Here is a 72089-nt window from a genome sequence, read left to right as displayed (position 1 = left end):
GATGAAATCACTCAAAGCGGTAGGACTAAAAGACTTGAAAAGGGTTTCCGCCGGGAAGCAATGACGGATTTTATCGATTTGAGGGTCGGTAAAGCAACACCTCTTGGTGGGGGAATCCTTGATGATCCCTTGACCCTTCAAGGGGCTGCTCTTCTTAGGATCCTTACAGTGAGAGTTCCGGAGCAACATCTTTCGCAGAACGATGGAAAAAGAAAAGAAAAACAGAGCAAGGAAGAAAGAAGATAAAGGGGAATACCTGTTCAATCCTCTGGTCGCGGTTATAAAGGGAAGAGTTCCTGAATTTAAATGCAAACGATTCTATCCCTATCTCTATTTATAATCATGATTATGCAGGGCTGTCACCTCCATGATGTCAGATTGCAACGGATAGTTCGTTCTTAACGGCTATATACCCGTTGAGTTAGTTATGGATAAGATCCGGCAAAATATAACTCATTAATATTACATAAATACTCCTTATATTTTGGGGGCAATTGTTAGGGCTGGATTTTTATGACCTATGATCCTTACTTGGTATCCTAACAAGTGATCCTTGTTTCTTTGGCAGATAGTAATCCTCAGAAGAGCTCCAGGATCAGGATCATGGATCATCCTAAGGATCCTCATACTAACGATTGTTCTCTTTGGATTTAATGTTGTTTTGCAGGAATTACGAGTTGGACCAGGTCTTAGCAACGTAAACAAGGAATTTGTCACGCTAATTTCGCACATGCATAATCAAAGATGGACGTTATGGAGAATATGGAAACTCAGCACAATTCAAGGGAAATTAATTAGGCTTAATTTACTTCTATTTCTAAAGGGGTAACGAGCTAGTAGTTAGGTGATTTGCCTAAAATAGAACCACACACACTTGTATAAATGGCACTCTTGAACATGCGGAAGACACAACACATTTCTCACACGCTTTAACACACGATACTATAGTGATCCTTGTACCTAGCTCGTTACCATCCGAAGTTGTAACCATTATTTGTTATATTGAAGTTTGGTGATCGGTAGTTTCCATCACCCGAGGTTTGTTATGCCGGAGATCATTCATTGATCAAGGGCTTTTTCCTCGTATAAATCCTTGTGTCACTTGTGCAATTTTCATTATAGTGATCCTTATCTTTGTTCATCATACCAAGCACCATTCCCCGTTTACAAAGAGTTTGGTTGCATTATCCTTGTGTGATTTTTGACCAAAACACTAATAATTAACGATTGCAAGAAAACTTGATTACTAAACAATAATGAGAAAAAGGGTTCACACCCGGTTTCGGTAATTGCCAACCTAGATTTTCTACAAATTTTAGATTCAACTCAATTGTATAACGATTAACGGATTTAGTGTACCGTGACTTAGGCGCCAATAACTATCAACGTTTCGAAGAACGGACAAGAATGCACTTTGTAATCACAACAAGTAAAACCTAACCATGACAACGCATAACTACACATAACCGTTTCGCAAAGTCATAACTTTATAATCGTTCGACAATTTACGAATACGAAACAAATGTAAACTATTTTCAATGGTTTAATAAATCAATACAAATTGTCACAAAGTTGAATCAAGAAACAATTCAAAACCCTAAATTAAACAACTACCTACGCTGGGGTGAAACTAAGGTGATTAGCCGCTCATGGTTGAAGAAACTTGATTACCAGATGATTGGAACTTGATTCGGATCATCTTGAAGCTTGAATAATGGAGGAATAGTGGATGATTAGGGTTTGTGGAGTGATGATTGTGAATGATGATGATTCTTGATGATTCGGTTGATGATGATGTTAGAGATGAAGTGGAGATGAAGTGGTAGGTGAATTAGGCTCCAAAGATGAAGATTCAAACTCCCAAGAAGTGTAACTTACGAATTGAATGCCCAAGGGCCAATTAAAATCGTCCTCCATACCAAATTAACCAAAAATCGCGTTCCGGCAAACCAAGGCCCGTCGCTGACGGCTTGGGGCCCGTCGCCGACGGCCTCCCCTGACTTCGTTTTCTTCCGACGGCCTAATTGGCTGTTTATGGGCTATGGTGGCTGAAGGGTTATCTAGAGCCCGTCCTGGACGGCCTGGAGCCCGTCGGCGACGGCCTCTCCGGCTCCAATTCTTCAACTTTCCATTTTGCACTCCCGATTGATCCGTAACGCGTCCCGATTGTCCGTTTTTCATCCCGGTGACCCGTAAAGCTCCTTAAACTCCATCAAACCTGCAAAACACATTTTTAATTAAAAGTAGGCTATTCGAAATTAAAACTTATGTAAAAATATCAAGTTACACGATTACGAACAACGGTTTTCAACCACGTATCACATCCCCACACTTGTCTTTTGCTTGCCCTCAAGCAAGTCTGTTTTTCACTTTCACGTGGGTCGAACAAAGAATACACTCCCCATTCCTGAGACGAAGGTTAAGGTCTATTGTTATACAAAAGTTCAAACTTAATACAATTTTCACATATTTAATGGTCAAGTGAATAATCACATATAACAATGGTTATCCAAGATTAACCCGCCCGTGAAACCAACAATTCATGCACATCCCTCACAATGTTCTCTCCACTCGGTTTACAAACAGGCTAATTTTCATAATGTATTAGCACTTCAAAGTATAATCGCTCAAAACCGATTAGAACACGTACCCGCATAGGCTTGCAACTCAATCATTATCCACCACCGATCACGAATACTAAGCACAAGTCATAAGGTCTTTGTAAGGGTTGTAACAGGGCTAGGCTAAGGGTAGGAAATAGGATATTTTAAAGTGGCTAAGGTAATGAAAATTCGATTTTTATTACAAAGCAACTATTCTAAACAAAACTAAACTATACGTTAACTTCGAGGCAATGATGTTCGCCTTTTATTTCTCAAACTAAGAACATATATTTTTGTTCTTTTCTCAACAATTTTCTATTCTTTTTCGTAACATTTTCTGATTTTTTTATATGCAAACAAACAATTCACAACTATACAAACTTGATTCCTATAATCGAATTTCCATCATACGGGTTTAAAAGAAAAAGGTTTTAAGGTTATGGGCTAAAGGGTGGTCAAACGAAAGGATTAGGCTCAAAATTGGCTACTAGGGGATAATTTTTGGGTAAGGATATATAAATGGTGTAAAAGGAAAAGGTTTACCTAATGCCTTAATCATTCTTGTGCTTGTATTCGGTCTATGGTCTCAAACGTATCGAAAGTTGCAAGTTCTACAATACATGACTAATGGCCCACTCAAACAAGGAAATATAAGTATGTAATTCTATGATGTAAAAGTGGCTCAAAACCTCACATATCTAAAGGGTATGGTATGTGACATGCATAAAATGCTAGTTTCTTAGGCGGATTATTCCCAAATAACCACCCGCTAAATACCCGTCATGCTATTAATTCGAACTTGACCATGACAAAAGACCAAATGGGTTGTGACATCCCCCGTTGACTTAGTTACTTATGCTTTAAGATCGCTTTCAAAACAAGATATTTTTGAAAGATTTTTGAAATTTTCCCCCATCCCCACACTTGAGGTAAACATTGTCCTCAATGTGTAGTGTTTAAATGAACGGGTCAAAATCGAAAACTTTTACTACTCCCCCATCCCCACATTTGAGGTAAACATTGTCCTCAATGTGTAAGAACTAGAGTTTTAAAACGCACAAGGGATGTGACACGACTAACTTCCCAAAAATTCCACCCCGAAAATTAAAATACAATTTACATTCCACTTATTTCTAATCAAAGATTAAAGTAAAAGGAAACACATGCACCTGATTTTTGTCGCTAGATGCTCATATCTTCTTCTTCTCTTCACAAAAACGGTCGTCACTCAAACATGATGTACCTACAAATCTTAACACTTGTGTAGAAGCATGCTTCTCACAACAATTGAAATTTGTTAGCTACTTAGTTCTACCATTTTTATGAAAGTGTTACCAAGTCATGCGTTAATTTACCTTGATTTATGTGGAAAATTAATTTACAACAACAACAATCCTAACTCACTTTCGTAGGAATCACAGTTGCATTTAGCTTATGCAACAAGCGCTTTTAAACCTCCCAATAGCTTGGGAGGACGAGCAGGTCTCGTGAGGGTTATATAGGGAACACACCCACAACGTTCATTTAACTACTAAAACGAAATAACAAAATTATACCACCACAACAACAACAACAACTAACCAACGGAGAAAAAACTAAAACGAATTGTGAAAGAACTATACAACAACAATTAACTTACCACCTCATGGTGGTCGAATGGCATGCTTGCCAATCACGAACTCTTCAAAATCACCTACCAGTGACTCATACCATTTGTTGCAAAACGGTCTAAACTTCCTCACCTCCTCTTCCTTTTTCTTTTCTAGAGGTGACTTCTTCGCTTTCTTCTTCTTGGCCGTCTTCTTCTTTGTTTCTCCAAACCTACCAACCATAGCACATACCATTTTGTTTCGATTCATGTCCTTTTTAGGACACCTATCCTCACTGAGCGGGTTAGTGAAATTTGGAAAAACATTTAAATTTAATTACCGGTCCCCAAACTTCATGCTTACCGTTCTCGTCGCAGAATTTATTATGGCATTAGCAGTTGCTAGGAACGGTCTACCCAGTATGACTACCGGTTGGGTTTCCTTAACACACCCAACATAGTCTACTACCAAAAAGTCAACTGGGTAGTAGCAATCATCTACCTTAACAATCACATCCTCCACCATCCCCCTTAGATGTGTGGGAGTCTGATCAGCCAATACCACGGGAGTATCAAATTTTTTTAATGGGCCAAAATCGTATTGGTCATACAAACTCCCGGGTAAAATGCTTACACAAGCTCCAAGATCGAGGAGTGCCCTCTCAATTTTAAATGTTCCAATTTGAATTGGAATAAGAGGATCTCCTGGATCTTGAGCTTTTTGGGGGAGCGCACTTGATAAAACGGCACTAACATGAGAAATCAAATCAACCGCTTCGGGTAATTTGTTGTGCCGTTTTTCAATGCTCAACTCTTTCAAACATTCCACATGAGCCGGATCTTTTTTAATATCATCAAGTAACAGCAAATTAATTTTTGCTTGTTTAAAAATTTCCCACCTCTCGTCCTTTAGTGGGCACCGTTTCTCAAGCTTTGATGCATTAATCGAGTTAATTTGATTTAAACAATTTTCACAAAAAGAATATTTATTCATGTTTTCAATTTTTATTTGTGAAATCGTTTCTTGTTCATTTTTACTTTCTGACTCATCACTTGTATTTTCCACTACACCATCAACGCATTGTGGTGGTGGAATGTTTTCTACACTACTACAAACCTCATCATTTGAAACAAGACTTACCGCGCTAATGTGCACATTCCTCACATTGCACGTGCTTGAACTTTGATGCTCCGGGTTCATCGTAGTGTCACTTGGAAGCTTTCCCATGCTCCCTTTTATTTGTGCCATCTCCTCCGCAAGTTGGCCCACTTGCTTTGCCAATGCCTCATGTGATTTGTCTCGTATCTCATTTGTCTTCTTCATCTCCTTAATGTCACTGTTAGATTCCTTAACCACATTCAACAAGGCATCCATTTTAGCACTCAAATCATCACCACCTCCTTGATTATTCGTCGACCCGTGACCATCTTGATTGTAACCTCTTTGGCGAGTTTGGTGTGAATACCCACCTTGATTTCCCGATTGGAAATTCGGATTCATTTGGTTGGAGGCATTACTGATGTGCACAAAATGCAACATATAAATTACATCAATTGTGGCATAAAACTAACCCTTTTTTAGTACTAATGTTGGAAAAAAGTGTGCTTTTGTCTTCCTTTTGTATTTTCAGGATTAAATGAGCTCAAATGAACAAAAGAAGCAAAAATACAGCTAAATTTAACATAAATATAAGAAAAGGAACAAACGTGGCATGCCCGACCTCCCGACAGCATCTTCCCAAAGCAAAACAAGAAGACAGAAGACTGAACACGCCCCGTGCTCAGTGAGCACGGGGGCGTGCCCAAGTGTCAGCAGAAAATACAAAGTGATAGAAGCTTCTACTGCCCACCACAGGGCCGTGCTCAGCAGACACTAGGGCGTGGTCAACTGTTGCAGACGCATTTAATGAATTTGCGAATTGCAATTAATGAAGAAAGAGACTCGGATGGACACGGGGCCGTGTCCAAGCTTCTGTTCAGCCTATAAATAGGAGTGCTTGGAGCTCTTGCAACTCATCCCTTGGCACACCACCTCTCTCACACTTCACCCACCACCCACCACCATCACAACACCATCATCCACCACCATCATCCATTGTCCATCATAGAGTGTGTGAGTCGTCTCGGGATCCAAGATTGATCGTAAGAGTTCTTGACAATCAAAGGCCATGTTTGCCTAAGTCTCTTACATCACTTGGTGAAGACAAGTGTTTAGTGTAATACTTTTTATTTTTAATCTTTTGCACTTTTTAATTGGTTTTGTATTAATGACTTTAATTACTAGTTTCTTATGTTGAAGGTGATTCTTCCTTATCGTTTGTCCATGGTGTCTTGGCATTATTTTACTGTCTATATAAAATAAAAGATTTTCACCATTCATATCTCCACGGTCTATATGGAGGTATGTTGGCTACCTGGTCGGGGGTTAAGGGAACGGTTTGGTAAGAGTCTTGCCATTGTTCAGTGTATAGATCCTGCAAAGGACCTGGGTCAAATTTAGTAGGACCTCCTTCAATACCCAACGGTATTGGATGGCGTGGGTCCAAACTCTTTGACCCCCTCATAAGTTAAACTACTATTAAAACTTTAACCCGCTACTTAGGACTGTATCCCTGCTGAGTCAGACTACTTAGCCGAGGGTAATCTCTTAAACAAGTGTAAAAGTGCAAAAATAATCAATGGTTTCTCAACCCGGGGTGGTAAGTGTTGGAGTTCTTGTCATATTGCCTTCGGTCCCCATACACTTGATTCACCTCCGCGGTGGCTTGACAATTCTCAGTCCGGTGACCGATGTCTCTGCATTCTTCATATATGGCGTATTGCACCGCATTCACTTCTCTTTTCTTCATGCGAGCCAACTCTCGTTCTAACGTTTCGATCTGATCCTTAGAACTCGCATCACGGTCGGGCCAAGTCCTTGAGGTGGGGTGCTTTTTGGCCCCATCAGCCGACTCTTTCGCTTTTGACCTTTTACTCATCCTTTCAAGGAACTCCCAATCATCGTCCTCGTGATTGCTTAACAAGGTTCCATTACTAGTCGACTCAAGGTGGTTCCATGTCTCATCATCCAAACCCCTTACGAAGAACTTGACCAACTCCCATTTTTCAATTTGATGATTAGGGCATTTCCGAATTAATTCCTTGTATCGGGTGAAGGCTTCATGTAGTGGTTCACTCGAAAGTTGGCGAAAAGACCGAATTTCATCTCTAGCATCATCGGTCTTCGCCATTGAGTAGTATTCATCAATAAAAACTTGTTGCATTTCAGCCCATGTGCGAATACTACTCGCCGGAAGTGTGAGAAACCACTGCTTCGCCTTGTCCTTCAAAGAAAACTGAAATAACCGAAGCTTGACCTCTTCCAATGCAAAATCATGCCCCCCAATAGTGCTACATATGGCCGAAAAATCCGCCAAATGAGTGTATGGTTCATCATTAGACCTCCCATTGAAGTGGGGAAGTATGTTGATATTGTGGGGTTTGCAATCGAACGTCCTTCTTTCACAAACTATCGGAGAGTCATTGTCGGTGACCACTGGCCTAAAACGGTCATTTACTCCCCGTGGAGGTTGTTGACGACGATGTGGACCGTTAACTTATTGATCAACTGGTCTTCAATTATCCCTTCGATCACCTCCTCTATTACCACTTTGGTTACCTCCTCCCACGAAACGAGGAATCCGATTAGGGTTCCCATTGTTGTTATTGTTGTTGTAGAACCCATCATTCCGGTTCCTTTGATTATTGTTTCGTGGTTGGCGGTTGTTCCCGTAACCGTCATTTCTCACATTCCCATACCCGTAATTGTTATCCCTCACGAAATTGGCATTTTGAGAGCCAAATTCATCGTCTTCGAACCCTCTCGTGTTGTAGACATTCCCCCGGTTCACATACCCCCAACCGTCATCATCGACCCGATCATCATAGTTACCCCCATCATCCGAGTATTCCAAGTGAATACTCACATGTTCCGGCGATTGGTAAACGGGAACACTAAACGACTCATCATCGGGGATAGCATTTCTCATATCATCTAAGTTAAAGAACGGGTCTTCATTCGAGGGATTGCCACGATCTCGGTTGCCTCTACGGTCGGAATTAACATTCCGATCATCAAGGTTATTGGGTAAGGAGTTATGTCGGTGAAGGTTTTGTTGTTGGGGTGTTCTTTGGATGTTGTTGGGATTTTGGTTTCGGAAAGGTGGTGTGGGTGGTCTAGAGTTGTTATTACCACCCGGTTGCTCTTGAGGTATAGGTTGGACATTCTGGGCGGGGTTGAAGTTTCCTCGAGTTTGGAATTGGTTTTGATTGAGGTTTGGGTAATTGAGGTTTTGGTTGGAATTTTGGTTTGCCATTGAATCGGTTTCAATGGATGGTGTGAATTGTGGTGTTTGGGTGGCTTGGTTAGAAACAAGGGTTGCTTCTAACCGGCTTGCTAAGTTTCTTCTTGCGACTTTTTCAGTTTCCGGTTCGTAGACTAATGGTGAAGTCCTCCCGGAATTCCTTGTATGCATGCACTACCTGTAACCTACACAAGTAACACACCCCGCGAAACAAGAAAAAAACAAAGTACAAGAAAAGAAACTATGCAAATTAAACAGTTAATCTCGCAAATTCAAACAATATCCAAACACAAAGCGCACGCACTCCCCGGCAACGGCGCCAAAATTTGATCGGAGTGTCGCGCTCTGGTCAAAGATAATATTTATAACCCTATTTACCCTTAACAATTAGCTAGTGGTAGTAAGGGGTCGAACCACAAAGAGTATGTGGTTTGCGAATGGATTCGATTGAATTAGAACAAATGTCACAATTTATGAAGCTTGCTAGAATATTTTGTATTTTTATTTAGTTGAAAAGATGTGAATTAGACTAATAGAATTGGTTTAATTGATTAACGACTAATAATTAACGATTGCAAGAAAACTTGATTACTAAACAATAATGAGAAAAAGGGTTCACACCCGGTTTTGGTAATTGCCAACCTAGGGTTTCTACAAATTTTAGATTCAACTCAATTGTATAACGATTAACGGATTTAGTGTACCGTGACTTAGGCACCAATAACTATCAACATTTCGAAGAACGGCCAAGAATGCACTTTGTAATCACAACAAGTAAAACTAACCATGACAACGCATAACTACACATAACCATTTCGCAAAGTCATAACTTTATAATCGTTCGACAATTTACGAATACAAAACAAATGTAAACTATTCTCAATGGTTTCAAAAATCAATACAAATTGTCACAAAGTTGAATCAAGAAACAATTCAAAACCCTAAATTAAATAACTACCTACGCTGGGGTGAAACTAAGGTGTTTAGCCGCTCATGGTTGAAGAAACTTGATCACCGGATGATTAGAACTTGATTCGGATCATCTTGAAGCTTGAATAATGGAGGAATAGTGGATGATTAGGGTTTATGGAGTGATGATTGTGAATGATGATTATTCTTGATGATTCGGTTGATGATGATGTTAGAGATGAAGTGGAGATGAAGTGGTAGGTGAATTAGGCTCCAAAGATGAAGATTCAAACTCCCAAGAAGTGTAACTTGTGAATTGAATGCCCAAGTGCCAACTAAAATCATCCTCCATACCAAATTAACCAACATTCGCGTTCCGGCAAACCAAGGCCCGGCCTCCCCTGACTTTGTTTTCTTCCGACGGCCTAATTGGCTGTTTACGGGCTATGGTGGCTGACGGGGTAATCTAGAGCCCGTCCTGGATGGCCTGGAGCCCGTCAGCGACGGCCTCGCCGGCTCTAATTCTTCAATTTTCCATTTTGCACTCCCGATTGATCCGTAACGCATCCTGATTGTCCGTTTTTCATCCCAGTGACCCGTAAAGCTCCCGAAAAGCGCCTTAAACTCCATCAAACCTGCAAAACACATATTTAATTAAAAGTAGGCTATTCAGAATTAAAACTTATGTAAAAACATCAGTTACACGATTACGAACACCAGTTTTCAACCACGTATCATTTCATCAATGTAACACCCCGTGTTTCGAAAGTCAACGTCAAAGTCAAGATTGAAGTCAAAGGAAGAAAATATTGCTAATTGCGATCTGTCACTCCTTGCTCAATTCCTGTTTTGACTTCTTTGACTTGTAGACAGCCTATTTAATTGTTTGCGTTAGTTGTATTATGTGGAGTATTTATTAATAATCGAGGTTATTCGCTATTTATCGCATGATTATCGATGATTATTGCTTATCGTATCGCATCGCACTCGCAACTCGAATTACGTGTTCTGAATATTGTTTTACGTGTGTGTGTTTTTATGTGTTACTTGTGCATGATTACTTATGTTATGTTGAGGTGATTAATTAAAACGCAATCGAAACTCAATCGCAATCGAATCGCAAACGCTAAACGAAAGATATTTAGGATGATTGTATGTTAGATATAGTAGTTAGGATTAAAAGTATTTGAATAGGAAACTCTATCGCATCGCAACGCTCAACACACGAATCGAAACTGCAAAACTTGTCTCGCAAACCACTCCAATCGAGTGGCCAGCCGACTGAGCTGCCACCCGATCGGGCTACCACCTGATTGACCGGCCACCTTACCCTCTTTCCTTTTATGGAAACCCTATAAATACCCATGTCAACATAACAAATTTACCTTTTCTGCACCTCTGATCCAACCAACCCTCCAACCTCACCTTTTCTTCAATTTCTCGCTATTCCGGTAGGATCTCATCCTAAATCTCTTACTTTCTTGATCTACACGCACTCCTACACCTTTATATCTTTTGAATCTTAACTTTTAACCGTGAAATCACTAGATTTGAGGTGTTCTAGGATGATGTCATCATGGTGTTCTTATGAACTTCATGTTTTGGCTTCAATCCACCAAGGACAACTTAGATCTGAACGATTTCCACACAAATAAACAAAGATCTTTCATAGATCTGAACATATTCATGGTGAAAAAGGATTGAAAGATGGTTTCTAACTTTCTTTCAACTCTTTTACACTTAATGCACTCAAAACCGATGAAATCGGATCTCGTTCTGACCTCTACTCGTTCTTAGTGTTGTGTTGGTTCAAGATCTGGATTCTTTTCACGAGACCACCGATTTCTGGTTAACCAAGAACAACCGTCTTGAACCGGTTAACTGGTTGAACTTGGGTGATTCCTGTTCGATTGGGTCACTGGGGTTAAGATGGGGTTCTGTTGATTAGCACGTTTTCACACCGTCTCGATAAAACTATAAACTATCAAAACAACCAAGGAAGAAGACGATCAGGTCGACCAGAACGGAGTGTCGCCCGATCGGACTGCTGTCCGATCTAATTGTCACCCGATCGGGTTGCCACCCGATCGGCTTGCACCTCGGGTCCCACACTTAACTTTCATTTCAATATCCGAGGTTTGAACGTTGAACGAATTGTTGTCCGATCGGATTACCACCCGATCGGATTACCACTCGACTATGTGACGTTTAGACTTCAACACTTAAACAATTTTCAACATGTTCAATACAAACGGATTGCCACCCGATTGGACTACAATCCGATCGAGTGACAAACTGTTGTGAACTTGTTCTCACTGAAGTGTTCTACCAATCGGATTACCGCTAGATCGAACAGCCGTTCGATCGACCGACCTGAAAGGTAGAGATACTTCTCTGTTTTCAAAATGCTACAACGAAAACTTCAAAAGACAAGCCATCATACACAAACACATCCATCCCAAACGAAGTAACAATCCACTCGAAAGGTCACCCGATCGGATGACCATCCGAGCGGATTGTCACCCGATCGACCGTCTACCCGAACGGATTGCCACCCGATCGGATTACCGTTCGATCCACTAACACTTCTTATCATTATGCTATCGTTCTGATCAGGCTAATCTCGCTCTAAGCGCTCCCTTCAGTCCACCATCGCTGTGAGTATACTCAATCCCTTTTTTGTTTTACGCACTTTTGGGTGTTACATACGTTACTTATTCTAAATCACATCGAGCACACTACGCAATACTTTAAGGCTAACCGTAACCGCATGTTATACGTGACTTAATGAATGCTTGTTTGTTATGTTTACACATGGAATGCTGTCTACCTGCCTTAGCAACGATAGTACTATTAGTTTGGACTCAGCACCAGTTCACTCAGGGGTTGTTAAGGACAATGATTACATGGCTCACAGTGGTGAGTGTGTATTACGAACTGCCTTGGGCAGTCATCCCGGAGTCATTGGTATCGATAGGTTCATGTCGATAATTAACGTGCTTCATTTCCCACTGTGTACGTGCTGGTTATGCGTAAACGATTTCGAATTCTATTATATCAATTAAACTTGTATGCTCACCTTTACACTATGTGTATTCACTTTTACTTTAACGTATGTGGCAGGAGCTTAAGATGTTTGAATGCTTTGCTTGCTGTGAAATCGAGGCTAGGAAAGGTCTAGAAACAAATAAACGAATTGTCTGTACTTGAAATCTGAGTTGTCAGAACAGAACAATTTGACTAGATTTTGTCTGTAATAATTCTGTTATCTTTTATGTCATGGTATGGGATGTGATGTTTTAAATAATTGGTAATGATAGTTGTTATGGAAACTTCTGGACAATCTGTTTCGCTCAGTGTCGCGCCCCGATGTTTCCGCCATCAGTTGGGGTGTGACAGATTGGTATCAGAGCCATAACTATAGGGAATTAGGCAAGACTCGACCTAGTCTGGGTCGATGTCTTAGAAATGACCTAGTCTATAGTTAGGTACCAACAGACCGACTCGTGCAACGCTTAGGGGTTTTGTACAAGCCTACTTGCTATTTCTCGCTATTCTCGCCTACGCTACACTATCACTGCACTCTAATTTTCGAAAATGAACGAGTGATTAGGTCGAGATTAGGTGTGAAAACCGCAAACTCTCGACTAAATTGCATGTTCGACCCACATTTTTATCTATAAACACGAGAATTTGCGTTGAATCAGGAGTGAAATCCGTACTTTAACACAGATTTTTGTCTCTATCAAAATAGGAACAAGGTTGTTAAGTTAGGGGTGAAACCCGAACCTTGACGACTTATTCCGATCTCATTTTGGTTTTATAAAACTCTCATCAAAGTCTTGACGGACTCCAACGACTTGAAGTCATGATATAACTAGAAGGATGTGTGCCGATCGCACAGATTCGAGGTGAGAGCACAGTCCCGAATGCCAAAGTGTGTACGAAAAGTCCTTGTGAATAGTCGAATCACTTTGGTTAGTCGATGTCTAAGAGCCGCAGATAATCTATTCTCGATTTTTATGTGTTTCGATTCTGAGATCGCTACTGCCAACTCTGATATTTGCCGATTTTTTGTGTTTTATATGACTTAACTGTTTATGTGTTACGATTTTTGGGTATTTTATTTGCTTTTCGCTTTGCTTTGATCGACACACACGACTAGCACTGCACATCTATCTCAATACGCCAACAAATCGCTACTATTTGTGGAGCCATCTTATGCCATGTTGCTCGATGTATTCGATAATCGCAATCGCTATTCTCGAATGCTCGCGGACTTTGAATGATAGGTTTATGTATTTTGACTGCCTCTATGTGCTCCTAGGAGAATTATGTGCTTATATGCTTCTGTGTTTCTGTGCCTTACGTGCTTATGTGCTTCTGTGAATCTGTGATTATGTGCCTTTATGTTACGTGATTTTACGTGTTCTTGAGCGTTAGTAAAATTAGGCGTGTGAGGTGAGATTCGATTATATTGTGTTTGATACCTATGGCGATATCTGTTGCAGGCAATGTCGTCATCTGGATCCCGTCACACCCGCACTGCTCGCCAAAACCAGAAAGACAAACGCCTTGCTGCTCTCGTCGCCAAGCAAATAGCAAAGGCTGTTCCTCAGATCGTGAGTGAACTATACAATAACAAGAGCAAATCGTCTAAAGAATCCAGGACTGAAACCCCTAAAGCTGCTTTCAGCTTCAAGCAGTTCAAGGCATGCGGACCGAAAGAGTTCACTGGCGAAGAAGGCCCTACAGCTTTGTTTCAATGGTTCGACTCAATCGAGGTCACCTTGCCTCAGAGTGGATGTCCTGACAATCTCCGCACTCTGAATGCTACCGGCGTCTTCCAGTCCCGCGCTTTAGACTGGTGGACGGCCGAGAGAAACAAAGGCGAAAATGATGCAGCTTATGGTCTGTCGTGGGACGAGTTGAAGAACGTCATGCTCGAAGAGTTCTGCCCTCCCCATGAGCGCCAAAAGTTGGAGGACGAATTCTGGCACATTAAGCAGAAGGATGGTGACAACGCTGCTCTAACTGCTTGCTTCATGCAGCTCAGTATTATCTGTCCTGATCAAGTCAAGACTGCTGACATGACAATCAAGAAGTACATTCGAGCTCTGCTGGATTGTGGTGCAGATTTTGTGCATGCTTCAAAACCAGCAACAATGTAAGAAACTTACTTGCTTGCCGCTGAAATCATCGACAAGCGAGTAAAAGCTGGTTTCTGGGATAAAACTTTGAAGAACCTGCACCAAGCTACCGCCGCACCAACCGCTGACACCGCCGCCGATCCACAATCGTCAAAGTCCTCTCGTCGCAAAAGGAAGAACAACAACAGCAGCTCCAGCAACAAGAACTATGCTGTCACTACCACTGCTGCCCCGCTTCAAGCCGTACCGGCTCAGCAGCAACAACAACATCGATCAGCTCCAGCACCAGTTACCTATGCACCGCCTGCGAAGCGTGCATACAATGGCCCCCACCCTGCTTGCCCGACTTGTACTTATCACCACCCGGTGGGTATCGCCTGCCGATTTTGTGTACATTGCAATATGTATGACCACTTCACTGCCAACTGCCGTACTGACCCTCGACAAGCACCAGCTCAAGCTACTGCTCATCAAGCTCTACTTCCAGCTCCTCAAGGCCAACAAGTGGCTCAGGCACCCGCGGTCAACCCCAGAGTCTGCTTCGCGTGTGGTGATCCCAACCATTTCGTGAACATGTGCCCGAATAGGGTTGTGAAACAAGAGACCCAGCAGCAGCAGCCTCAGCAACAACAGCCTCAACAGCAACAGCAACAGCAACAAGCCACCCGCGCCAGAACTTTCAACATCAATGTGCGCCAAGCCCAGGCTGACAACAACGTTGTCAATGGTACGTTTCTTGTTAATGGTATTTATGTTTCGTGGTTGTTTGATACTGTAGCCGATAACTGTTTTGTATCATTTGAATTCGAAAAGCTCCTTGATCGTAAGCGCTCCCATATCGACGTTCGATGTTGAAGTCGCCACCGGAAGAACTGTCGCTGTCAATTCTGTTCTTTGTGATTGTACCCTCGAGCTCAACAATCACATCTTTCCAATCGACCTTATTCCGATGCAGCTCGGACGTTTTGACATCATAGTAGGCATGGACTTTCTTCGTGAAAACCATGCTGAAGTTGTGTGCTTCGACAAGATGATTCGATTCTCGCTTGCTAATGGTGACCAACTGTGTGTTTCTGGTGAAACTGCTTCGAAAGGTCTCAAGCTCATGTCATGTGTCCAAGTTAGCAAGTATCTCCGCAAGGAATACAGAGCTTTCTTGGCAAACATTGTATTAGCGGATAAGGAAAAGAAAAGGAAGACAGAAGTGAAAGATGTTCCTATTGTAGGTGAATTTCCTCAAGTGTTTCCTGATGATCTTCCTGGTTTACCTCCAAGTCGTGATATTGACTTTCGCGTCGACCTCATTCCTGGAGCAAACCCTGTTGCTAAAGCTCCCTATCGACCCGCTCCGTCCGAAATGCGTGAACTCTCGAGTCAGCTCCAGGAATTACTTGATAAAGGCTTCATTCGCCCGAGCACCTCTCCATGGGGCGCGCCAGTCCTTTTCGTCAAAAAGAAGGATGGGTCGTTCAGGATGTGCATCAATTATTGGGAATTGAATAAGCTAACCATCAAGAATCGCTATCCCCTGCCTCGAATTGATGATTTGTTCGATCAGCTACAAGGTTCTACATGTTTCTCCAAGATCGATCTATGCTCTGGCTATCACCAGTTACGCATCCAAGAGGAGGATATACCCAAAACCGCTTTTCGCGCTCGATACGGCCACTATGAGTTCGTTGTTATGCCTTTTGGTTTAACCAACGAACCCGCGATTTTCATGGATCTGATGAATCGTGTGTGTAAACCATTTCTGGACGACTTCGTCATCGTGTTCATCCATGATATCCTGATCTATTCAAAATCGAAGGTCGAACACGCGCAGCATCTACGTTTGGTTCTAGAGCTACTCCAGGGGAATCGACTCTATGCCAAGTTCTCCAAGTGCGAATTTTGGCTAGAGGAGGTTCAATTCCTTGGTCACATTGTCAATAGTCAAGGTATCCATATCGATCCCGCGAAGATTGAAGCTGTTAAGAGTTGGGTTACGCCTACGCCAAAGAACCTGTCTGAAGTCCATTCTTTTCTCGGACTAGCGGGCTATTATCGTCGATTTATCGAAGGGTTCTCTAAGATCGCCGTGCCGCTTACCTCTCTCACGCATAAAGGCAGATCCTTTGTTTGGGGAACTGAACAAGGGTCTGCCTTTCAAACCCTCAAGAACATGCTTTGCAATGCTCCCGTCCTTGCTTTACCCGACGGAAACGATGACTTCATTGTCTATTGCGATGCCTCGAACCTTGGCCTTAGTTGTGTTCTCATGCAGTGGGACAAGGTTATCGCTTAAGCATCTCGTCAGCTCAAGATCCACGAGAAGAACTATACAACCCATGACCTCGAGCTAGGTGCAGTTGTTTTTGCATTGAAGATTTGGCGACACTACCTTTATGGTACAAAGTGTACGGTCTTCACCGACCATAGGAACCTACAACACATATTTAACCAGAAAGAACTTAATATGCGTCAACGCCGATGGGTAGAACTTCTCAACGATTACGACTGTGAGATTCGTTATCACCCAGGCAAAGCAAATGTTGTTGCCGACGAAGCTATCTGCATAGCACCCACAATGTTCCCGCCCAGCATCATCTCGAGACTCTCATCCGCGAAGCCCACCATGCTTGTTTTACCGAGCGCACTTTGAAGAAAGAAAGGATTCATCACGATGGAGCTCAGCTGGTGAATAAGTCGAATGGGATATTCCATTATCTGGACCGAATTTGGATCCCTAAGAGGAACGATCTGCGACAGATTTTAATCGACGATGCCCACAAGTCTCGATATTCTATTCATCCCAGTGCCGACAAAATGTACCAGGACCTTTGCTACAAGTACTGGTGACCGGGCATGAAGAGGGATACCGCTCTCTACGTTGGAAGGTGCTTGACTTGCTCAAAAGTCAAGGCTGAACATCAAAGGCCCTCTGGCTTACTTGAACAACCCCCGATCCTTATGTGGAAGTGGCAAAGTATAGATATGAACTTCATAACGAAACTTCCGCGCACGTCATCAGGTCACGACAGCATCTGGGTTGTCGTTGCACGGTTGACCAAATCTGCTCATTTTCTGCCAATATGAGAAGACTACAAGGTAGAAAGAATAGCCCGAATCTACACCGATGAGATCATTTGTCGACATGGGACGCCTCGCGACATCATCTCCGACCGTGATGCTCGGTTTACCTCGCGTTTGTGGGAAACGTTTCAAGCCGCTCTCGGTATTGAGCTTAATCTGAGTACCGTATTCCATCCACAAACCGACGGTCAGACTGAAAGAACGATTTGGACCCTTGAAGACATGCTCTGTTCGTGTGTCATAGATTTCGGTGGTAATTAGGACGCTTACATGCCGTTAGTCGAATTCTCGTATAATAACAGTTATCATTCCAGCATTCAAATGGCACCGTTTGAGGCCTTATACGGAAGAAGATGTCGGTCGCCTATTGTGTGGCACGAGATTGGGCATTCGCAATTAACCAGTCTTGAGCTATTGCAATAAACAACTGGCAAAATCCTCCAGATAAGAGACAATTTGCTGAAAGCTCGTAGTCGTCAGAAAAGTTACGCCGATAGACGACGCAATCCCCTTGAATTTGACGTTGGCGACCATGTACTCCTAAAGGTATCACCTAGGAAGGGTGTGGTCAGATTCGGCAAGAAAGGAAAGCTCGCGCCACGATATGTTGGACCTTTTTAGATCCTGGAAAGGATCGAAAAAGTCGCCTACAGACTCGAACTACCGGAGGAACTTAACAACGTTCACCCGACTTTCCATGTGTCTAACCTCAGAAAGTGCCTGGCTGAGAATGATTTGTATGTACCTCTAGAGGATCTCCAAGTAAACAAAACACTACACTTCGTGGAGAAGCCTGTCGAGATCATGGACCGCCAAACCAAGCAGCTCAGACGCTTGCGCATTCCCATTGTGAAGGTTCGATGGGAAGGCAAACGAGGCGCAGAGTTCACTTGGGAACTCGAAAGCGACATGAAGGCGAAGTACTCGCAGTTGTTTGTTACGGCTAAAACCTAATTTCGGGATGAAAGTCCCTAAACAGGGGGAGGCTGTAACACCCCGTGTTTCGAAAGTCAAAGTCAAGATTGAAGTCAAAGGAAGAAAAGATGGCTAATTGCGGTCTGTCACTCCTTGCACAATTCCTGTTTTGACTTCTTTCACTTGTAGATAGCTTATTTAATTGTTTGTGTTAGTTGTATTATGTGGAGTATTTATTAATAATCGAGGTTATTCGTTATTTATCGCATGATTATCGATGATTATCGCTTATCGTATCGCACCGCATCGCACTCGCAACTCGAATTACGTGTTCTGAATATTGTTTTACATGTGTGTGCTTTTATGTGTTACTTGTGCATGATTACTTATGTTATGTTGAGGTGATTAATCAAAATGCAATCGAAACTCAATCGCAATCGAATCGCAAACGCTAAACGCAAGATATTTAGGATGATTGTATGTTAGGGATTAAAAGTAATTTGAATAGGAAAATCTATCGCGTCGCAACGCTCAACACACGAATCAAAACTGCAAAACTCGTCACGCAAACCACTCCAATCGAGTGGCCAGCCGACCGAGCTGCCACCCGATCGGGGTGCCCCCCGATCGAGGTGCCACTCGATCGAGCTGTCACCCGATCGGGCTACCACCCGATCGACCGGCCACCTTACCCTCTTTCCTTTTATGGAAACCCTATAAATACCCCTGTCAACATAACAAACTTACCTTTTCTGCACCTCTCATCCGACCAACGCTCCAACCTCACCTTTTCTTCGATTTCTCGTGATTCCGGTAAGATCTCATCCTAAATCTTGTACTTTCTTGATCTACACGCACTCCTACACCTTTCTATCTTTTGAATCTTAACTTTTAACCGTGAAATCACTAGATTTGAGGTGTTCTAGGATGATGTCATCATGGTGTTCTTATGACCTTCATGTTTTGGCTTCAATCCACCAAGAACAACTTAGATCTGAACGATTTCCACACAAATAAACAAAGATCTTGCATAGATCTGAACATATTCATGGTAAAAAAGGATTGAAAGATGGTTTCTAACTTTCTTTCAACTCTTTTACACTGAATACACTCAAAACCGATGAAATCGGATCTCGTTCTGACCTCTACTCGTTCTTAGTGTTGTGTTGGTTCAAGATCTGGATTCTATCCATGAGACCACCGATTTCGGGTTAACCAAGAACAACCATCTTGAACCGGTTAACTGGTTGAACTTGGGTGATTCCTGTTCGATCGGGTCACTGGGGTCAAGATGGGGTTCTGTTGATTAGCACGTTGTCACACCATCTCGATAAAACTATAAACTATCAAAACAACCAAGGAAGAAGATGATCAGGTCGACTAGAACGGAGTGTCGCCCGATCGGACTGTTGTCCGATCGAATTGTCACCTGATCGGGTTGCCACCCGATCGACTTGCACCTTGGGTCCCACACTTAACTTTCATTTCAATATTCAAGGTTTGAACATTGAACGAATTGCTGTCCGATCGGATTACCACCCGATCAGAGTACCACTCGACTATGTGACGTTTAGACTTCAACACTTAAACAATTTTCAACATGTTCAATACAAACGGATTGCCACCCGATCGGACTACAATCCAATCGAGTGACAAACTGCTGTGAACTTGTTCTTACTGAAGTGTTCTACCAATCGGATTACCGCTTCATCGAACAGCCGTTCGATCGACCGACCTGAAAGGTAGAGATACTTCTCTGTTTTCAAAATGCTACAACGAAAACTTCAAAAGACAAGCCATCATACACAAACACATCCTTCCCAAACGAAGTAACAATCCACTCGAAAGGTCACCCGATCGGATGACCATCCGAGCGGATTTTCACCCGATCGACGGGCTACCAGATCAGATTGCCACCTGATCGGATTACCGTCCGATCCACTAACACTTCTCACCGTTTTATGGATCACTTATCATTATGTTGTCGTTCTGATCAGGTTAATCTCACTCTAAGCGCTCCCTTCTGTCCATCATCGCTGTGAGTATACTCGATCCCTTCTTGCTTTACGCACTTTTAGGTGTTACATACGTTACTTATTCTAAATCACATCGAGCACACTACGCAATACTTTAACGCTAACCGTTACCGCATGTTATACGTGACTTAATGAATGCTTGTTTGTTATGTTTACACATGGAATGCTGTCTACCTGCCTTAGCAACGATAGTACTATTAGTTTGGACTCAGCACCTGTTCACTCAGGGGTTGTTAAGGACAATGAATTACATGGCTCACAGTGGTGAGTGTGTATTACGAACTGCCTTGGGCAGTCAACCCGTAGTCATTGGTACTAATAGGTTCATGTCGATAATTAACGTGCTTCATTTCACATTGTGTACGTGCTGGTTATGCGTAAACGATAACGAACTCTATTATATATATTAAACTTGTATGCTCACCTTTACACTATGTGTATTGACTTTTACTTTAACGTATGTGGCAGGTGCTTAAGATGTTTGAATGCTTTGCTTGCTGTGAAATCGAGGCTAGGAAAGGTCTAGAAACAAATAAACGAATTGTCTGTACTTGAAATCTGAGTTGTCGAAACAGAACAATTTGACTAGATTTTGTCAGTAATAATTATGTTATCTTTTATGTCATGGTATGGGACGTGATGTTTTAAATAATTGGTAATGATAGTTGTTATGGAAACTTCTGGACAATCTGTTTCGCTCAGTGTCGCGCCCCGATGTTTCCGCCATCGGTTGGGGTGTGACAGATTGGTATCTGAGCCATAACTATAGGGAATTAGGAAAGACTCGACCTAGTCTAGGTCATTGTCTTAGAAACGACCTAGTCTATTGTCACACCCCGACCACGTGAAACATCAAATCGTGGCGGAAACGTCGGGGAGTGTTGTGGCAGAATTATTGTTTCACAACCATGGCATTTAAAGTTATATTTTATTTATCAATAAAAGAGGTACATTGTCTTAAAACAACTGAAACATAGAGTACATAACATGTTTTAACAACTCTAGCTTCATTTTATAGTCACTAAGGCCCAAGTCCACCCTAGCGTATCACGATCAAGCTATGCATTAGCTCCTGAAACACATGTGAAAAATAGGTACGTCAGCATAAAAATGCCTGTGAGTAACATAGGTTTTTGTGAAAATAGGATTCATGACTTAGGTTTTAGAAAAGGGTTGTTTAACAAAGTCAGTCATGATCCTTGTAACATGTTTTGTTTTATAAATCATTTGAAAAGCGATGATAAAGTAGATGATATGTGAAAGAGTAATGTAAGGTTAAATGAATAACTAAGTAAAATGAGTTTGTATATAACGAACAGTTTTGTAAAACAATGTCTTGTGAAAATATGTTATTTGTAAAAAAATGTATAAGTCCACAATGAATGATTTAAATAACGCTACGACATGTAATATAATACAAGCACTTATATATAGGAAGTACTAGCGGCGTATCCACCATGCTTGTATCACATTACACACGTCTCGTTACTTAAATCACTTACCCAAACAAACCACCAATGTAAGTTGCCCATGTCTAAACCATTTGTCCAATGTTATTGTCAAAACCATGTCAAAATGTGTATATCAATATCAAAAATGTCTATGTCAAATATCAATCATGTAATGTGTAATCAAAATGTCATGTATGGTTAGTGAAATATGTAGGTCCCTCTTTGGAGGATGACGAACCTAAACCTTGTTATACAAACCCACTAGCGAGTGCGGAATCCAAGCTAGCAAGCAAACCGGGATGAGACAAGTATAAACACAAACACACAAGGGTTCACCGATTAACACTACTGTATTAATACGAATGAAGGTTCCGGTTACAAGCACAATGTTTACAAATCTAACTTGCAAACTCTCTAGTGTGTGTGTGTGTGTTTTGATAGAATGCTCTCAAACTCTCTCTATGTGTGCATCTATCTAACAAGCCTCTCAAGTCACTTATCAAAACAACACACTTCATGGGTATTTATACCCATACACAGCAGGTCTGGTCGAAGGATTAGACAGATTGTCCGAAGGACCATCTGTCGACCACAATGGCCATCGAAGGATCCGTATATACTTCGAAGGATAGCATATCCTTCGAAGTCCATCAGTATCCTTCGTGATTTATCTTTCGAGCCAATCGAAGGATAGACATAATCCTTCGATTGCTCATCCTTCGACTCAGACACTTCACAAACATATTTCTAACTGTTGACTGAGTCAAACCAGGAGGACGGTTGACTTGGTCAACTTACAAGACTGACAAGGACATCGTTTACATATAGACCGAATACAGACAAAGTACAGACACAAGTGCATCAACAAACTCCCCCTTGGCTGTAGCTTTGTCTTTATCTTCTATAGTTGTAGACTCGTCTCGAACTTCGATGGTCTTTGGTCTTCGAGTTCTCAAAACTCTGATGTCCTTTCAAGTCTTCAATGTCGGAGGATCTTCAAAGTCTTCACGTCTTGAAAGCAGAAAGTGTATCAACAAACTACCCGTATCATGTAGGAAGTGTGTTGGCAAACTCCCCCTTAACATAAGCTCCCCCTTGAGTTATGCTAGTGAAAAACTTTATCTTTATGAAGTGAGATCCTTGAGGTGTTGATGATGGTCAGTGGCAACTCGATCTTCTTCATCACTTGAGTGCCTTCACATCGTGTCTTCATTCCGAAGCTTGTCATCGACCATGTTCTCCTTGCCTTTAGAATCTGCACATGCAAGAAATCTAAACGCGTAATGAGAACAACTGCTTGGAATATAGTTACCATAAATAAATGACACACTCATGACCATGTCACAATCAAACACCGTCCGACAGTTTGAAAGTTTTTCAAAATTGACAATTTTAGCCTTTAACTTTCAAAAACTTGCAAATTTCGACCGTTTATGAAGATTTAGTCAATTCGGTTTTCGTTCAGGTTTCAGGCAACGAAGACTCGAGTTCCAACATCGTACGATCGAAAGTAAAGAAGAAATAAAATCTTTTTGGCTTTTATAAAGTTTATATTAAAACACACCTAAAATCTTTTTGGTATTTTTGACTTTTCTAAATGTAAGAACTGAAAGCAGTAAATTAAATATGTACAGACATTCTTTTTGCGAGTTTCGAGGGTAAGAGAATCATATCAGTGTACGGTCATACCAAAACACTCTTGTTGTTCAGTTAGTTAACATTAAGATAAGCATCCTATAACAATTATCGGTATTGTTGTCCACTTAAGCTCAACTTATCAGATGTAATCATGTTTAGGAGATACATTAAGGTATGATTTAAACTTACCGACCGGTGTTCATCCACATCACGACACATTCCCGTATCAAGGTATGCACGAGGGTTCATCTTACCGGTGAGTATACCGATTATCATCTGTTTGACCGTATATTGATGTGAGATTCTCACTTATTTTGATTTGAAAAACAAGCCCTATGTGATAGAATCACTTATTGATGAGGAACTTGATTTTCATATGCATGAGGGCACAGGAGCAAGTCCGTGAACAGGTCAGTACTTCCGTACAGCAGAGAGACGAACTTGACTCCCGGATAGAATGTGATATTTTATCACTTATTTGATATGGACATGTGATTGTTTATTACTTATTGAGGTCGAATGCAGTATGAATTATGTACACGTATGTATAGTATCATGGAAGATCTTAGACTTAGTCTATTTATAGAAGCAACCATGATACCCAGATGATAAACAGCATAAAGACCGAATATCTCAGAACCTCGGCAATCTATCAAACGAAATTTCGGTACTAAGACCATATGCCAATGAATGGTTCCCACCTGGTCTTCAGTCGATTTAAGATTTATATCACCCTGCACACTTTAAAATGATTGTGAGCCTACCGATACATCTTATATAGAGCTGCTTATCGTTTTTCATTTAAGGTTTAAAGAGGTTTGGATAGACCACTGATGTACTATCATTTTCTCTTTTGCTCGCCAGGAAACTCATTTTTGTTTTTCTATTGTTTTTGTGTTTTTGAAATTTTTCGATGTTTTTGGATTTTCAGATTTTTGGATTTACTCCCCCTAAAATCAAGAAACTAAGACAAATTTAAAAACACAAAGGTATTTACAAAAATGATTTTCCGATGATGGTTTTGCTCTTGCTTGACCTTAATGCCGGTTACCCAAATTAAGTTTTTATCAGAAAAGATTTATCGAATTTTGGGAAAATCAGTTGGCACGTCGGTAAGCGGTGCGGACCATGACAACATTGACAAGTTTCATAGAGAAACAATCACGTGTGAGGCGATATTCTAGATCAATGTGTCAGGTCAAAGAGTGCTGTATGAGATGATAATTCATAAAGCAGCTTAAATATCGACAAGCATAGGAGAGATTTAGAAATTCAAAACCGTATCCTGCAACTGTTTCATGCATTGCAAGGAATCTGAGTGCTCTCCCAAACTTGATATCCACCCGGTGTGGACTTCAAGGTCGAATCTGCAGCTACTGAGAAATCTCTTGACAGCAACAAGATCATAAACCTCCGGGTCCGGCTGGTCTTCCATATTGCACCAGCGAAGGTCTTTGACTTTCTCTTTCAGAAATGGTGTGCGGATGTTCAATCCATGCCAAGGCTTCTGCACACATTTCCTTGTATTCTTTCCTGAAGACCCGATCAAAAACCATAACAACCAACTTTTGGCATGTTCTTCATTTGGTCGAAATCTGCAACTTCATACAACCACATTCTTTCACCAACATCTCCTTCTTCTTTTCTATTTCTTTCCTCTCTCTCCATCAATGGCAACAACATTCTCCTAGATATATCAATATTTCGGATCCTTATGTCGCCAAACTTGTGCATGGACGCTCCACTATCAACAATCCTAAAACTATCAATAGTTCCTCCTGGAACATCCTGCACACTCACTCAGAGATTAGTTGGAGAGGGGGACCCAAGCCTTCACAGACTTGGGTCGTCCGTCATCATCGAGAATTGTAACATCCATTTCCCGATGATTCGGAATTGATGCAGCTCCCCCTAAAACAGTTACCGGTTTTGGTATCCAAATCTCTTTCTGTTTTTCATGTTTAACATCTGATTTAATAGATTTTGTTTGGATAACCTCCAGTTTCAAAGCCTTTTCAACTTCTTTTCTTTGTTTCTTTTTCTGTTTCTTTTCTCGTTGTTTAACAAGACGAGGGTCCTGTTTTGGTGAAACAGATCTTTTATGGTAATTGTTACCATGGGGGGCTTCAATTTTTGACTTTCTCTTGGTGAGATATGGACAATTCTTAATGATGTGACCATACTCACAGCATTCAAAGCATGATCTCCGCTCAACAAACCTCGGAGTATCATAACTGTAATAGCTGGATGATGAACTTCGTGATCTTGAGGTACTTGGTCCTACATCACAACCGTTTGTGTGTTGTGTATAGTTGTTTTGACTGTTTCTTTTCAAAATTTTACTTTGTTTAACAAAATCCTTATTGGATTTGCCTTTGAAAGTATCAATTTTATCAGTCCCTTTTGATTTCACGAAGTTTATCTTCCGATCCCTTTTCTTGTTTTCGCCCTGTTTGCCTTTTCTGTTCTCTTGGGCGGCATGATGTTGTTCACGGGGATCATCAACTTTTGCTTTCAACTTATGAAGATATGGACAATTTCGAATTATATGCCCAATTGTACCACATTCAAAACAATATCTTCGTTCAACAATCCCCGAAGCATCATGTGATCGTCTTGCCGATGACGATGAACTTTGTGATCCCGAGGTACTAGGTTTTGAACAGTTTGGATCATTTCTTTTCAACACTGTTGCTTGTTTAACAAAATCGAAGTTAGATTTGTTCTCAAAAGTTTCGATTTTGTCCGTTCCCTTAGATTTCACAAAGTTCACATTCTTGTTTTTCTTTTGGGTCTGTTTCTTCTGACCCTGAGTCGGTGCCTTTCCCTTAGGTTTGGTATGATTTGGCTGCCTCTTTTCTGTTGGTAATTTTTGATTTCCATATTGTTTTCGAATTTCGGCCTTTGGAATAGGAGGACACTGCGTAACTGTAACATCTGGTCCTGCCTTTCCCAAAAACTTACTTGTCGACTTTTCAAAGACTTCATTTATTAAAGATTGATTAACATTCTTAATAGGAAAATCTTTGTCAGAGTAGATTTTATCATCACCAACAAGAGTGTACAGCAAACTCACACTCTCCGACTCTTTCTCAGCAGTGGACTCGATCGCAACAGTCTTAGCGGGTTTTGCAGGAGGATCACATAGAATGTAATTCTCGAGAGGTATGTCCTCATCCTTTACCACCGCATCAGACTTTGTTGTGACAGCATCGTCAGATTCATCATCAGAAGAATCAGCATCCTCAATGATGGGAGGACTCTGTTCCTTCGCACACGATGAATTGTTCACATTCTCAGACTCAGATTGCCCCGAGGATGATGTACCAGTTGTGAACCCGAGGCCTACTGCAAAGTCATCAAGACAGAGTGGCACTGTAGGTTCAAAACGGGGCATATCCTCGTCATTAGGCAACTTGGAGTAGTTATGATTCATTGGTGGAGGACATGATTTGTATCCTACACCAATGTACTTTTCATCCTTCTTTTTCTTTTGAACATCAATAATGTGATCCAATACATAGCGGGAATTGGAATAGCTTTCCAATTTCTGCTTGATTGTTTCACATTCACACCTGACTGTGGCTAACTCAACCATCTGTTGCTCAATTGTGTCAATTAAGTTGTTATTAGCATTTTGTTTTCTTAAAACAGCCTTTTGAAGTTCAGAAACATCATATTTTAATGACGCAATTGTTGCTTTAAACTCTTTTTCATTTCTTGTTAAAAACAAGTTAGCCTCAGTTGCTTTAGACAGATCAACAATCAATTCTTGATTGTGTTTGTGTGTGATGTCAAAAAGACTTTCCTTTTCTGCATATTCTACACATTTAGCACATTCAACAGTTAATCTAGCACAATTATCACAATCTACAGCAGTGGGTTCATCGACACATACCTGACTGGAATCACTCTCAGGTGTTGACCTTTCTGCATCAGAATTAATAACCTTCCTTGATGATTCACATTCAGATCCATCCTCGCTTGAACTTGAAGTTGTATCACCCTCAACTGAAGTTGAAACATCTTCATCTGAACTTCTGTCATGTTCAGAACTGTCATCATTTCCCGAGGCTTCACCATTGCTTGCATCTTTGACAATTTCAGCATACAACGCTGATTTTGTCTGACTACTGTTCTTTGGATCAAGAGATGATGGTTCAACAGTAGAACGATGGTGTTGTAAACCAACTGGGGGTAATGGATTTCCATACAAGTCTGTGGTTGTAGCCGGCTTTACAGGAACTTGTATTGGATTGCCAAAACAATCTGTTGTTATTTTCGGTTCACTTTGCCTTTGATTTGTAACTGATGCCCACTGATTTGCAGATATCATGGCAGCTGAACGTGGGGCAATAGCCTGCATCCAAGCAGTCTTGAAATCTATTTCAGATTGAGAAGCAGATGTATCAGATGATTGGGAAGCCAAGGATGTTATAGTCCACGCAGATGGATCCCATTGACCGTTTGTTCCCATTTCTGCAGTAATTCGAGATGGTGTGGGAGATTCAGCCCTTGATGGAGATAAAATTTGTACACGTGTATTTTCCACTGTCGAAGGATCAACCGAAAGATCACACGAAAGACAAACACCAAACCGGTCTCGAAAGATGATCTTTCGTAAGTTGATACAAACGAAAAACGGTTTGTAGATCTTGGGCTATTGATATAGAAATTATTGGGCTTTGTGATTTTCTAAACGTGAGCTTTGTGATTTACTAAACGTGGGCTGTGCACAACTATAATCACTTATAGTTCCCTCAGACGGTGCACAACAAACACAAAATGTATTGGCTTATTGGGGCGGTGCATTGGGCTGTGAACATAATGATTTAACTTAAGCACATGGGTTGTTGGCCTGTTTTAATTGAACCCCAACAACAAACAAATGGCAGTGCTTTGGGCGGTGCAATCAATCTAAAAGATTCACTTTTGATTTTAGAGACTAATTTCAAACAGTCAACTCAAACCGACATATTTTTGGCCGTGTGAACACTTGTTCCTGTTATTAACCGTTTTCTCTTTTGCTGTATGTATACAACTGCACCACCTGTTTGATATGCCTTTGGGCGGTGCACAACAACCAACAAATGTCTTTCAGATATATGTGATCTGTTATCGTGGGCGGTGCAAAACTTATTGACCAATCACTTGTCACTTGGGCGGTGGTCACCAACAACACACAACAAAATTTATTGCAGTAAATAAGTGGTCTATTTGGGGCGGTGACATGGGCCGAGAACACACAGATTAATTGAGACACATGGAGGTGCCTTGGGCCGAGAACCCAGACAACAAACAACAACAGTTAGTGGTCTATTAGGGCGGTGGTCACCAACAACAATAAAATTCGAATTGTTTATCAAAAATGTGAAAGTGGTTGGTACTCAATAATCAACAAATATCCCCCCTTTTTTTTTTATTTGTTTGCGGTGCCTAGGGCAGTGAGCATAAACAACCAACAACAAAATTATTTGTTGATCTTTCGAAGTCACCACTAACAACAAATTATTTGTTTTGAATTGTTTAACTAATTTGTGAAAGTGGTCGGATCCTTGGGCGGTGCCTTGGACAGTGATCCTTGGGCGGTGCACCACTAACAACAAATATCTTGATCCTTCGAAGTTTAGCTTGATCCTTCGAAGAACAAAAGTGACCCTTCGATTAAACTGATGACCCTTCGAATTTTTTAATTTGACCCTTCGAAAATTTAATTTGATCTTTCAAAAATTTTGATGATCTATCGATTCTGTTGTGATGACCTTTCAAAATCAGTTTTGACCTTTCGAATCAGTTGACTGGAAAAGATGATCTTTCGAAATACTATTTTGATCTTTCGAGGTTCTTAATGATCCTTCGAAGTATGAAGAAAAAGATGAACTTTATCTTTCGAGATATGAAGATGATAAGATCATCAAGAACACAACGACTGTTAGTTTTCCAGATCTGACGAAAACTGACCCAAGACTTGAACAAAAACCCGGTTTTAAACAAGGTAAAGAGCCTTAGCTCTGATACCACTTGTAGGTCCCTCTTTGGAGGATGACGAACCTAAACCTTGTTATACAAACCCACTAGCGAGTGCGGAATCCAAGCTAGCAAGCAAACCGGGATGAGACAAGTATAAACACAAACACACAAGGGTTCACCGATTAACACCACTGTATTAATACGAATGAAGGTTCCGGTTACAAGCACAATGTTTACAAATCTAACTTGCAAACTCTCTAGTGTGTGTGTGTGTGTTTTGATAGAATGCTCTCAAACTCTCTCTATGTGTGCATCTATCTAACAAGCCTCTCAAGTCACTTATCAAAACAACACACTTCATGGGTATTTATACCCATACACAGCAGGTCTGGTCGAAGGATTAGACAGATTGTCCGAAGGACCATCTGTCGACCACAATGGCCATCGAAGGATCCGTATATACTTCGAAGGATAGCATATCCTTCGAAGTCCATCAGTATCCTTCGTGATTTATCTTTCGAGCCAATCGAAGGATAGACATAATCCTTCGATTGCTCATCCTTCGACTCAGACACTTCACAAACATATTTCTAACTGTTGACTGAGTCAAACCAGGAGGACGGTTGACTTGGTCAACTTACAAGACTGACAAGGACATCGTTTACATATAGACCGAATACAGACAAAGTACAGACACAAGTGCATCAACAAAATATGTATCAACTAAACCATAGGCAAAAATGCACAAAACAATGTATTGAAGTAAAACATGGTTTAAATCAACGCTATGTTTTGTGGGAAATGCATGCTATAATGAATACAGACATTTATGCGGTATTGTGAAAATGCATACATCCAAGCCTTGCAACTGTGGTGATAAACCTTTAAACAAATTAAAGGTCTATCTGTCTAAATGTTTTAATCGAATTCGGTCATTCCTTCCATCCAAACATACCCAGGATGTCAGGAACGGGAGTTGTCAATTCCTATGGTACCATTACCTACTAACGAGCGGCGTGATCAAAGTTAATGAATATATATGGTCCCGCTTAAACAAACCAAATGTCATACCCAAAATGTAAGCATGTGAAAACAATGCACTAAGTATGATGAACATACATCGCGTGAAATGTCATGTAAAACAAATGCACTAAGTATGATGAACATACATAGCGTGAAATGTCATGTAAAACAAATGCACTAAGTATGCGCTAAACGAACATACGTAGCATAAAATGTCATGTAAATCGATGTATTAATGAACATAGCAAGTATATGATATGAAAGCATGAAATCATGAAAGTAACAAGTAGGCACATGTGTTTCACCCCAAAATGTTTGAATAACAGTAAAAGAGGGGTCTATGTACTCACAGTAGTGCGTCTTGAATCGAATCTCAAACCCTGTCCGCTACACGACAACCTACAACGTACTAATGTCTATTAGACGAGCGGGTCGTGCCTTGGCTTAGAGTTTAGTGTTTTGATTTGCGTTACTTAGGTATTATTTTGTTAAAACAATAATAATTATTTTAACTTAACTATCGATATTAGAAAAATAGTTAGACAACTATTTCGTACCTACTTTCTCTAATATTTTACTAAGTGTTCAGATTCTCGGAAAATTTCGGTAGGGTATCCTCTGTAAATAGAGGTGTCCATGCTTTAATAGCATATCATTTTCTTTTATATAAAACCAATAGTTCATTTTCAATCACCAAATCGACATATCGACAAACAAAACGTTGCATACTTCATTTCAGCTTTATAACTCGAAACCGGACTGTTTTCGAGGATTTTTATAAAATAGTTAACCTTTTCGAAAAATCTCCAAATTTTTACAGAATATGACATATGTTCCAAAATTTATTGTGTAAAAATATCAAAGTCCAATTTGTTACCCATATTTTATAAAAAATCATTTTCTCGACTGCAATCAGATTTGTTACCATTCTGATCGCAGTTTACGGAAATATTCACTAAAAATCAACCGTAAGTCCGTTTGAGGAAATTCCAGTTGGAGGGTCGTCCTGACAACGGTGTCCATCTACTGTAAAAATTTCATGGGTTGATTTTATTCAGGTTTTAAGTTGTGACTCCGAAAATGTCATACTTTTTCTGCAATAAAAATGCAGCTTGAGCTGCTGTCCAAAAATAACCTTTTAAAAATAGTAAACGGTCTCGAAAAATTATGATTCCAGTGCCATTTTCTTAGTTATTCCAAAACACTCATTTTAGGCTTTAGAAATTCCGTTTTTCGACTTAAAATGACCCCGTTACAGCCTGTTGAAGTTGGCTGGAAATCCAACTCAGCAAGCTGTTTGAGTTTTTGTGTGTGAAAAACAATCAACAATCGAACAAGAATCGAAGTGAGACAAGAGTATGAATGGACTTACTACTAGCACAAGGCTAGGGTAGAAATTCTAGTGAAGATGATGGTGAGAAAGATGATGAACAAGACTAGAACAAAGCTCCTTTGAATGCCCTTCAACTTGCAACCTCCATGGATCACCTTCAAAGCTTTGAATGAAGAACAAGTCTTGAAGATTTGAAGGTAGAGAGAGAGAGATGGGGGACGATTGAAGGAGGAGAGAGAGAGTTAGGGTTGAGTGTGAATGATCTTGGTTAGATTGTGAAGATATATGTAGGAGATTTTGTAGAGATATGGACATGGCATGCACTAACACTTGGCACTACAAAGATCAAAGGAGATATTGCCATATCTTGCAAAATTTGGTGGGTCCCCATATATATATATATAACCGTAAGATGTATGGGGGAGGGGGTGAAGTGTAAGTTTTTATATAAACATGACATACGTAGGCTAAAACGAGTGTTTAACTGGATACCGGGTATTTTAGCTAACGTTTAAATCCCGGTTATGGCGTTCTAAAATATTTTTATTATACTATAAAAATAAACTCGCCAAAATATTACTGGAAATAAATTTCAGTTGCCAAGACTGGCTGCATTGTCTGCGTTTTGCAGTATAAGCACTGTGTCGCGCGGAAACACGTGTTACGAGCTTACACTTGAAAAATAACGTTTTTAGGCGTTTCAATTTATTTTTCAACACAGACCTGTTTTAAAAAAAAATAAATTTCAATCATAACAGAATATCTTCTGGATTTAATTATTATCCGGGCGGTTACCAACGTTCGTTTCGCAGTTTTGTCGTAATTAGTTCTTTAGTTCAAACAGTCATGTTTTTGCCATACCGAATCCTTCAAAACTTATTTCTAAGTTATGTATAGGATATTTAGGGTATGTTTAGCTTATGTCACGGTTCCGGAGTGTACGTTGCGTTAAACTGGTTGCATTTAAGCACCAGTTTGCGTATAACCTTCCAGAAGGTGATCTAAAGCTTGAAATCGGAATCGAATCAAATTGTAAAATTGTCAAACACAAATACACATATATTAACACTAAAACACATAATAACACCAAAGCATATTGTTTTATTGATAACGGGCATTGTTTTACATAGTACGATGATTACAGATCACAGTTGTCACAGTCTCCCCTACTTGTGGAAATTTCGTCCCGAAATTTGTTTAGAGGAAACTCGTGGGAATAGATGTGGATACTTCGCCTTCATTTGATCCTCACGTTCCCAAGTAAACTCAGGTCCACGTTTAGACTCCCAGCGAACTTTAACCAACGGAATGCGCTTGCGTTTAAGCCATTTGACTTCACGATCCATGATTTCCACAGGTTTCTCAGCAAAATGGAGCGTTTTATCAACACGAATCTCGTCGAGAGGTATGTGGAGGTTCTCATCAGCTAAGCACTTTTTGAGATTGGATACGTGGAAAGTTGGATGAACATTTCCAAGTTCAGGAAGCAATTGAAGTCTGTAGGCTACCTTACCGATTCTTTCGACGATCTGGAATGGTCCAACGTATCTAGGTGCAAGTTTTCCTTTCTTTCCAAATCTGATCACACCTTTCCAAGGTGAGACCTTAAGTAATACACGATCACCGACTTGAAAATCCAAGGGTTTGCGTTTTAGGTCCGCGTAACTCTTTTGACGGCTTCGAGCTGTCTGTAAGTTATCACGAACTTTCTTTACCTTGTCAGTTGTCTCCAGAATGAGGTCAGGTCCAGTAATCTGAGCCTCACCTATCTCATTCCAGCAGACTGGTGAACGACATTTTCGACCATAGAGAGCCTCGAAAGGAGCCATGTTGATGCTGGAGTGATAACTGTTGTTGTAGGAGAATTCAGTCAATGGAAGATGTGAATCCCAACTACCACCAAAGTCGATCACACAAGCTCTAAGCATATCCTCCAAAGTCTGGATTGTTCTTTCAGTTTGGCCATCAGTTTGTGGATGATAGGCTGTGCTCAGATTGAGTTGGGTCCCCGTAGCAGATTGCATGGTTCTCCAAAATCGAGAAGAGAAGCGAGCATCTCTATCAGAAATAATGTTCAAAGGAACACCATGTCGGGATACAATTTCATCCACATAGATTTTAGCCAACTTTTCAGCAGAAAAATCCTCACGGATTGGCAAGAAATGCGCTGATTTAGTAAGACGATCCACAATTACCCAGATGGCATCATGAACTTTCTTAGTGCGCGGCAGTTTAGTAATGAGATCCATAGCAATGTTTTCCCATTTCCAAACTGGAATCTCTGGCTGCTCTAAAAGACCAGCAGGATGTTGGTGTTCAGCCTTAACCTTAAGACAAGTAAGGCATTTTGAAACGTATAAGGCAATGTCTTTCTTCATACCAGGCCACCAATACTGAGTACGAAGATCCTTATACATTTTGTCTGAGCCAGGATGAATAGAATAACGAGACTTATGGGCCTCATCCATAAGCAAGGTGCGAAGATCATCTTGGCTTGGGACCCACAAACGGTCCATGAAATAATACGATCCATCTTCCTTCAGCACAAGATCAGGCTTAATGTGATAGGGTAATTCCTTACCCATCAAGTCTTGTGAAACACAAGCATGCTGAGCCTGAGAAATGCGTGCTTGAATATCGGATCGAGCTTGAAGAGCAGATTGATCATGAACACAATGAAGCATAGTACGTTCCTTACGACTCAATGCGTCAGCCACAACATTCGCTTTACCAGGATGGTAGCGAATTTCACAGTCATAGTCGTTTAGGAGTTCGACCCAACGTCTTTGCCTCATGTTGAGTTCCTTCTGGTTGAAGATATGCTGGAGACTTTTGTGGTCAGTGAAAACCACGCATTTTGTACCGTACAAATAATGTCTCCAGATTTTGAGAGCAAACACAACTGCACCCAACTCAAGATCATGAGTGGTGTAGTTTCTCTCATGTACCTTCAATTGTCTAGATGCGTAGGCTATGACTTTGTTCCTTTGCATTAGAACACAGCCAAGACCCAATTTCGATGCATCATAGTAAACAATAAAATCATCATTGCCCTCAGGCAAAGTCAGAATAGGCGCATTACAAAGCTTCTGCTTCAAGGTCTGAAACGCTTCTTCTTGCTTATAACTCCATTCAAAGGGTTTGTTCTTCTGAGTTAGAGCAGTTAGGGGAACTGCAATCTTCGAGAAGTTTTTAATGAAGCGGCGGTAATAACCCGCAAGACCAAGGAAAGAACGAACCTCAGTAGGAGTAGTTGGCGTATCCCAATCCTTAATCGCACTGATCTTGGAGGGATCTACATGAATACCTTGTTCGTTGACAATATGTCCCAAAAATTGAACTTCCTTAAGCCAAAATTCGCACTTGGAGAATTTGGCAAAAAGTTGCTCTTTCTTTAAGAGTTCCAGAGTAAGACGAAGATGATGCTCATGATCAGCTCGCGTCTTAGAATAAATCAAGATATCATCAATGAAAACGATGATGAACTTATCCAAATAAGGCTTGCAGACCCTATTCATCAAGTCCATGAAAACAGCAGGGGCATTGGTCAAACCGAATGGCATGACTGTGAACTCATAATGCCCGTATCGAGTGCAGAATGCTGTCTTGGGAATATCCTCTTCATGCACACGAAGTTGATGATACCCAGAACGAAGATCAATCTTCGAAAAGCAAGTAGCACCCTGTAACTGGTCAAAGAGATCATCAATGCGAGGTAGGGGATATCGATTCTTGATGGTGAGCTTATTCAGCTCACGATAATCGATACACATTCTGAAGGATCCATCCTTCTTCTTGACAAAAAGAACGGGAGCACCCCAAGGTGAAAAGCTAGGACGGATAAAACCTTTGTCAGAAAGCTCCTGAAGCTGCTTAGATAGCTCTTGCATCTCCGACGGTGCAAGACGATATGGAGCTCTGGCAATAGGATTTGCACCAGGCACGAGATCGATACGGAACTCGACTTGGCGTGCTGGGGGTAGTCCAGGTAATTCTTCAGGAAACAGCTCCTGATAATCCCGAACAACAGGGATATCTTGAATAGACTTACCTTGGTCTTTATCTGCCGTAACATGTGCCAAGAAGGCCACATAGTTCTTTCGCAGATACTTCCGAGCTTTAAAACAAGACATAAGCTTGAGGCTACTAACAGGTTTCTCACCACGAACCTGTAGGATCTCACCTGACGGGAGCGGCACACGAACGATCTTTTCGAAACAAACTACCTCGGCGTGATGTTTGGCTAACCAATCCATACCCACAATAATGTCGAAGCTTCCAAGATGCATAGGGGTGAGGTCAATAGGAAAAAGATGGTCGCTAAGATTCAATTGACAGTTGCGAAGAACGGAATTAAGAACAATGGGTTCACCATTCGCAACTTCAACAGTCAAAGGCTTACCTAGTTTCGTTCTAGACACGCGAAGCAAAGGTTCAAAAGATAACGACACAAAACTCTTATCGGCCCCTGAATCAAAAAGAACAGACGCAGGTTGATCATTAACAAAGAACGTACCGTTCACCACCTCGTTGTCTGCTTGCGCCTCGACAGCATTCATATTAAAAACTCGTCCACGAGCCTGAGCCTGAACTGGATTTGCATTAACCAGCCTTGGACACTGGTTTCGATAATGGGTCAGGTCTCCACAATTAAAGCACAAACCAGGAGGATAGTGAGGTCGTGCAGCTTGCTGTTGAACAGGTGGTTGAGCTCCCTGCCGAGCTGGATTTCTAGCAGAACGACAAACCTCTGCAAGATGACCTGATTTTCCACAGATGGTACAGAAACGACACGGGAGTTGTTGTTGTTGATGATGACTATTGCACCTATTGCACAAAGGTGCATTCCCTTCATACCGCTTCTTTGCTGGAGGCTGTGCTGGCTGATTGGGAGCTGCCTGGTTCTGTTGGGCAGTGATGGCAAAATTTTGGGAAGCCTTTCGCTTCCTAGAGCCCTTTGATGAGCCAGAATCCTTCCCCTTCTTACCTTTCTTGCTATCTTTCTTGTCAGAATCCTGCTTCTTACTCTTGTCACCCTTCCTATGCAATTTACCCTTTCTGATCTGCGATTCTGTCAACGTTGCAGATAGTTCGATTGCCTGACGAACAGTGGTAGGTTTACTACCAGTAACGATGTCTTGCACAGAGTCAGGTAGACCATCGATGTATCTCTCGATAGCCTTGTCAAGTGGGGTAACCATCGTTGGGCATAACAAACTCTACTCTTCGAACCTGTCAGTATACGCTCGGTGCTCACCACTTACTTGTTTCAGATCATCGAACTCCCTCTCCAACGCTCGCAGTTCATGACGAGGACAGAACTCACTCATCATGAGAGTCCTTAACTCAGCCCATGTTTGTGCTAAAGCGACTTCAGCACCACGATCTCTCATAACCCCGTTCCACCATGTTAACGCCCTCTTCTGAAGAACACTAGAAGCAAACTCGACCTTGCGATTATCAGGACACTGAACATGATGAAAAGTATTCGCAATGCTCTCAAACCATTGAAGGAGCCCAGTTGCCCCCTCAGTACCACTGAACTTGAGTGGTTTAGCCGAATTGAAGGTCTTGAAGTTACAAGGAGCGTTCTGATTGATGTTGGCTTGGTTAAACTGAGCAATAAGATTTGGGAACGCCGCAGCCATATGCTGTGCGATGATTTCCGCCAGTTCGGCATTGGGTAGCTGATTTTCGCGTCGAGGAGGCATGCTAAAAAGAGGAAACATGAGAGGAAACGAGTGAGATGATTAGATGAAAAGAACGAGATGAAACAAAATCAACAAAGCAAGGATGGTGGTCATTCGTCCGTATCACAAAGCAAACAAATGACGCACAGTGACTAATCAAAGTAAATGGGTCCATAAACAATGCTTAGCGAAGACATGCTCGCCTATAAGTGAACACTCACCCCAAGAGTTCCCAGGTAAGAGTGACTGGTCCGATTATGTGGATTTGTACGAACACTCTAGCCTTAGACAGAAAACCCAGGGTACAGGCATTCACTCTTCCAGTTTGCACGTGTTCACATCATTTAGACCCAAACTTTGACGGGATTTTGAAAACTCGAAAGGCACTAAGCCAAATATGAGTTAAACTGGAAGGGTTCAAAACAATAAAATAAATCATTTGAAAAAATAGAGGATTGTTTTTCAAAAATCGTTTTAGAAATCTGGGTTCTTGTTTTGATGATCACCTAAGGATAGGTGAAGTGCATGTTTTAAAATCTAAACACAAGACAACTTGTGTTGGGGTCCTAGAAAGGTTATAGTCTAGGTCAAAGCATTACTAATAACCTAATTCCCTATAACCATTGGCTCTGATACCAACTCTTCTGTCACACCCCAACCACGTAAAACATCAAATCGTGGCGGAAACGTCGGGGAGTGTTGTGGCAGAATTATTGTTTCACAACCATGGCATTTAAAGTTATATTTTATTTATCAATAAAAGAGGTACATTGTCTTAAAACAACTGAAACATAGAGTACATAACATGTTTTAACAACTCTAGCTTCATTTTATAGTCACTAAGGCCCAAGTCCACCCTAGCGTATCACGATCAAGCTATGCATTAGCTCCTGAAACACATGTGAAAAATAGGTACGTCAGCATAAAAATGCCTGTGAGTAACATAGGTTTTTGTGAAAATAGGATTCATGACTTAGGTTTTAGAAAAGGGTTGTTTAACAAAGTCAGTCATGATCCTTGTAACATGTTTTGTTTTATAAATCATTTGAAAAGCGATGATAAAGTAGATGATATGTGAAAGAGTAATGTAAGGTTAAATGAATAACTAAGTAAAATGAGTTTGTATATAACGAACAGTTTTGTAAAACAATGTCTTGTGAAAATATGTTATTTGTAAAAAAAATGTATAAGTCCACAATGAATGATATAAATAACGCTACGACATGTAATATAATACAAGCACTTATATATAGGAAGTACCATCGGCGTATCCACCATGCTTGTATCACATTACACACGTCTCGTTACTTAAATCACTTACCCAAACAAACCACCAATGTAAGTTGCCCATGTCTAAACCATTTGTCCAATGTTATTGTGAAAACCATGTCAAAATGTGTATATCAATATCAAAAATGTCTATGTCAAATATCAATCATGTAATGTGTAATCAAAATGTCATGTATGGTTAGTGAAATATGTATCAACTAAACCATAGGCAAAAATGCACAAAACAATGTATTGAAGTAAAACATGGTTTAAATCAACGCTATGTTTTGTGGGAAATGCACGCTATAATGAATACAGACATTTATGCGGTATTGTGAAAATGCATACATCCAAGCCTTGCAACTGTGGTGATAAACCTTTAAACAAATTAAAGGTCTATCTGTCTAAATGTTTTAATCGAATTCGGTCATTCCTTCCATCCAAACATACCCAGGATGTCAGGAACGGGAGTTGTCAATTCCTATGGTACCATTACCTACTAACGAGCGGCGTGATCAAAGTTAATGAACGTATATGGTCCCACTTAAACAAACCAAATGTCATACCCAAAATGTAAGCATGTGAAAACAATGCACTAAGTATAATGAACATACATAGCGTGAAATGTCATGTAAAACAAATGCACTAAGTATGATGAACATATATAGCGTGAAATGTCATGTAAAACAAATGCACTAAGTATGCGCTAAACGAACATACGTAGCATAAAATGTCATGTAAATCGATGTATTAATGAACATAGCAAGTATATGATATGAAAGCATGAAATCATGAAAGTAACAAGTAGGCACATGTGTTTCACCCCAAAATGTTTGAATAACAGTAAAAGAGGGGTCTATGTACTCACAGTAGTGCGTCTTGAATCGAATCTCAAACCATGTCCGCTACACGACAACCTACAACGTACTAATGTCTATTAGACGAGCGGGTCGTGCCTTGGCTTAGAGTTTAGTGTTTTGATTTGCGTTACTTAGGTATTATTTTGTTAAAACAATAATAATTATTTTAACTTAACTATCGATATTAGAAAAATAGTTAGACAACTATTTCGTACCTACTTTCTCTAATATTTTACTAAGTGTTCGGATTCTCGGAAAATTTCGGTAGGGTATCCTCTGTAAATAGAGGTGTCCATGCTTTAATAGCATATCATTTTCTTTTATATAAAACCAATAGTTCATTTTCAATCACCAAATCGACATATCGACAAACAAAACGTTGCATACTTCATTTCAGCTTTATAACTCGAAACCGGACTGTTTTCGAGGATTTTTATAAAATAGTTAACCTTTTCTAAAAATCTCCAAATTCTTACAGAATATGACATATGTTCCAAAATTTATTGTGTAAAAATATCAAAGTCCAATTTGTTACCATATTTTATAAAAAAATCATTTTCTCGACTGCAATCAGATTTGTTACCATTCTGATCGCAGTTTACGGAAATATTCACTAAAAATCAACCGTAAGTCCGTTTGACGAAATTCCAGTTGGAGGGTCGTCCTGACAACGGGGTCCATCTACTGTAAAAATTTCATGGGTTGATTTTATTCAGGTTTTAAGTTGTGACTCCGAAAATGTCATACTTTTTCTGCAATAAAAATGCAGCTTGAGCTGCTGTCCAAAAATAACCTTTTAAAAATAGTAAACGGTCTCGAAAAATTATGATTCCAGTGCCATTTGCTTAGTTATTCCAAACACTCATTTTAGGCTTTAGAAATTCCGTTTTTTGACTTAAAATGACCCCATTACAGCCTGTTGAAGTTGGCTGGAAATCCAACTCAGCAAGCTGTTTGAGTTTTTGTGTGTGAAAAACAATCAACAATCGAACAAGAATCGAAGTGAGACAAGAGTATGAATGGACTTACTACTAGCACAAGGCTAGGGTAGAAATTCTAGTGAAGATGATGGTGAGAAAGATGATGAACAAGACTAGAACAAAGCTCCTTTGAATGCCCTTCAACTTGCAACCTCCATGGATCACCTTCAAAGCTTTGAATGAAGAACAAGTCTTGAAGATTTGAAGGTAGAGAGAGAGAGATGGGGGACGATTGAAGGAGGAGAGAGAGAGTTAGGGTTGAGTGTGAATGATCTTGGTTAGATTGTGAAGATATATGTAGGAGATTTTGTAGAGATATGGACATGGCATGCACTAACACTTGGCACTACAAAGATCAAAGGAGATATTGCCATATCTTGCAAAATTTGGTGGGTCCCCATATATATATATATAACCGTAAGATGTATGGGGGAGGGGGTGAAGTGTAAGTTTTTATATAAACATGCCATACGTAGGCTAAAACGAGTGTTTAACTGGATACCGGGTATTTTAGCTAACGTTTAAATCCCGGTTATGGCGTTCTAAAATATTTTTATTATACTATAAAAATAAACTCGCCAAAATATTACTGGAAATAAATTTCAGTTGCCAAGACTGGCTGCATTGTCTGCGTTTTGCAGTATAAGCACTGTGTCGCGCGGAAACACGTGTTACGAGCTTACACTTGAAAAATAACGTTTTTAGGCGTTTCAATTTATTTTTCAACACAGACCTGTTTTAAAAAAAATAAATTTCAATCATAACAGAATATCTTCTGGATTTAATTATTATCCGGGCGGTTACCAACGTTCGTTTCGCAGTTTTGTCGTAATTAGTTCTTTAGTTCAAATAGTCATGTTTTTGCCATACCGAATCCTTCAAAACTTATTTCTAAGTTATGTATAGGATATTTAGGGTATGTTTAGCTTATGTCACGGTTCCGGAGTGTACGTTGCGTTAAACTGATTGCATTTAAGCACCAGTTTGCGTATAACCTTCCAGAAGGTGATCTAAAGCTTGAAATCGGAATCGAATCAAATTGTAAAATTGTCAAACACAAATACACATATATTAACACTAAAACACATAATAACACCAAAGCATATTGTTTTATTGATAACGGGCATTGTTTTACATAGTACGATGATTACAGATCACAGTTGTCACATCTATAGTTAGGTACCAACAGACCGACTTGTGCAACCCTTAGGCGTTTTGTACAAGCCTACTTGCTATTTCTCGCTATTCTCGCCTATGCTACACTATCACTGCACTCTAATTTTCGAAAATGAACGAGTGATTAGGTCGAGATTAGGTGTGAAAACTGCAAACTCTCGACTAAATTGCTTGTTCGACCCACATTTTTATCTATAAACACGAGAATTTGCGTTGAATCAGGAGTGAAATCCGTACTTTAACGCAGATTTTCCTCTCTATCAAAACAGGAACAAAGTTGTTAAGTTAGGGGTGAAACCCGAACCTTGATGACTTATTCCGATCTCATTTTGGTTTTATAAAACTCTCATCAAAGTCTCGACGGACTCCAACGACTTGAAGTCACGATATAACTAGAAGGATGCGTGCCGATCGCCCAGATTCGAGGTGAGAGCATAGTCCCGAAGGCCAAAGTGTGTACAAAAAGTCCTTGTGAATAGTCAAATCACTTTGGTTAGTCGATGTCTAATAGCCGCAGACAATCTATTCTCGATTTTTATGTGTTTCGATTCTGAGATCCCTACTGCCGACTCTGATATTTGCCGATTTTATGTGTTTTATATGATTTACCTGTTTATATGTTACGATTTTTGGTGATTTTATTCGCTTTTCGCTTTGCTTTGATCGACACACACGACTCGCACTGCACATCTATCTCAATACGCCAACAAATCGCTACTATTATGGAGCCATCTTACGCCATGTTGCTCGATGTATTTGATAATCGCAATCGCTATTCTTGAACGCTCGCGGATTTTTAATGATAGGTTTCTGTATTCTGACTGCCTCTATGTGCTCCTAGGAGAATTATGTGCTTATATGCTTCTGTGTTTCTGTGCCTTACGTGTTTCTGTGAATCTGTGATTATGTGCCTATGTGTTACGTGATTTTACGTGTTCCTGAGCGTTAGTAAAATTAGGCGTGTGAGGTGAGATTCGATTATATTGTGTTTGAGTCCTATGGCGATATCTGTTGGAGACAATGTCATCATCTGGATCCCGTCACATCCGCACTGCTCGCCAAAACCAGAAAGACAAATGCCTTGCTGCTCTCGTCGCCAAGCAAATGACAAAGGTTGTTCCTCATGTGAGTGAACTATACGAGAATAAGAGAAAATTGTCTGAAGAATCTAGAATTGAAACCCCTAAAGTTGCTTTCAGCTTCAAGCAGTTCAAGGCATGCAGACCGAAAGAGTTCACTGGCGAAGAAGGCCCTACAGCTTTAATTCAATGGTTCGACTCAATCGAGGTCACCCTGCGTCAGAGTGGATGTTCTGACAATCTCCGCACTCTGAATGCTATCGGCGTCTTCCAGTCCCGCTCTTTAGACTGGTGAACGGACGAGAGAAACAAACGCGGAAACGATGCAGCTTATGGTCTGTCGTGGTACGAGTTGAAGAACGTCATGCTCGAAGAGTTCTGCCCTCCCCATGAGCGCCAACAGTTGGAGGACGAATTCTGGCACATTAAGCAGAAGGATGGTGACAACGCTGCTCTAACTGCTTGCTTCAAGCAGCTTAGTATTATCTGTCCTGATCAAGTCCAGACTGCTGACATGACAATCAAGAAGTACATTCAAGCTCTACCGGATTGTGTTACAGACTTTGTGCATGCTTCAAAACCATCAACAATCAAAGAAACTTACTTGCTTGCCACTGAAATCAACGACAAGCGAGTAAAAGCTGCTTTCTGGGATAAAACTTTGAAGAACCTGCACCAAGCTACCGCCGCACCAACCGCTGACACCACCGCCGTTCCACAATCGTCAAAGTCCTCTCGTCGCAAAAGGAAGAACAAAAACATCAGCTCTAGCAACAAGAACTGTGTTGTCACTACCACTGCTGCCCGCTTCATGCCGTACCAGCTCAGCAGTAACCACAGCACCAATCAGCTCCAGCACCAGTTACCTATGCACCGCCTGCGAAGCGTGCATACACTGGCCCCCACCCTGCTTGCCCAACTTGTACTTATCACCACCCGGTGGGTATCGCCTTCCGATTTTGTGTACATTGCAATATGTACGGCCACTTCACCGCCAACTGCCGTACTGGCCCTCGACAAGCACCAGCTCAAGCTACTGCTCATCAAGCTCTACTTCCAGCTCCTCAAGGCCAACAAGCGGCTCAGGCACCCGAGGGCAACGCCAGAGTCTGCTTCGCGTGTGGTGATCCCAACCATTTCGTGAACATGTGCCCGAATAGGGTTATGAAACAAGAGCCCCAGCAGCAGCAGCAACAACAACAGCCTCAACAGCAACAGCAACAAGCCGCCCGCGCCAGAACTTTCAACATCAATGTGCACCAAGCCCAGGCTGACAACAATGTTGTCAATGGTACGTTTCTCGTGAATGATATTTATGCTTCGTGTTTGTTTGATACTGGAGCCGATAACTGTTTTGTATCGTTTGAGTTCGAAAAGCTCCTTAATCATAAGCGCTCCCATCTCCCCTCGACGTTCGATGTTGAAGTCGCCACTGGAAGAACCGTTGCTGTCAATTCTGTTCTTCGTGATTGTACCCTCGAGCTCAACAACACATCTTTCCAATCGACCTTATTCCGATGCAGCTCGGAAGTTTTGACATCATAGTAGGCATGGACTTTCTTCGTGAAAACCATGCTGAAGTTGTGTGCTTCGATAAGATGATTCGATTCTCGCTTGCTAATGGTGACCAACTGTGTGTTTATGGTGAAACTGCTTCGAAACGTCTCAAGCTCATGTCATGTGTCTAAGCTAGCAAGTATCTCCGCAAGGAATACAAAACTTTCTTGGCTAACATTGTAGTAGCGGAGAAGGAAAAGAAAAGGAAGACAGAAGTGAAAGATGTTCCTGTTGTAGGTGAATTTCCTCAAGTGTTTCCTGATGATCTTCCTGGTTTACCTGCAAGTCGTGATATCTACTTTCGTATCAACCTCATTCCTGGAGCAAACCTGTTGCTAAAGCTCCCTATCGACTCGCTCTGTCCGAAATGCGTGAACTCTCGAGTCAGCTGCAGGAATTACTTGATAAAGGCTTCATTCGCCCGAGCACCTCTCCATGGGGCGCGCCAGTCCTTTTCGTCAAAAAGAAGGATGGGTCGTTCAGGATGTGCATCGACTATCGAGAATTGAATAAGATAACCATCAAGAATCGCTATCCCCTGCCTCGAATTGATGATTTGTTCGATCAGCTACAAGGTGCTACGTGTTTCTCCAAGATCGATCTATGCTCAGGCTATCACCAGTTACGCATCCAAGAGGAGGATATACCCAAAACCGCTTTTCGCACTCGATACGACCACTATAAGTTCGTTGTTATGCCTTTTGGTTTAACCAACGCATCCGCGGTTTTCATGGATCTGATAAATCGCGTGTGTAAACCATTTCTGGACCGCTTCATCATCGTGTTCATCGATGATATCCTGATCTATTCAAAATCGAAGGCCGAACACGCGCAGCCTCTACGTTTGGTTCTCGAGCTACTCCAGGGGAATCGACTCTATGCCAAGTTCTCCAAGTGTGAATTTTGGCTATAGGAGGTTCTATTCCTTGGTCACATTGTCAATAGTCAAGGTATCCATGTCGATCCCGCGAAGATTGAAGCTGTTAGGAGTTGGATTACGCCAAAGAACCCGTCTGAAGTCCGTTCTTTTCTCGGACTAGCGGGCTATTATCGTCGATTTATCGAATGGTTCTCTAAAATCATCGTGCCTCTTACCTCTCTCACGCATAAAGACAGATCCTTTGTTTGGGGAACTGAACAAGAGTCTGCCTTCCAAACCCTCAAGAACATGCTTTGCAATGCTCCCGTCCTTGCTTTACCCGATGGAAACGATGACTTCATTATCTATTGCGATGCCTCGAACCTTGGCCTTGGCTGTGTTCTCATGCAGTGGGACAAGGTTATCGCTTACGTATCTCGTCAGCTCAAGATCCACGAGAAGAACTATACAACCCATGACCTCGAGCTAGGCGCAGTTGTTTTTGCGTTGAAGATTTGGCGACACTACCTTTATGGTACAAAGTTTACGGTCTTCACCGACCATAGGAGCCTACAACACATATTCAACCAGAAAGAACTTAATATGCGTCAACGCCGATGGGTAGAACTTCTCAACGATTACGACTCTGAGATTCGTTATCACCCAGGCAAAGCAAATGTCGTTGCCGATGCTCTAAGCCGACGAAGCTATCTGCATAGCACCCACAATGTTCCCGCCCAGCATCATCTCGAGACTCTCATCCGCGAAGCCCAACATGCTTGTTTTACAGAGCGCACTTTGAAGAAAGAAAGGATTCATCACGATGGAGCTCAGCTAGTGAATAAGTCGAATGGGATATTCCATTATCTGGACCGAATTTGGATCCCTAAAAGGAACGATCTGCGACAAATTTTAATGGACGAAGCCCACAAGTCTCGATATTCTATTCATCCCAGTGCCGACAAAATGTACCAGGACCTTCGCTACAAGTACTGGTGGCCGGGCATGAAGAGGGATATCGCTCTCTACGTTGGAAGGTGCTTGACTTGCTCGAAAGTCAAGGCTGAACATCAAAGGCCCTCTGGCTTACTTGAACAACCCTCGATCCCTATGTGGAAGTGGCAAAGTATAGCTATGGACTTCATAACAAAACTTCCGTGCACGTCATCAGGTCACGACAGCATTTGGGTTGTCGTTGACAGGTTGACCAAATCTGCTCATTTTCTGCCAATATGAGAAGACTACAAGGTTGAAAGATTAGCCCGAATATACACCGATGAGATCATTTGTCGACATGGGACGCCTCGCGACATCATCTCTGACCGTGATGCTCGGTTTACCTCGCGTTTGTGGGAAACGTTTCAAGCCGCTCTCGGTACTGAGCTTAATCTGAGCACTGTATTTCATCCACAAACCGACGGTCATACTGAAAGAACGATTCGAACCCTTGAAGACATGCTCCGTTCTTGTGTCATATTTTTCGGTGGTAATTGGGACGCTTACGTGCCGTTAGTCGAATTCTCGTATAATAACAGTTATCATTCCAGCATTCAAATGGCACCGTTTGAGGCCTTATACGGAAGAAGATGTCGGTCGCCTATTGTGTGGCACGAGATTGGGCATTCGCAATTAACCGGTCCTGAGCGATTGCAATAAACAGCTGACAAAATCCTCCAGATAAGAGACAATTTGCTAAAAGCTCGGAGTCGTCAGAAATGTTACACCGATAGACGACGCAAGCCCCTTGAATTTGACGTTGACGACCATATACTCCAAAAGGTATCACCTTGGAAGGGTATGGTCAGATTCGGCAAGAAAGGAAAGCTCGCGCCTCGATATGTTGGACCTTTTAAGATTCTGGAAAGGATCAGAAAAGTCGCCTATAGACTCGAACTACCGGAGGAACTTAACAACGTTCACCCGACTTTCCATGTGTCTAACCTCAGAAAGTGTTTGGCTGAGAATGATTTGTATGTACCTCTAGAGGATCTCCAAGTAAACAAAACACTACACTTCGTGGAGAAGCCTGACGAGATCATGGACCGCCAAACCAAGCAGCTCAGATGCTCGCGCATTCCCATTGTGAAGGTTCGGTGGGAAGGCAAACGAGGCGCAGAGTTCACTTGGGAACTCGAAAGCGATATGAAGGTGAAGTACCCGCAGTTGTTTGTTACAGCTAAATCCTAATTTCGGGATGAAATTCTATAAATAGGGGGAGGCTGTAACACCCCGTGTTTCGAAAGTCAAAGTCAAATTCAAGATTGAAGTCAAAGGAAGAAAAGATTGCTAATTGCAATTTGTCACTCCTTTCTCAATTCCTGTTTTGACTTCTTTGACTTGTAGATAGCATATTTAATTGTTTGCGTTAGTTGTATTATGTGGAATATTTATTAATAATCGAGGTTATTCGCTATTTATCGCATGATTATCGCTTATCGTATCGCATCGCACTCGCAACTCGAATTACGTGTTCTGAATATTGTTTTACGTGTGTGTGCTTTTATGTGTTACTTGTGCATGATTACTTATGTTATGTTGAGGTGATTAATCGAAACGCAATCGAAACTCAATCGCAATCGAATCGCAAACGCTAAACGCAAGATATTTAGGATGATTGTATGTTAAATATAGTAGTTGGGATTAGAAGTAATTTAAATAGGAAACTCTATCGCATTGCAACGCTCAACACACGAATCGAAACTGCAAAACTCGTCACGCAAACCACTCCAATCGGGTGGCCAGCCGACCGAGCTGCCACCCGATCGAGGTGCCACTCGATCGAGCTATCACCCGATCGGGCTACCACCCGATCGACCAACCACCTTACCCTATTTACTTTTATGGAAACCCTATAAATACCCCTGTCAACATCACAAACTTACCTTTTCGGCACCTCTCGTCCGACCAGCGCTCCAACCTCACCTTTTCTTCGATTTCTCGCGATTCCGGTAAGATCTCATCCTAAATCTTGTACTTTCTTGATCTACACGCACTCCTACACCTTTCTATCTTTTGAATCTTAACTTTTAACCATGAAATCACTAGATTTGAGGTGTTCTAGGATGATGTCATCATGGTGTTCTTATGAACTTCATGTTTTGGCTTCAATCCACCAAGAACAACTTAGATCTGAACGAGTTCCACACAAATAAACAAAGATCTTGCATAGATCTGAACATATTCACGGTGAAAAAGGATTGAAAGATGGTTTCTAACTTTCTTTCAACTCTTTTACACTCAATGCACTCAAAACCGATGAAATCGGATCTCGTTCTGACCTCTACTCTTTCTTAGTGTTGTGTTGGTTCAAGATCTGGATTCTATCCATGAGACCACCGATTTCGGGTTAACCAAGAATAACCGTCTTGAACCGGTTAACTGGTTGAACTTGGGTGATTCCTGTTCGATCGGGTCACTTGGGTCAAGATGGAGTTCTGTTGATTAGCACGTTATCACACCGTCTCGATAAAACAATAACTATCAAAACAACCAAGGAAGAAAACGATCAGGTCGACCAGAACGGAGTGTTGCCCGATCGGACTGCTGTCAGATCGAATTGTCACCCGATCGGGTTGCCACCCGATCGGCTTGCACCTTGGGTCCCACACTTAACTTTCATTTCAATATTCTAGGTTTGAACGTTGAACGAATTGATGTCCGATCGGATTACCACTCGACTATGTGACGTTTAGACCTCAACACTTAAACAATTTTCAACATGTTCAATACAAACGGATTGCCGCTCGATCGAACAGCCGTTCGATCGACCGACCTGAAAGGTAGAGATACTTCTCTGTTTTCAAAATGCTACAACGAAAACTTCAACAGACAAGCCATCATACACAAACACATGTTTCCCAAACGAAGTAACAATCCACTCGAAAGGTCACCCGATCAACCGGCTACCCGATTGGATTGCCACCCAATCGGATTACCGTCTGATCCACTAACACTTCTCACTGTTTTACGTATCACTTATCATTATGCTATCGTTCTGATCAAGCTAATCTCGCTCTAAGCGCTCCCTTCAGTCCATCATCGCTGTGAGTACACTCGATCCCTTTTTGCTTTACGCACTTTTGGGTGTTACATACGTTACTTATTCTAAATCACATCGAGCACACTACGCAATACTTTAACGCTAACCGTTACCGCATGTTATACGTGACTTAATGAATGCTTGTTTGTTATGTTTACACACGGAATGTTGTCTACCTGCCTTAGCAACGATAGTACTATTAGTTTGGACTCAGCACCTGTTCACTCAGGGGTTGTTAAGGACAATTAATTACATGGCTCACAGTGGTGAGTGTGTATTACGAACTGCCTCGGGCAGTCTACCCGCAGTCATTGGTATCGATAGGTTCATGTTGATAACTAACGTGCTTCATTTCACACTGTGTACGTGTTGGTTATGTGTAAACGATTTCGAACTCTATTATATCTATTAAACTTGTATGCTCACCTTTACACTATGTGTATTGACTTTTACTTTAACGTATGTGGCAGGTGCTTAAGATGTTTGAATGCTTTGCTTGCTGTGAAATCGAGGCTAGAAAAGGTCTAGAAACAAATAAACGAATTGTCTGTACTTGAAATCTGAGTTGTCGGAACAATACAATTTGACTAGATTTTGTCTGTAATAATTATGTTATCTTTTATGTCATGGTATGGGACGTGATGTTTTAAATAATTGGTAATGATAGTTGTTATGGAAACTTCTGGACAATCTATTTCACTCAGTGTCGCGCCCCGATGTTTCCGCCATCGGTTGGGGTGTGACAATCAAGGCGGGAGCTGAGGATAGGTAATCCTTAAGGGCTTTGAGAGCATTCTCATGCTTCTCAGTCCTTTCAAATTTCTTGTTCTTTCTCAGAATGTCATAGAATTCCTTGCATTTCTCTGATGACTTTGAGATGAACCTGTTCAAGGCTGCGATCCTTCCAGACAATCTTTGCACATCCTTGGCATTGGCAGGAGACTTAATATTCACGATCGCTTTGATTTGCTCTGGACTTGCCTCTATGCCTCTTTTTGTCACCATGTAACCTAGGAACTTCCCTGCTTTTACACCAAAGTGACACTTGGAAGGATTCAGTTTCATATTGAATTTATCAAGGATATCAAAAAGCTTCTTCCAAATCTCTAAGGTGATCCTCAGCTCTCCTGGACTTAACCACCATGTCATCAATATAGACTTCCATCGTGTGTCCAATTTGTTCTTTAAACATCATATTGACTAGCCTTTAGTAGGTAGCACCTGCATTTCTTAGTCCAAACGGCATAGCAATATAACAACAGATACCGGTTGGGGTCATAAAGGCTGAATTTGCTGAAATCCAGATGAAGCATCCATGAAAGTCAACAACTCATGACCCGCGGTAGCATCCACCATAGTGTCAATGTGGGGTAATGGGAAAGGATCCTTGGGACATGCCTTATTTAAATCAGTAAAATCGACACATACCCTCCACTTTCCATTTTTCTTTTGAACAACAACCACATTGGCTAACCATTTTGGATATTTAACCTCCCTAATCATACCTGCTCTGAGCAGTTTATCTACCTCCTCCTAGATGAAGGCATTCCTTTCAGGTGCAAACTTTCTCCTCTTTTGATGTATGGGTTTGAATGACCTGTCAATGCCAAGTTTATGAGTGATAATATCTTGAGAAATACCTGTCATGTCCTCATGCTTCCAGGCAAAGGTAGCTTTTCTCCTCTTGAGGAAGGATACTAGATCCTGTTCGATGTCATTGAGGATCCCGGATCCTATAAAGACTTTGGATTCAGGATCCTGAGGATCCATCAGGATATCTTTCACATCTAGTTCTCTCGCCTCCAGGACATCTCTCGGAGGATAATTTAATTGTTATGCTCCCTAGGTCTTGAGGTTGGCTTCATTGATGAAGTATAACAATTTTTAGCTTCTTGTTGGTCACTTTCTATCTTCACCACACCCCAAGGAGTAGGGAGTTTCACACATTGATGGTATGTAGATGAAACTGCTTTCATGTCGTGTATCCATGGCCTGCCAAGGATAACATTGCAACAGGATAAGCAATCAATTACACAAAATTTTTGAAAAGAATTAACTCCCTCTATGTAAATGGGAAGTTTAATGTCCCCCAATGTGTTCTTGGTTTCTCCACTGAATCCCACTAGAACTGATGATCTTGGGATAATTTCTGATTTAGGGATGTTCATCTTCTTGAGGACATCAAGTTGAATGATGTTCATTGAGCTTCCTCCATCTATCAGATCCTGTGAACAAAATGATTAGATATAAACAAAGTAATTACAAGACCATCATGATGAGGATCCTGAATATCCACACGATCATCCTCATCAAAGTATATAACTTTCTCCTGTGTAAGGGTTGAGGTTCGGATGGGTCTGTCCCCATTATCCATATTTGTCTCTTTGGCATGCCTTTTGGCTGCTGAAAAGGAAGTACCACATATGTCTGATCCACCAGATATGAAGTTGATAATTTGTGCATCAGCTGGAGGAGCAGGAGCTCTTTTTGGAACCTTTTCAGGATCCTGGATCCTTGACTTTTTCCTTCCAAACATCTCCTTCAAATGCCCTTTGCTTAACAAATAACCAATCTATTTCCTGAGTGCTATGCATTCGTCAGTGAGATGGCCGAAATCTTTATGATAGGCACACCATTTGGATTTGTCTTTTGTTGCAGCTGGCTTATCACTCTTTCTGGGCCATCTTGCTTTTTCACCTAGATTTTGCATTGCAAGGATTAGTTCATTATTATCAATAGAAAAGCAATATTCAGAAATGGGAGGATAATCCTCATCATCTTCTTCTTGCTCCACTGCGTGCACGTTCCGATTATCAGATTTGTTATATGATTTGGACTTGTTGTTCCGGAAGTAGGATCCTTGCTTTTCCTGCTTTGAGGATCCTGCCAGTCTTTCTTGGATCCTTTTATCATCCTCTAGACGGATGAATCTAAGGGCCCTGCTTCTTACTTCATCAAGATTCCTTCAAGGGGTCATAACAAGATCATCATAGAATAGTGAATCCTTAAGTAAACCCATTTTGAAAGCTTCTACAGCCGTAGCAATATCCAAATTAGGAATCTCTACTGAATTTAGTGATATAATCCCTAAGTGATTCATTTTGACCTTGTGTTACCCTATATAGATCACTAGTTAATCGTTCAAATCTCCTACTACATGAGAATTGGCTATTAAACAAATAACTAGATTAGCAAATGAAGTAATAGAGTAAGGGGGAAGACTTAGCAGCCATTTAACAGCTGATCTTGTCAATGTGGATCCGAAACCCTTGCATAGACATGCTTCTTTTAACCTCTCAGGAATGGGATTGATCTCCATCCTTTCTCTGTACTGAGCTACATGCTCTTCTGGATCAGTTGAACCATCATACAGCTTCATGTTTGGTGTCTGAAACCTCTTCGGTATCTCCGCATCACAAATAGGTGGTGCAAAACGAGATATCTTGTGACTTCCATCTGGAATTTCAGGAATGGGCATAACCGCTCCTGGAACGCTGGATATCATATCCTTGAGTTTCTGCAATTCCTTAGCCATAGCTTGATTGATTCTTGTATCCTGTACAAACCATGGTTAGCATTATAAGAAGTATTCAAAGTGTTACCTCCTGAAGGATTCAAGGTTGGGATTCCTGAAGTGAATCCATATTGGTGAGATTCTGGTACAATTGAGGGACCAGATGAAGCAATAGTTTGCATGGGTATGAAGTCTCCCAAGTGAATCTCTGAACTTCTTGGTTCCGCACTTCTTAAGGATCCTTGATCCTGAAAGATGTTGGATCCTTGATACACCAAAGCTGGGGGTCTTGGGGGATAATCCATGGATCCATGAGCCTGAGATGAGGATCCTTGACCCTGAAACGAGGATCCTTGAACCTGAAAGAGGATCCTGGATACTGAGAGTAGAATACTTGAACTGTCTCCGTCCCTATGTATCCTCCTGAACTAGTGAAGGATCCTTGATGCTGGAAGGAGGATCCTTGAGGCTGAAGAGAGGATCCTGAAGGCTGAAAGTAGGATCCTTGAGCCTGAGTCATTGCCGATGATCCATAACGCATACCCAATGATCCATCCTGGTACTAGACATCTGATGCCGTAGAGTGCTGGGCGGTTGTGACTGGAGTGTCGAAATTCAGCGATCTCTGCATCAAAGGAGAGTGGTCCTCCGCAGATCTCTTCAATTTCTTGATGTCGTCAATCTCTCGAAGGATCCTGTCATTAGTTCTGTCCTACTGCTGCATGTAATCCCTCATCTACAAAATCAAAGAATAAAGATCACTGTTAGTAGGACTAAAAGAAACATCAGAGGTTGGTTTTGAGAAAACGGGGGTTTGTTTCTTCGCAGCATTCTCAACATTCTTCTGGGATCCAGAAGAAACATGAGGCAAAGGTGGAATGCTCTGTAAAGAGGTGATTGTCGGCATGGAGCTTGAAGTGTTCTTCACTTGATAAGCCATGAAGTTGAAGGTGATAAACAGAAATGTATGAAATGAACAAAATTTCTCAGAATTGAAGCACCAATTGCCCCACGGTGGGCGCCAAACTGTTTTGGTCAAAAATCACACAAGGATAATGCAACCAAATCCGATTTTGTGAGGTGTGATGCTTGATCAGATGAACAAATGTATAAACAATGAATGAATGAAATGAATGTTGAACACAAGGATTTATACGAGGAAAAAGCCATTGATCAATGAATGATCTCCGGCATAAAAAACCTTGGATAGTGAAAACTATCACTATCAAGTATATTGAATAAACAAGTTTACAACTTTGGAAGTATTGAGCTTGATACAATGAATTCTAGTGTGTGTGTTTGAGAGAGAGAGTAACAGAAGTGTTGTTCGTAAACAGAGTGCAAAGTGTTTCTAAAAATAAGCTCAATACCCCTTTAATCTTAGCTAAAAATATCCTAACTAACTATCCGAAAAATCTGCCCATCACCCACGATCACCACTAACGGTAACTAGCTCGTGCACATGTTGAAAATGTAGGGCATATTCCCCTGGAATCTCGCATGGAATAAGTCTTCTTCGAAACATACCTGTAAAACAAGCCAAAAGGTGATGGAAACAATTGTTAAGTTAGAATAATAATGAGTATCCTAGATCCTTATTCCCGCAGCGTCTCCTGAGGATCCTTAATTCAAACTGAACTGAGGATCCGTGATCCATGCTACACTTGAGGATCCGTGATCCATAAGCTATGAAATTCTATTCCTAACAGGTGCCATGAGGCGCTGAGACCTGCGCCTAGGCGCGCTTTTTAAAACCCAATATATCTGTTAGCATTGTTGAAAACCTAGATAACTAGCCAAATGGTTTAGGTTCCTGTAAAAAAGGATATTTTTTTCGTAAGAAATGTGAAAAGACATAGGGATTGACATGTAGGCAACATGTTTTGGACTTTGGCATGATTTTTGGGATGTTTTGGCAAAAAAAACACCAATCATAACAATTTAAGACACAATGCAAATGCAATGTATTATAGGCATGAAATTTAAAACACACTGCTTAACACTTAACACACACTACTTAATGTTTTTGGTACGGTTGTTTTTTCTTGCCAAAAACAACCCAAAACATCATGCGTAAGTCCAAAACATGATGCATAAGTCCAAACATGATGCTTAGGTATCACTTCTTCTTATGTCTTCCCACACTTGTTAAAAATAAAAAAAAAAGTACTTTTTTACAAAACCTCACCCCCTAGCCAACTATCAATTATCACCGAGTAAGGATAAATGAATTACCTATATATTAAAATTTGAAGAGAATGAACAATAATATAATCAAGGGGATTAACAAATGGTATTGGGTACTGGTACCAGTACTAAATTTATCAAATCGGGTATATTTTCGATACCAAATCGGTACCGACTTTTGACATTTTCGGTATCGGTTTGGCACCGATATTCATCGGTTTTTACCCTCAAATACCGGTACCATACCAGTACCGACCGGTACCGAACCGTACCGTACCAGGTATATTCGGTACCGGTACCCACTTTTAGGGATTTTTGGTAATGGTATTTTCTGTACCGGTTGGTACCGAGCTCATCAAATCCTGTAACAATTACCTATATATTAAAATTTGAAGAGAATGAACAGTATCATCATCAAGGGGATTAACAAATGGTATCGGGTACTGGTACCAGTATCAAATTTATCAAACTGGGTATATTTTCGATACCGAATCGGTACCGACTTTTAACATTTTCGGTTTCGGTTTGGCACCGATATTCACCGGTTTTTACCCTCAAATACTGGTACCGTACCAGGTATATTCGGTACCGGTACCCACTTTTAGGGATTTTTGGTAACGGTATTTTCTGTACAGGTTGATACCGAACTCATCAAATCTTGTAACAACGTAGCAACGCAAGTAATTGCACCGTTTAGATTACTTTTCAAACACAACCCAATGAATAGTAACATCATCAAGGGGATGAGCAAATGGTATCGGGTACCGGTACTAGTATCAAATTTACCAAACCGGGTATATTTTCAGTACCGAATGGTACCGACTTTTGACATTTTCGGTATCGGTTCGACACCGGTATTCACCGGTTTTTACCCTCAAAAACCATAACGTATGGTACCGAGCATTTTCGGTGCCCGTACCTAATTTCGACGATTTTCCGAATTGGTACTTTTGGTGTCGTATCTGTACCGAGCTCATCCATGTTTTAACGTGTTAGTACCGTAATAACTAAACTGAAAACAACCGAATTTCCAACGTGTAGGACGTGTGGGTCCAACTATTATATATTAGATTATTTAAAATCGCTTTTTTAGGACGAAGTGACTATCGTTACCACGTCATTTTTATTTATGTTTTGATATTCGGTATCTGCTTGTCGTTGCCGAAACGCGTTTCGCAGACATTAGGTCCCCGCCGCAACGCGCAGGCGAAAAATCAACTAGTTAGATTAATAAATAACCTTATTGTGAAGTATTTCGACGATTACATCCGTTCCGAATCTGAGAGACGCAAACGTTGAAGAAACTTTGAGATTTCTTCTTCTTCTTGAGTAGAATCGAGTGGTCTCGTGGTCGACTCTGATGATGTTTTGACTTTGACTTTGACTTGTGGGATTCAATAAACGAGAAACGGTGCAAGTGTGAAGCAACATGACCGATTTCACCGTCAATAGACCGTACTCCGGGGATTTTGATGGCGCTTGAGTGAGTTAGATGGAGGAATACGATATAGGGGTTTGTTGGGTAATAGTTGAGCAAAACTGATATTAAACTTTGTATTATTATAAGTTTATTTTATTTAATTTTGTTTAAGAACGGCAGGCCAGCGTGAAGCTGGACAGGACAAGAAGCAAAAATAAAATAAGCAAAAGGCAAAGATGAGTGTGTGAATTTTCGACACGGTACAAAAACACAATATGAGCATATTGAGCGGTGAGCCTAGTGTTACGGGTTTGATGTCATTAAATGTCTTATATACGGGGACTTTGAACTGTTCAAAAACAATGTTATTTCTTACCTTTTACAAGAACCAACATTCGTGTATGTTGCCGCAAGCATAAGTTTTTTCTCGACTTTGGATCCCGGATTTGCCACTTCTTGCATGACCTGAAGATCTTAGAGCATTCGGAATGGATTTCTTATCTTTATGTGAGTGTGTTAGTTATTGTAAGGAATGGTTGTGAATGGTTTTGATTGAAGAAAAAAGAAAATATTACTATTTATCAGTAAATATACGGGAACACTGTTCAACTCTTATAAAATTTTTAATATTTTTGAAAGTCGTTGTGAGTGGAAGAGAGAAAAGGTAATGATAAAAATATAAAGAAATATTATTTAATTGAAAATGATAAAGAAAAAAAAGTTTTGCTACAGGTTCAACCTTTAACACAAACACCGTTTATTTTTCTTGGTTATTGTCTTCCCCAATCCATCCTTTCAAACCAAGAAACAATGAACTAGAACCAAAACACATCCATTATCCATCCAGTTACCTGAAGTATAATTAACATCCATAAGAACAACAAACAACACAACATCAACTAAAGTCAGCTTAAGAAGATTAAAGCGCGGAACCTTGAGTGTTTCCACCAACAAATCCATTAACTGAAGCTTTCACAACGAGTTGTACAACACCGATTCAGATTGACAACAACAACAAAGACTTAAATCTCCCATACCCATAAAACTATCACTCAACTAACCAAAATTGCGAATTCTAGCAATGCATACATTAACAAATACAAATCGAGTCAACCAGTAGCAACAAACCTTATCTTGATGGCTGTCAACAATCTCCTTAATCCTCATAACCTCACCAAACACTTGAGACTCCTCTTCGATTTCATCGGTCAAAGCTTCTACAACCCCATTCTTGCAGCAGATTTAGACCCTATTGTACCCACCCCCACCAAACTCAAATCTAAATCCAAAAAGATCAAAAGCCCAATTCAATTTACAGTATTTATCCAATACCCAGTAATCAAAATCCTATTTTTAACACAAATCAATCACACCCACAATCAAAAACCCCTCAAGATTTCAAGAAAACCTAATAAAACAGCAAACTTTCAACAGATGTTTGTTGATTGATCAGTTATGTCTACAATCAAACTGATAACTTTGTATAAAAGTTTAAGTAATTGGCGTTATGGGTGAGGTGTAAAAAGAAATATCTGAGGAACCCAGATGGGGTTTATGCAATAGTCGATTGAAGATCGAAGTAGGATATGAAATCGATGTTGATGATGATGAAAAGATTGTTGTGAAAATATAATATATTTGCGAAGATGTTAATTGTGTGTCTGAATTTCAATAGAGGGGGCCTGGAATGAAAGAGATGCTTATTATTCCATTTGGGCAGGTGAGACAAAAGCAACGTAAAGGAGTAAAAAGTGGGATCTTTCAAGAAACATAACTGGATGGATAGTGGATGTGTTTTGGTTCTAGTTTGATTGTTTCTGGGTTTGAAAGGATGGATTGGGTAAAGAACTAAAGACAATATGGAAATGAGAGTAATACCCTCACATGCTTTACATGTGAGGTAACTTAATCAAGAAAAACAGACGGCGTTTGTGTTAAAAATTGAACCTGTAGCAAAACATGAACATAAAAGTTGGTTTTTGCCGATTTCATAGTTAAAGGTACGAGGTGCAGTTTGGGTATAACATAAAGGTTGATTTTTGCAATTTTGTCTTCTGTTTTTAGTAAACTACAAACTGCACTCACTCATTTTCTTTCACTCAATCACAAACAACAAATAAAACCCTAATTTCAAAACTTTTGGAGAAGGTACGGTGGTGGTTATGGTGTAGGATGTAGAGGATGGTTAAGTGCAGTGGTAATGGATATGACAACTGGGAGGGTGAATTGGGTGTTCTGTTGTGTGGGAGTGGTATGGTGCGGCTAAGGTTTTCAGTGGCGAAGGTACATTGGTGGCTGTGGTAGCGGAGGTAGACAGGAATGGTGGTGATAGGTGGTTGCATCGGTGAAGGTGGATGGTGTACGACACACGGTGGTGTGGTGTGGGTTGTTGCAGTGGCAGGCAGTGTGGGGGTGGGTGGTGACAGTGACAAATGGTGTGGGTGGCGAGGTGATAGGTGGTGGGGGTGGGGTGGGTGGTGGCGGTGGCGGTGGCAGGTGGGTGGTGATGGTGGCAGGTGGTGTGGGAGTGACAGTGTCATGTGGGTTGTGACAGTGATAAATGGTGTGGGTGGAGGTGGTGTTCAGTGGTGGTTCGGTTAAGATGTTTATCTGTTCGACTAACTCAAATTTTATTTTTTTCGACTTTAACCAGAAACCGAACCAATTTTGAAGAAGTGACTAATCGAATCAAATAACCAAATATGAATTCGGGTACTGTTTCAGTTAAAACCGAATTAATGGATTTTAACCGAATTAACCGATTAACAGGCAATAAAAATGTTTATTTTTTAGTCACTATGCGATTCTAAATTGAGCCTGTAAAGGAAATAGACATTCAAGAAAATCATACATCAATGTGTGATCCAAAGTATACCAAAACAAACCCCATACAAGTCATAACAGAAATATACAATCAGAAAACATTTAATATATATATATATATATATATATATATTTTAATAAAAATGGTTAGATAAATCACAAAATAATAAGTTAAAAGAAAATATTAATATAAATCCAAATTTTATGAGGCACTAACGTCATAGGACAAGACTGTATGGCTTATGCACCATCTAGTTAAAGAATGAACACGGAACACCCCTAGTTTAGTTTGTTTGACCAACTATATAAACGACTTATTTTTAATTTGCCGGCGCCTCCTTCTTCTCTGTGTTTCATCCTGCATTGAATTAGGGCACGCCCTTATCTTTCGCGCCGAAAGCACAGCACCCTCCCTTCACCGCCAGTCAGTTCCCCTTTATCATCTCCGATCAGTTTTATACAATCTACTACATACCATGCATTCTGACTTTTTCTTTCTGTTTTTCAGTTTGCAATATCATTTGTTTCAAGAGGATACACTGTTGCACGATGGCTCTTCGTTTTGAGGTATCAATTTGGATTACAGATTCATTGAATCTAATTGAATTTAGAGTTGTGACATTAAACTTTAATGAGGTTAGGAAAAGTGATTGGTGGTGTGTAATTGATATGAATGTGAATGAATTAATGAGGTTTATTTGTTTAAATTAAGAGATGTTATTTGTTTTTATTGGTTTTGTTATATTGGAAGTAATTATATGATGATAAAAAATCAGGTATCTGAGCAAAGTTTTTGCATTTTTGAACTTTCCTTAGCTTGATTTATATAGTTAACAAGGGTCGAAAAGTGAATGATATTTGACTTAGTCTGCTTAAATGAATGAGCCTAATTCAAGCTCTGAATGGATTGAACCATGTGTATAAATTTGACACATTTTGGATAAAAACTATTGTTGTAATATGGATTTGGAGCTAGGGGTCTAGCTGGAAGCAGTCTCTCTATCCACTGGGACAGAGGTACGGCTTGCCTACATCCCACCCTCCACAGACCCTACTAATAGCCTGGCTATGGGTGGGATTGTACCGGGTACGGTTGTTTTTGTTGCTGAAGAAAAATGAGTACTTTTTACGGAAAACATTTTAGTTTTGTGGCGTCGTTGTGACACGAGGATGTTAAATCGGAATCTGATGTTATAGGCCAAAAAGTTTTTGGATTGTTTCGAAACAGAATGAAAATTAGATGCATCTTTTTGTTCATTTATGGTTGTGAAGGGTGGAGAGACCACATGCCAGGCATTGTAAAATGTCACAGAATGAGGGTGGTTGTACTTTTATGTAAGATAACAAATGATTGGTTGCATAGCAATTTATAAACTTCACATGTATTTTTGCCAATTCTAACTTTACAGTTGGATTTTTTTAACTAAAAAACATGTTTTTGATTTTTCTTGCTAGATTCTCGGGAGGTTCAATCGTGCTCGTGCAGCCCGGCTAACTCTCCCTCACTTTGTTTGTGAGACACCGCTATTTATGCCCGTTGGAACACAAGGTCATAATTTTGAGTTACAGTTTATGTGATATTGTTTCCTATTTTGAGCATCATTAATCTGCCACATAGACACACAAACACTGCATGTTCATATCTTGTATATCATTTGTAACAAATGTATGTTTTTACGGCTACAGGGACAATAAAAGGTTTGACCACCAACCAACTTGAGGATATTGGATGCCAAATTATACTCGGAAATACATATCATTTAGCACTCCGTCCGACTTCTGAGCTTATAGATGAATTAGGTGGTCTTCACAAATTTATGAACTGGCCTAGGGCGCTTCTCACCGATTCTGGTGGTTTTCAGATGGTATTTTTTCACAACTTTCTGTTTTTTAATATAGAGCTATTTAATAATGTCTTTATAAAAAATCATGTGTTACAACAATATTCGTCACACATTCATACTTATAATGGAGCATAATAATTTTGGCTGTTTGAAGAGTAATCATTTCCCGATGCATCTTTTATTCTTTTAAATGGTTGGAGGTTTGTAGGCTTTGTAACCGAACTTAAGTCTGAAAACACTTTCAGGTCTCGTTATTGCATTTAGCTGATATCACTGAAGAAGGTGTCACGTTTCAGGTTCTTTTTTTCTCTCTACGAAAAAACACCGGACACTCTGAAAACTTTGTTAATAATTGTTACATTCTTTGTTGTTTTCATTTCCTACTTTATATTAGTCGTTTATTTGTAACTAATATTTGTCATTTGATATTTATTCTGCAGTCGCCAGTTGACGGAAAGCCAATGCTCCTAACACCTGAAGAATCAATCCAAATCCAAGTAAGTAGTTGCTGGTTCCAGTTGGGCCTTTAATTAAAAAATAAAAAATAAAATAATAATAATAATAATAAAATAAAATCATATAGCTCATAATTATTTTGCTCAAGTGAAGTGAAGTTCATCAAAGCCATGAATTTGTTGTGTTTTTGTATTTTTATAGATGTTGTATATATGTTTAGGGCTTCATGTGTTGATCTTTAACTGTGCATTAATTGTATATCCGTCTCTTGTAGAACAGAATTGGAGCAGACATTATTATGGCTCTTGATGATGTGGTGAAAACCACAATTACAGGTCCTCGTATTGAAGAAGCTATGTATCGCACTTTGCGTTGGATAGACAGATGCATAGCAGGTACAGATTTTGAAAAGCTAATTTTTTTTTTTTACAGCAGACCGACAGATATTTCACAAAATACGAGTTAGTAATAGCCTCATTACTTATGTAAGCTAGTTGTAAACACACCAAACGAACATATCAAGACTTGTGCACACGGGTTGGGATTTTAATGATAAAAACACGTTTATCGGTTATCATCATCTTAATAAATGTGGATATGCAGCTCATAAGAGACCAAAAGAGCAGAATTTATTTGGAATTGTACAAGGTGGTTTAGATCCAGTCTTAAGGTAATGACTAATAATTGGATTTGTAATGCAGTCTATCTTCATTTATGTAAGAGTTAATTACTTTTTTTTGTCCCTGTGGTTTGTTAAGAATAACTATTACAGTCCATTAGTTAAAAAATTGCTAAAACAGTACCAGTACTTTAACTTGTGTAACAATTACAGTCATCTATTTATGTGAAATGAACACAATGCCCTTGTTATTAAAAGGGGCCAACCATCTTCTTCACATAAAACTAACAGAATAAATGGATGAGGTAATTGGAGGTGGACCGTAATTGTTACAAAAGTGAAATGACTGGTACTGTTTTGGCAGTTTTTAAACTAATGGATTGTAATGCTTACTTTCAACAAACCATAGGTATGAAAAACGTAACTAACTCTTTATATAATTATCAACCATACTAATATATGGATCGTATTTTTCACCTTTTTATAACAGGGATATATGTGTTCAAGGTTTGGTGGAGAGAAATTTGCCTGGGTATGTTCACCCATCTTGCGTAAATCTCAGGATTTAACAGGGATATAAAGTGTACTTTTAAGTTTCAATTCATTTCTCAATTTGTTTTATTGAAGAAACGTTATATTACTATGAAACAATGTTAAGCACAAAGTCTGCTTGTGACACAGCTATGCGATTGGTGGCCTTGCTGGCGGTGAAGATAAAGATTCATTTTGGCGTGTGGTTGCGCAATGCACTGCTTCACTTCCTGAAAGCAAACCCCGTTATGTTATGGTACTTTATCAATTAACTTATCCATCTTTTACGAGTGTAATCTTGTGAGGGTATTTTAGTATTTTTCATCTTTTCTACCTCCTAAGATTACGACGTAACTGTATTTCCCAGGGTGTTGGCTATCCACTTGATATTGTAGTTTGCAGTGCTTTGGGTGCCGACATGTATGACTGTGTATATCCTACACGTACTGCTCGATTTGGTACTGCTCTTGTGCCCGAGGTATAATATATTAATATTATATCAATTTTACTTTTTTTATATAAAATAAAGAGTGAATTTCAAGGATTGTCCTTTATCTTTATACTCATTTTCAGGCGTTGTCCTTTATGTTCAAAATTGACGAGTTTTGTCCTTTATGTTTTCATATCATACACGTTTTGTCCTTTAGTCCTAACCCAGTTAGTTTTTTCAGTTAAATTTGGTCACATGCTTTGCACATTAGGGCATTTTTGTCAATTCAAAGGTAAGCTCAACGGCAGATTTACAGCTCAAAGCTTCTGCAACATTTGAATTGATAAAAATGCCCTCATGTGCAAAGCACATGACCAAATTTAACTGAAAAAACTAACTGGGTTAGGCCTAAAGGATAAAACGTGTATGATATGAAAACATAAAGGACAAAACTCGTCAATTTTGAACATAAAGGACAACGCCTGAAAATGAGTATAAAGGTAAAGGACAATTCTTGAAATTCACTACAAAATAAAATATTTTTGCTATTGAAACTTCATCAGTGTTTGAGCCCCTAATAATTTTGATGTTGAGCACATATGAACTTCTCGATTTCAGGGGGTTTTAAGACTTAAACACCAGTCAATGGCTGATGATACCCGACCGATTGACTCAACATGCGAGTGTATGGTATGCTTCTGATCATATCTTTGGTTTTTAGATGTAAACAATATACATATACTTGCATTTTTATATTTCTTTTGTTGCCTATAATGTAGGTTTGCAAAAACTACACAAGGGCCTATCTTCACTGCCTTGTTACAAAAGATGCTATGGGTTCTCAACTTTTATCTTATCACAATTTGTACTATATGATGCAGGTAATAACTTCTAACGATTTATGTATTTTTCTTAAACTTCATTATTTTCTTACCCGATTTGAACATTAATTTATATTAAATTTGCAGCTTAGCAGAAATCTTCATTCATCAATCATAGAAGGAACATTTCCAAAGTATGTTTGCCTTCTGACTTGTTATACAATCGTCCCTTCACACGATAATTGCGACAACTTTCATTTTGGGACACTGTATAAAAAAACGCAACATTATTTTCCCTTCTGACTTATTATACAATTCTCCCTTTATTTATTGCAATGAGTAAATTACATGGATGGTCCTTGTGGTTTACCAAAATTTTGGGGATTTTTAGTCCCTAGCTTTCTAAATATACACAAATGGTCCCTGTGGTTTGCACTTTGTAATGCGTTTAGTCCCCAGCTTTTTCCAAAAGTACATGGATGGTCCCTGTGGTTTGCACTTTGTAACGCATTTAGTCGCTAACTTGGACCTGCTGAAACCTTTAGATTTGTTGGCTGGGGACTAAATGCATGACAAAGTGCAAACCATAGAGACCATCCGTGTACTTTTGGAAAGCTAGGGACCAAATCCAAAATTTTGGCAAACCACAAGGACCATGCGTGTACTTTACTCTATTTCACTATATTGATGATATTGATTTCGGTCTGCATGTTTTCATCTACAGATTTGTATGTGACTTCTTAACGAAAATGGTACGTGTACTTTTTAGCTTGTGTTTGTTATATTTACCATTTCCTAGATGTTCCATCTATATACAAAATTGGTATGAGGTGATCTATGCATCACTGTATTACATCTCACACCATGTTGTATCATGTGGTGTGTGAAGTAACTAAAGTGTACAAATCACCTCCCAAAATTGATTTAACATTTCATTATGTGGGTCCCACGTGTCTTAGATTTTATTTCATGAACTATCTTTATCATTCTAAATATTTAATAGATACTAATGATTTTGAAAACAGATAGAAAAGTTGGTTCAAACCGCCAAACCACCAATACTGGACCATCAAACCGCTAAAACTGGCAAGTCCGTCGGCTGATTAATTTCAGTTAGCGGTTTGGCTAAGAATTTTCATCAAAACCGGACAAAGCAGATCATGAACACCCCTAGATTATACAATGGAGCAAAATGATCAAGAAACGAACAAAACTAAACTTTTCACAAAACTTTGATAACCGGCAAAACTAAAAAGTTCACTCGATCCATCCGACCTAAAACCTAACTATTTGCTGCAAGATACCTCCAAAACCTAGCTTTCTCATCATCACTAGAATTTTTTTTTTTTTTTTGAGAAAAATACTAAACATTAATTTCAATGATTTTTTTTGTAGTTTCCTGAGGGTAATGTTCCTGAATGGGTCTGCAATGCCATGGAGGTTGCTGGTATTGACATCTCATCATGTTGTACCCCTTTAAATACAAAGCCTAACATACATGCTTCAAGTGGATAACTTGTACCTCAAGTCATTACACTAAATATATGCAGCATAAATTTTGTAACTTATATGCTGCTATACAAATATACATTCAAATAGGCCCAATATGACTTCCCATGTTGGTTAGGTTGATTATTGATATATTTTCTTAAAAACTAACTAGGATACTAACTTTACTTACCTGTATCCTCTCCATTTTGACATGATTTCTAATATTATTGAACATTTATATTATTTGAGTTTATTAATATCATTTTTATTGAATTAGTATCAGTTTTCTTAGTTTTAGAAACTTCCAGAGCGGTTTCCCATGAATGTTTGTAACCTTGTTGATGGTTGATGCATTCACGGAAAAAACGATATGAAAGTTTAAATTTCTCTACCACTTGGGAGGTATTGTTTTTTATCTATGACCTCCTCTGATCTCGACATAGTGACAACCCTGCTCTTATCCACGTTCGACCTTGTCACCAGTGCACATGTTGAGATCCGGCGTTTTCATGCTCACACTTCCCCGGCCACACACTAGTGTTGTCGTCACGCTTTGCTTTCAATCACTTCAAATTATTTGTTCAACCTCAAATCGAAACCACCCACCATTTGTATACTTTTAGTAGGATCATATGAACTCATAAGAATTGTTTTTGAACCAAGTTAACCAGTTCTTGATAACGAAGTCCGACAACATGGGATATGAGCTTTTCCTATGGTGTCACAAACACACATCATTGAGCTTTACTCCACCATTAAACCATACATGAATGAGTAACTAATCACGATGAGGTTGCATTGATTCGATGGGTGTGCCTCCCAACTAATCACGAATTAATTATAGGTAAGATTTTGTGGTTATAATTGAGTAATGATATGCTACCCATCTTTCCAAAAACCAAAAGATTTGATTCGGGTGGTTGAGTTGACCGGTAGTAGTTGGTGTTTGAATTTTCTCATCAATCATGTTGGTGGGTTTGGTTTACTTGTCTTGTACAACCCTTTTCCTCTTTTTAAATCTTGTGAGGTTCAAGGTTCTTAACCATTATACTTGATCCAAACATGTTAAACAACCTTTTAATAATTATAGATATTGGATGTCACATGGCTCATGTTTGAATTCTACTAGTGTTAACAATATTTTAGAACGTATGTATGTTGGTTGAACGATTTGAAGTTAGGGGGATGGGTACCAAGGGTAGTACCTTCGTCTCAACCAATTAAATACCGTCATGTCAAAATCTTAAAAATTATCCTTAAGCCAAAAAACACTAGCGACGTCTTACCCTTGCCATAAACTATTTTCTTGATTTTGATTAGACATTATAATTTAACATAAAAACTAAACATTACATAATTAAACATAAAAATTAAAGTTACATGATTCAACATAAAAATTAAACAAACATCCTCAACATAAAAAATAACAAACATCCTTATAATTTGTCACGCTGAAACGTGTTCAAAGTCACGGCCGTCATTATGTTTGTAGTCGACGAGGGCCACTTAAATCACGTCCTCTTCCGTGAGCACATTGTCGGGATTTTCCACATTGTTGAACACCATATCAAATCTTACACTTTTCAAACAGATATTCGTGAAACATGAATTAAGTTCATCTACGGTACGGTTGGTCTTATCAATACGAATACAAAAATGTTGAAACCTGGTTCCAAACCTGATATAAAGTATTAGATTATTAAACCCTAGTAAAGATTATATAAAGTATTAGATTATTAAACCCTAATAAAGATCTTGACTCTGATATTAAACTGGTATTTTCGGTTTATATATAAACGTGAAAATGGATCTGTTGTTGTTACCATCTTTCTTATTTAATTTTTTTTTTAAACCGGCTCGTTCCGACCTGAACCCGCTTTGACTTGAACACGAACCAAAAAAAACCCTTTTTTAAGCGACCCATTTTAACCTGAATCCGGGTCAAAATAGCCTGTTAAAAATAAAATCAATCTGAGGATTTTTTATGTAACAAGTGGTATGAGAGGAAGGTTTTAAACAATTGTTGTTTGAAGAAGATTATTTAAAGATTGAAAGAAGTGCATAAACATTAATTTCAGCAAAGTGCATAATTTTTCCAAGTGATACAAGCGCTTATTGTTCTTCAATATTACATCGCTTCAAGATTTGTTCAATAGTTTTAGTTGTTTCAAGAGTGTGTCAAGTGACGAAATTATTTAGTTTGTTCAGAGGTCTTGAATTGGGTTATTTTCCATTTTGACCTGAATCCGGGTCAAAATAGCCTGTTAAAAATAAAATCAATCTGAGGATTTTTTATAATGTTTTTTATGTAACAAAGTGGTATGAGAGGAAGGTTTTAAACAATTGTTGTTTGAAGAAGATTATTTAAAGATTGAAAGAAGTGCATAAACATTAATTTCAGCAAAGTGCATAATTTTTCCAAGTGATACAAGCGCTTATTGTTCTTCAATATTACATCGTTTCAAGATTTGTTCAATAGTTTTAGTTGTTTCAAGAGTGTGTCAAGTGACGAAATTATTTAGTTTGTTCAGAGGTCTTGAATTGGGTTATTTTCCATTTTGACCTGAATCCGGGTCAAAATAGCCTGTTAAAAATAAAATCAATCTGAGGATTTTTTATAATGTTTTTTATGTAACAAAGTGGTATGAGAGGAAGGTTTTAAACAATTGTTGTTTGAAGAAGATTATTTAAAGATTGAAAGAAGAAAGTGCATAAACATTAATTTCAGCGAAGTGCATAATTTTTCCAAGTGATACAAGCGCTTATTGTTCTTCAATATTACATCGTTTCAAGATTTGTTCAATAGTTTTAGTTGTTTCAAGAGTGTGTCAAGTGACGAAATTATTTAGTTTGTTCAGAGATCTTGAATTGAGTTATTTTAGTGTGTTATCGGTTGATATGTGTTGGTGTATGATAATTTGTATGGATTAAGGAACATTTGGTGGATGTAACCTAGATTTGAAGCTATTGACTAGTTTTATTGTTTTAAATTAATTAAATGTACTTATGTGTTTGAAATTTGGTATTTAAGGCAAATTGATATAGATAAATCAAATAGTCATGGCTAAGGAATTTTAATATCACGGCCAATAAGCATGGATTGGGTGTCAAAAAGTATTGATCCGTACTTAGGACTGTAAACGAATCAAACGTTCGGTGAACAGTTCATGAACTGTTCGGCGGGAAGTTCGTTTGTGTTCGTTCGTTTATTAAACAAACAAACACGAACAAAAAATTCCGTTCATGTAGTTAATGAACAAACACGAATAGATGTCGCGTTCGTTCATTTATGTTCATGAACGTTTCGTAATGTGTTTGTTTGTGTTCGATGGTATATTAGTGTTTTAGTTTTTATATTTTATTTAAATACTTCAAAATTCCGAAATTAAATATTTGATAATTGTCAGTGTATTATATATTTTGTTAACGAACGCTTGTTTGTTTCCATTTGTGTTCATCAACGTTCGTTTTTGTTCCTTGCCTAAAATTAACAAACAAACACAAACAAGTTCATTTCCTTAACAAACGAACACGAACAGAAAATCTCGTTTGGTAAGTGTTCATGAACAGTTCGTCAACACATATATTTCTTAACAAACGAACATGAACAAGGTCTTATTCATGTTCGTTCGGTTCGTTTGCAGCCCTACCCGTACTCAATCTGAACCAACCTGGACTTGTTTCAACCCGACAAATTGCCCCCTTGATTTACAATCTCTTTTAAAAAAAACATTTTTCAACCAACCCAACCCGAAACCTGTTCTGCCCCGGACCTGTTCTGACCCGAACGTGTTTCGACCTGAACCTGTTTCGACCCGAACACAAAACAACCTTTTTTTAATTGACTCGAACCCATTTTGACCCATTACCCAACATGACACGTTTCCGAGGTCTAGTCTAGTGGTCAAAGCTAGTTTGTCAACGTGTAATAAGAGATGATATTAACTGAAAATATGAATATTGTATTACTAAAACTTCTAATACATATGATACATATAAGTTGTACAAATATAATATATTATTAAAATAAAAAATCAAATGTGCGTAAGAAATAAAAAATGAAAAGAAGAAGAGATTAAAAAAAAATTAGGTTTCATTTTAAGCAAAATACTATAAAAAAAAATTAGGTTTCATTATAAGCAAAATACTTAATAGCGTACGAAAAGTACAAGTTTATTGTTACTCTGAAACGTTTTTTAATAATTTGAGTGTTAATATATAAAAAATGAGACATAGGTGTGTGGTTTTGTTTTATATCAAAACAAGTATTTGGCAAAAAGTAAAGGATTTTTTAACTAATTTATGAATATGAATGCGAGGCACGAAGAAGACAGGCATGGGCACGACTCACGCGGCGTAGCTTTGCACCGCCATACTACAGGCCTAGAAGGCTGCACTTTTTATCCGAATACACCGCTGCACCTTTAATAGGAATATTTATTTAACGATAAAGTTATATGGGAGAATAAAATATGTAAAAAAAGAGAGAGACAGAAAATATGGTTTAATGTTTGGTAATTCAGGCCACGTATAGTTATAAAATCTTTTTGAGAATGTTAGGTCATTCGTAGTTATAAATAAAGCTCTTTGTGGGATTTATGCGATACGTGTCATGTCACGTCACACAGGAGCTTTATGGGGCGTTATATCACTAGAGCCCGTAGTCATAAAGTCCCTACCCATCATTACCTAATTATTAATTTTCGTTTTTATTAATTAATTATAAAAACCCATGATTTTTTGTAATTGGTCAAATTTTTGAAAACAACGTCATAGAGGGGATTTATGAGGCGTTATATCACTAGAGGGTGTAGTCATAAACCCCCTACCTCATCATTACTAAATTTTTAATTTTCAATTTTTTATAATTAATTTCTAACTTTATAAAATTAAAAACCATTTCATTAAATTAAAAAACATTACACTAAAATAAAAAAACATTACAATAAAATAAAATAAAAAACTCAAAGGTTATATTTTTTCCGATTCGCTTCTTTTGTGCCAACGTCATCTTCAACGCTTTTTTGGTTAGGTGGTCGTGCGATTTTGAGTAGAATTGGGTCCCATGGACCCCATTCCGTCCATGTTTTGATTCGGGTTCCAACAGTATAGATTTGGGTCCCATGAAAGTGGTTGGTTCAATAGGTTCATGAACCCGGTATTATGTTAATTAAAATCGACAAAACCGGATTCGTATGGGGTGGGTCGAGTGGGAACCGGAGACACGGGACGACTAGGATTGCTACTTTGGTTCGTGTCTGCACTCGAACGCGGAGGAATAAAACCGTGGTTGAATGTCGCATTGTATAAAAATTCTAGAATCTTGTGAAAAAAGGTAGAGATAAAGAGGGTTTGAGAGTGTTTTTATTTATATGAGAGATGGTATTTTAAATTGAATTAAAGTTTTTTTTTAATATATGACCGTTTGCAATGGTCAATTTTTTGAAAATCCATTTTGAAACGTTGCGATACTCATAACGGGAAGAAGGATTGAAACCCCCATAGCGCCCCATGTACTGGTGTTGGGCGGCACTATCAGGTGCCATAGCTGTCACACCCCAACCGATGGCAGAAACATCGGGGCATGACACTAAGCGAAACAGATTGTCCAAGAGTATCCATAACAACTATCAATTACCAGATATTTAAATGTCATGTCCCATACCATAACATATCAAAATAAACAGTTATTACAAATAATTGTCTCAAAAACAAATACTGTTCCAACAACTCAGATTTAGCGTGACATAACTAGACCCCTAGCTTGATTCACCAAAGCACAGCATTCCTAGCATCTTAAGCACATGTCACATACGTTAAAATAGTGGTCAATACCCATAGTGTAAAGGTTAGCATACAAGTTAAAGAGTAATATAGTATAATAGAGTTCGAAATCGTTTACGCACAACCAGCATGTAACATGTAGCAAAGTGAAGCATGTAGGTTATCGACAAAGAAATATGCACAGACGTGACTGCGAGTTGTAGAATGCGCAACACATATCCCCACTGGGACACGTGAAGTAAAGCCCTTAACAACCCCTGTCCACGACAGGTGCTGAGTCCAAACTATAGTACTATCGCTGCTAAGGTGTCAGGCAATAATCACTGTGTAAACATAACATACAAGCGTTCATCGAATAACACGTAGCATGCAATAACGGTCAGCGTATAAATAGTGTTTACGTTGTGTGTCGATTGTGATTTGAATAAGTAACGTATGTAACACCCAAAAGTGCGTAAAGCAAAAAGGGTTCGAGTATACTCACAGATTGTGTTTAATAAATAAACACTCTCTTGGATTGAAGGGAGTGCTGAGAGATTAGCCTGAACAGTTAACGATAGCATAAGCGATGAACAACGCGTTAAACGGTGAAAAGTGACTAAGTGACGAATGGTAATCCGATCGGA

The 72089-nt window shown here is 39.7% G+C and overlaps 1 protein-coding gene across 1 annotated transcript; it reads left to right on the top strand.

Moving 5' to 3' along the window:
• Window positions 1–59709: 59709 nt before the first annotated feature.
• On the top strand, window positions 59710–65922 carry LOC110914548 (queuine tRNA-ribosyltransferase catalytic subunit 1). Its single transcript, XM_022159338.2, has 16 exons — window positions 59710–59911; window positions 59996–60054; window positions 60943–61036; window positions 61174–61352; window positions 61577–61627; window positions 61772–61828; window positions 62062–62182; window positions 62391–62457; window positions 62897–62938; window positions 63088–63193; window positions 63305–63415; window positions 63986–64057; window positions 64147–64248; window positions 64336–64382; window positions 64913–64940; window positions 65584–65922. The coding sequence occupies exons 2-16, from the start codon at window positions 60037–60039 to the stop codon at window positions 65701–65703; spliced, it is 1215 nt and encodes a 404-aa protein (XP_022015030.1). The 5' UTR covers window positions 59710–59911; window positions 59996–60036; the 3' UTR covers window positions 65704–65922.
• Window positions 65923–72089: the final 6167 nt, after the last annotated feature.

This window comes from Helianthus annuus, chromosome 2 (assembly GCF_002127325.2).
Source record: "Helianthus annuus cultivar XRQ/B chromosome 2, HanXRQr2.0-SUNRISE, whole genome shotgun sequence".
NCBI lineage: Eukaryota > Viridiplantae > Streptophyta > Magnoliopsida > Asterales > Asteraceae > Helianthus > Helianthus annuus.
Note: the sequence above shows the minus strand (reverse complement) of the source record. Positions and strands in the feature narration are given on the sequence as shown.

Excerpts from the sequence above, each read along its gene's own strand:
- LOC110914548 (XM_022159338.2), top strand. Across the intron at positions 62,939-63,087 it reads GTGGAGAGAAATTTGCCTGG|CTATGCGATTGGTGGCCTTG; the intron begins GTATGTTCACCC and ends CTTGTGACACAG. Across the intron at positions 64,249-64,335 it reads ATTTGTACTATATGATGCAG|CTTAGCAGAAATCTTCATTC; the intron begins GTAATAACTTCT and ends TTAAATTTGCAG.